The sequence below is a fragment of the Schistocerca piceifrons genome, chromosome X (assembly GCF_021461385.2).
Source record: "Schistocerca piceifrons isolate TAMUIC-IGC-003096 chromosome X, iqSchPice1.1, whole genome shotgun sequence".
Classification (NCBI taxonomy): domain Eukaryota; kingdom Metazoa; phylum Arthropoda; class Insecta; order Orthoptera; family Acrididae; genus Schistocerca; species Schistocerca piceifrons.
In genome coordinates this window covers 378,460,179-378,532,267 of record NC_060149.1, presented here as the reverse complement: position 1 = coordinate 378,532,267, position 72,089 = coordinate 378,460,179, and positions in this window count along the sequence as shown.

Below are 72,089 nucleotides of genomic sequence, written 5' to 3'. Positions count from 1 at the left end.
TAAGAAATGTAATTATCCGACACTTAAAAAACTAAATCAATATATATCACTGTGACTATTTGAAAAGATATGATTACACCTTCAGTGTTTAGATTCAAATTTGGAAAGTTCTCATTTTAGAAAACCTTTCATAATTTTGCTGTAGTAATAAATTTAAGAATTTCAAGTAGATATTTATGTTTTGTGTTAGGGTGACTGTGAAAGAGAGTGCTTGTGTGAGTGTATGTGGGACATTTTCCAATATTTAATTTTCAGTTTGTAAAAAAATGGCTCTGAGCACTATGGGACTCAACTGCTGAGGTCATTAGTCCCCTAGAACTTAGAACTAGTTAAACCTAACTAACCTAAGGACATCACACACATCCATGCCCGAGGCAGGATTCGAACCTGCGACCGTAGCGTTTCAGTTTGTAGTTCTCTATAGGAACTTGCAAGTGTTCCAGCTTTGTATCGTGGGAATGAATCCACCAGTGGTTCCCCTATTAGTGGATGACAGATGTCCAGGCATGTTTGAATATGTAAGAGACAGCCAGAACATTCACGACTGTATAGTTAAATTCCAGACGTAAAGTACAGCTTAAAGTTTATTTCATTTTATTTGTTTAACAAGAGAGTTTTGAGTTGCTTATTTTAATGATGTCAATGAGCTGAGAGCTGTGGTTGGTTCTTGCTAGATTTTGGCGTGAGCCATGCCCTGAAAGTCAGTTCTGATTGGCCGTAATTCTGTACAGCCAATAAGAAGTGAGATGGTTTGCCACCTAACGCATGAGATAGAGGTGTTTGTAGAGGCAGAGAGAGAAGAAGGAAGTGGTGGACTAGCTTTCGAAGGAGCTGGACATGCTGAAAGTGTCCAAATGCACTATGTGTAAAATGAAGTGATATCGTGAGTTCCATGTTTTGGTACAGTGCTAAAGGTAGCTGGTGTTTACCATTAACTATTTGTAAAATTTTAAGAGCTGAGAGATATTTTGTTCTGGAGATAATCGCGTGTGTAAACTTTGAACCCAAAGTGTGGTGGTAATAAGTAATATTTTTTTTTACTGAGTGTTTATGGTGAGCAAAATCTTTATTTAATAACAACCACTGAATGCCAAGTTCTGGCTGTATGAGTGTGACAAGGACTGTGAGCAGGAACTTTAGTGATTTGAACACATGTGGGCTGATGAGCTTGCTTAATAGCAATAAAAAAAATCCTAATGCAAGTTTAAAAGGACCTTCGAACTTAAAAATTTGAACAGCAACCCATTTCCAATTTATTCTTTAGATTTCACAAGACTATTTTCAGCTTTTTGTACTTGTAGCGGCCTCTGACATGTAGTTATGAAATCTTAGTTTCTTAAACACTGCTTTTCTGAGATCTCTTAAGTAGCTGTAGTCAGGAGTTACGTGTGCAGATCTGCAGCAGTATCGAGGTAGGTGGATAATTTATGTTGCAGAACCGCCGTTGATGTGCAAAAGAGTGTGTTATGTTGCAGTTGGTGCTGGATTGGTTGGGAAACAACATTAGTAAAGTTAGTGGAGGTAGGCGACTTTCTAGAAAAGCAGTAGTGTTGGGATAATTGGACTGTGAAAAAGTGCTTGTGAATAAATAGGAACTGTGAAAGAACAAATATTATGAGTGAACTATCGCCATATGGATAGCCCATGAACTGTGATTGCAACTGCTGTGCTTTGCAGACGGATTTTCGGTTATGTCTCGCCGACTGGAGTAGCGGATAGCGGCGACTTCATGCAGACCACAAGCTATGAGAGATGACATGACACCAGCAACGAAAGAAGTTGGCATCGCTGACCGGAGTGGTGGCCCATAAACTGGTACTACGGCTCAGCGCATGGTGGTCGGACCCGCAGTTCCAGCTAGCTGTGTTGGAGACATCAGAACCGCAGAGTTAAGTAGTGTGCTCTTTAAAACTTTGGATGTGAGTGCACAGACATTGAATAAAATGGGTGAAAGTAAGCAGACAAGTGTAAAGGATGAGCTGAAGGTAGAGTTGGGGAAATGATAAGGGGAGGAAGTTAATGATTCCATCAGCTTTAGTTTGGATGTATCACAACCAAATTTTAGTAGTAGTTTGTCAGATTCATTGTATGGCAATTATGGATCTCATGGGGAACAGAATGTATCGGACCCCAGTGTTTCAGACCTACCTGTTGTGGTAGCTAATATTGATCAGGAAATTGTGTCAGTCAATGATGGGCTGAAAGATAGTGAAGAAGGAATGTTAATGAATCTATTGACAAAAAAAGAGTGGGTTAGATTCTAATATGACAAAAATGGGTACGTTATTAAGTGATGAGGTGGAACCTGAAATAAGTAAAATGCGGTCTGATATTGATACAAAAATGAGTGGGTTGGATTCAAAAATGAGTAATATGGGTGTTGAAATAGAATCTAAACTGGATAAAAAAAATTTCAGATGTAAGAGAATTTTGGAAGAATGACATGGCAGTGCTTAACAATAATGTAAAAATTGAAATCAATCAGGTTAAACAGGAATATACACACTCTATTGTTAAAGTAAAAAGTGAATTAACAACACAGATCGAACAAGTTACTGATGACCGCCAACAGTTTAAAGTGCACGTTAAATCAGTGATAGTCAAGGCTCGTGAACATATCCAAGGGGTGGAAAACTATGGTGAAATACACAGAATTAGAATATAAACTGAAAGAAAGTAAAAATAAGTGAGAAAAACTTGGGGCACAGGTAATAAATAAAGTCACTGGCTTGGAAACCCATCTTAATCAATTCAGTAACAGTGTGAATGAGCAACTGTGTGAGCATGACTGTGGAATAACAAAAGTAGAACAGTGTGTTACTAACTATAGTGTTAGCATTATTTCTAGTGGAATAATAGAATCCACTGAGATTGCTTGTGCCACACATCATCAGTTTCTCAAGTTTGATCCAAATAAAAGTGTACATCCACATGAATTTTGGAATGAAGTTGAGGATATCTTGCCTAAAGTGTGGAGTGATAAGCAGAAGATTGGGTTTATTACTTCTAACTTAATGGGGGAGGCACGAATCTGGGGAAACTGGGCCTCAGATAAATATAATAAGTTACAGGAATTTAAGCAAGCTTTCTTTGAAGAGTACTAGGGAAAGTGTAAACAAATGGATGTGCTAAATCAGTTTTGGTCTGGGGAAAATATGACCCCAAGAATGAAGGGATAAAAAGATTTGTACAGAGGTGGGTAACTACTCTATCCTACCTTAGTACTAAGGTAGAAACTGAACAAATAGTTATGGGGGCAGAAAATAAGCTACCTTGTTATTGGAAGAATAAGATTATATCTGCACCTAGAGATAATGTAGGTAAATTCATGCAATATCTTGAATGTGTAGAATCTGTACTAAAAGAGGAGGACAGCGCAAGGATAGATTATCAACATCCTGTTAGGCAGAATGAAAATTGAGCTGAGGTAAACATAAACAGAATGAGTGTACAGAGAGGAAGTGGATACCGAGGTCAATCACGAGGGAGAGGCTGAACATATGGTAATCGGGTCAGTGACGGAGGTCAGTATGGCGACTGTAGACAGCTGCCAGGATATGATACAACCAGTTGGCAGAGGACGTCAGTTAGCGGTGACGTACCTCGACAGGAAAACTCCTAAGAGTCTATGAGAAGGCTGGCGCTCATGGACAACAGCATTACCAGTTGAACCCGCTGGCAAAACCATTTGTAAGAATGGCACCAGTACAACCACCTAGTATTAATGTGGTCACTAAGAAAGAAGGGGAGAATAACTGGGAGCAGCAAGAGGCAAGAGAACTAACCAATGTAGAGTTAAGGGAGCACAGTAGTAGTAACACCTGTAATAAGAACACATTTGTAGAGGAGATAGGTACTAATAATAAGGTTTTGAATCAGGAGATGGAAGTAAATCTGCATGGGGAAACAGAGGAGGAACTGTCTGACAGTTGTGTTATCAACAATGGAGCAAGGCTCGAAGGTGTGCTTGATAGGTTATTTGAAGTAATTGAGAGTAGTGAAGAGGTGGAGGAAAAGGAAGAAGGGGAGGAAATATATAATGCTGATGACACCTGGTATAGGGTCACAGAAACAGAGGTAAATACAGAAAGGGAAACACTAGAAAGATGTTTCAATTTAGCAATAGTGGACAGACTGGTAGTAGCTGCCACTAGTAGTAATAATATTCAGCATGAGGAAGACCCAGTAAACATAAATATGATATCCACACAGAACATAGGTTTTGACAGAAGGGAAACGGTGCAGGATTTACTAGACAAGGTAGAACCTGCAAATAAAAGAGAGTACGTAGGACAGCCTATAATAAAGATAAGTGTTTTTGATGAAATTTAAAGTGTTTGATTGATGCAGGATCAGATGTGTGTGCTGTGTCCCAAAATTTTGTTAGTGAATTCCCAGCAAATAAGCAAGTAGTAAGGATGCCAGTAAGTGGCCTAAATATAATTGTAGCAACGGGAAAAACCATAAAGGTGGTGAAGCAAGAAATATTTCTACCCATAGTGGTAAAGGGGGTAGCAGTTAAGTAGAATTTCTTAGTAATTAGGGGAATAAATGTTGATATGCTGGAGGGTGCCGATTTTCTTAGTAAACATGAAGGATGGGTAAATTTTGGGACCAATGATGTAATGATAAGAATTAATGGTAACTTTATCACTATACCATTCATAGGTATGAGACCAAGTGAGGATGAAGAACTAAATGACTTGCCAATCCATATTTGTAGGACAACAAAACTAATGGAAGGCTATAATGAGTATGGTGGAAGTGAAGAAGTGGATCCGTCTGAGCTGGATAGTGTCAGAGCTAGGATCAATGATAAATTGCTAGCAATAAGTGACCTAGATGAGGGACAAAGAAATGACCTAAGACAAACTTTGACTAAGCATATAGGAGTATTTTCTGATCAGCCAGGTCTAGTTAAAGATTACGAGTGTTTTTTGACAGTGAAATAGGATGCCCATTTTTCCAAAAAACCATTAGCAGTTCCTGAGGTGCACAAGGAAGCAGTACGTGACCTGATTCAGAATATGCTAGAGTGGGGGATCATTGAAAGAGCAATAAGTGTTTATAGTACCAAAGAAGGATGGCTCGATCAGATTAGTATTAGATGCTAGAGCCTTGAATAAGATGTCACAGGTCTTAGGGGACCAATTGTTAAGAAGAGTAACTGTGTGTGTAGATGACGTTTTAATATGGACTCCTACTTGGGAAGAACATTGTTTGTTACTAGATGAGGTATTGAAAGCAATTTAAATGGGGAGAATTAAGTTAAAGTTAGATAAGACAGAATTTGTCAAGAAGGAGATCAAATTCTTGGGGCATGTAGTAAGTGGAGAAGGTGTTATGCCTGATCCAAAGAAAATGAAAGCTATCCAACACTATGCTGCACCAGCACCACACAAAGCACTGAAGGCAATGTTTGGTCTGTTTGGTTTTTACAGAAAATTTGTGTCTAGTCAAGTGTTTAATGCACCTTGCTTAAGAGAACTGTTAAAGAAAAATGTAGTATATAAGTGGACTATTGAATGTCAGAAGGCCTTCAAAGATCTAAAAGAAGCCTTAGATAATAGTCAAGTTTTAAGCCACCCAGATTTTTCATAACCATTCCGTCTTGGATCTGATGTCTGTGGATATGGATTAGGAGTTGAACTGTTTCAGATTGAGAAAGAAGGAGAAGAAGAAGCACACAAAATGATTGCTTTTGCAAGCAGGTCTCTTCAACAAGCAGAAAAGAACTACAGTATAGCCAAATCAGAAGCTTTAGCTGAAATTTTGGGCTTACAAAAATTCGAGAAGTACCTTTTAGGGCATGAGATTTTAATTTTCACTCACCATAGTGCACTCACCTGTCAACTTAAGCATGGTAGGTTAAGGAGATGGTCCCTGTATCTACAACAGTTTAAGTATAAGATGATCCACATGAAGGGTTCGGAGAACATTGTGGTGGACGCCTTATCAAGAAGTGTAAAAGACAAGGGACAGGGAGTGAATTCCATCTGTAATAGAGAATGTATTGAAGTGTTGTTGGCAGTTATGCAGTTGCAGGATGAAGGCTTGATCAAATGTATTTGTAAGAATCTGTGAAGGGAGCAAAACCAAGATGACCATATCAAACTAGTAAAAAGCAAAATAGGTCATCCTGATTTTCCAAAACTATCTGTATACTATAAGGTGCATAAAGATGTCTTATTTAGGCGTAGGAAAAATACGTAGGAGAACTGGAAAATTTGTTTCCCAGAACAGCATGTAGATGCATTAATTGAATATATACTCTGCAAGTATGGACAATAATGGGCTCATGAGTGCATAGCTAAGTTGAGTGACGTGGTGATATTTAACAACATGTGGAGAAGGGTTCAACAGCGGTTAGAGTCATGTGATTGGTGTCAGAAAGTCAGAGCCAACAATAAAATTATTCAAGGTCAGATGTATTCTGTAGAACCACAGAATCGATAGTATTTGGTAGCAGTGGATTTATTCGACCTGCTACCAGTGTCACGAGGTGGCTGTGAGTATGTTTTTGTAATGGTAGATGATTTTTCCAAGTACGTTAGATATTACCCTATCAAGAAAGCTAATTCTAAGCTAATAATAAGCAAATTGGAAAAGAATTACTTTGTAAATATAGGAGTGCCTAAAGCTATCTTAACTGACAATGGGCCACAATTTATTTCTAAGAGGTTTGAGGAGTACTTAAAACAATGTGGGGTAGAGCATATTAAGATCTCAGCATATTTTCCTCAAGGTAATATGTGTGAGAGGATCATGAAGGAACTAAACTGATTATGTAGGACTTACTGCCACAAGAAACATTCTGCGTGGGCCAACTGCATAGAGTATTTTGAGGAGGTCATTAACCATCTTAAACATGAAGCCACCGGATTTGCACCTGTAGAACTAATGTGTGGAATTAGGCCAAATAACATCTTGTTTGATCTCGTAGAATTCCCTAGTCATACTGATTTAGCTATGGAAGAAAAGAAGAAACTAGCATGTGCTACTATAAGGAAGAAGGCACTGGAAAGAAAGAGGAGACATGAAGCTAGAGATAATCCTACTAGCTTCCAAATAGGTGATCTACTTTTAATAAAGACCAAGGAAAAATCAAAAAAGCTTACCTTGGGAACCAAAAAGTTTACTGACGAGTATGTGGGTCCATTTAGCATAATAGAGAAACCTCACCATAATGCTTACCGATTTGAATTTGTTAAGTCTCATGAGCTGCTAGGCTTAAGAAATATTATTGATCTAAAGAGATATGTACAAAAAAGAGACGTAGCCAGGAGTAACTAACAACCTCAGAGGGCTTTACACTCTCTGCAAGGCTAAGTGTTTGACGAACACTAGGACTCGAGTTAATGACAATGCTACTTAATTTTCATTTCGTGTTGTCATCCTTCCTCTTCATCATTCAGAACTTTTGACTGTCGTCTTTTCTTCTTCACTATAGTAATATTAAGTGAGAGAGCTAAGTGCTGTTGAAACATCAGAAGGTTGTTATTGTAAGAAGAAAGGAAAAATATTTACAGAACAGCAAGGCTTGCTGTAAGACAATGGTAATATTGTCCAGGAAGAGATGAATTGTGTAAGTAAATTTAGACATGGAGGTACTGGGTACCCTCAGAAGGGGTTATATTTCATGTAAGGAAGTATTTACAAAGCAGCAAGGCTGACTGTAAGACAGTGGTAATGAATAAACAAATGAGTGAGCGGCAAGGTGTTGCCTGCTAATTGCAATAAACAAAGAGATGTAATGTGGTTAAAAAAAAAGGGATCAAACTTTAGAAACAGGTGGAAGTGCAAACAAGAGGCATAAGAAAGGACCTGAAGTAACCAAGAATAGATATGTACGTAATTAACCATCACTAATCTTGGTGAATGTGGTATGGATATGACTATGTAATAAATACTGAATGTGACTGGAGGAACCTGATGTTGTAGTTGTTGTAGTTGTGAGACATTGAAGCTGAGCAGTAAAAGAGCTAGTTTGTGAAACCTGATGTGAATGTTATTGTAACAGAGCAGCAAAAGGCTGGCTTGAGAAATCCTAAGTAGGCTTTAGTAAATAGTAAAATGTATGTGACTATGTGAATCAGACATGTTGAAGTGCCACAGAAGTTGGCAGAACTATTTTCAAGATTAGTGGTTTTAAGAAATGTTTTGTATATAAGTCTTGTCAGTTTTTGTTTTTCTTATGCATATAGAGTATAAATAAGTGTGTTTGAAAACCACACAGTTGAATGGAAGATGGTTTCAATATTTGGTTATGATGATGACTCTTATGAGGGTCACGGTAGTTGGCAAGAACTAAAGTTATGGAGAAGGTGTTGAAGCCACAGAGATTGCAATGATTCACAGTGGATTCATTAGTAATTTGTATTTCTGTGTGTATTATATCTAAGTAGGTATACATGTCAGGTTTACAGGACTACAGGAGAGGGCCTTGAGGAAATTTGTTTAACGATTTTAAAAATGTAACGTGTTATGCAGGATTGGAGAGCCACAAGCAGTGGCTGGAATTTGATGTTTATTTGTGTAATGATTTTCAGAAGTAATATGTATATAAAATTGTAACAGTAACTTGCTTGATTGATTGATTGCAGTGAGATTTTGAAGAAAACATTAATAGTCAATGTGCCACTTTGGTACTGCTTGATGGAAAGTTAGTTCACTTTTTGATAAAAAGATTATCAGTAACTGTAATTATGGAAAAAAGTTACGCTGTGACATTAGAAAGTAGATTTATTCAGAAAAAGTCATTGAAAGAAGGATTAGGTTAAGAAGTAGCAATTAAGGATGGGATTCAAAGCCAGCTGAATTTTTCAGGTGCACTGATATGATAGAGAGACAGCATGAGACTCATAGAGACCTCCAAAGCAGGACTGAGTTGGACAACAAGTGCCAGCAAAGTGAGGGGTATAAGTGTTCATAGGTAGATGCTCCCCAAAGCGATGTTGTTGTTAGTGTGCACGGAACGCACGAAGAGTAAAATGTTGTTACCCAGATGCTCACCAAAGCGATGTGTAAAGAAGAAAAAGCAATGTTATAAAATATGAAGATTGTAGGTGTTGTTTCTTTTTCAGAAATTTGTAAAATTTTGTGAAAATTGCATTTGTTTTTCTTTACATCGAACAATGATGTAATAAGTATGTTTAGACCTAATTGATCGTAGGTCACCAGCCCTAGATAATAATGAATGATGTATAACCATAAATAACAATGTCATATATTAATACTTACGAAAGTTAAATTGAATTCAAGTTTGAAAGAATCAGATTAGGTAGGGTAAAAGCTTATTAGAAAAATTTGTAAAAAACAAGAACATTTTAAGAGGTTAAAATTTTTTAGTTCCTCAGGAGGTATGAGGCATTACAGCTAAGGTGTGATCGCCAATTTGCCTATTAAAGCTTTCTTGTATGAATGTATGTGGGCTCCAGTACAATCTGCAATGGACGAGCTGTGTCCTACAGACGTGTGTCATGACCATATGGCGTGACTACAGCGTATGAAAGTAGCGGAGAGGCACTTACAGATCAGTTTCATTCTATGGAACTATAAAAATTAATAACTGATCTAGAAATAACCTGAGGAACTTCATATTACATTAATAACCTTCTGTTGTGTAAAGGAACAATCGTCAAAATCTGAAGTCAATAACTGTCATAATTTGGAAGTAATAAAAAAAGGAAAATCTAGTAAGAAATGTAATCATCCGACACTTAAAAAACTAATATATATATACACCAAACGGGAAAGCACTGGTAGATAGACACAATAAAAAACACAAACACAAAATTTCAAGCTTTCGCAACCAACGGTTGCTTCGTCAGGAAAGAGGGAAGGAGAGGGAAAGACGAAAGGATGTGGGTTTTAAGGGAGAGGATAAGGAGGCATTCCAATCCCGGGAGCAGAAAGACTTACCTTAGGGTTTTTTTCCCATTTGGTAAGTCATGGAATCTTCGTTTTTAATATATTTTTCCCATGTGGAATGTTTCTTTCTATTTTTATATATAGTTCACCAACTGTGACTATTTGAAAAGATATGATTACACCTTCAGTGTTTAGATTCAAATTTGGAAAGTTCTCATTTTAGAAAACCTTTCATAATTTTGCTGTAGTAATAACTTTAAGAATTTCAAGTAGATATTTATGTTTTGTGTTAGGGTGAGTGTGAAAGAGAGTACTTCTGTGAGTGTATGTGGGACATTCACCAATATTAAACATTCGCGACTATATAGTTAAATTCCAGACGTAAAGTACAGCTTAAAGTTTATTTCATTTTATTTGTTTAACAAAAGAGTTTTGAGTTGCTTATTTTAATGACGTTCTTGCTAGATTTTGGCACGTGCCACACTCTGAAAGTCAGTTCTGATTGGCCATAATTCTGTACAGCCAATAAGAAGTGAGATGGTGTGCCACCTAATGAATGAGATAGAGGTGCTTGTAGAGGCAGAGAGAGAAGAAGGAAGTGGTGGACTAGCTTTTGAAGGAGCTGATCATGCTGAAAGTGTCCGAACACATTATGTGTAAAATGAAGTGATATTGTGACTTCTGTGTTTTGGTACAGTGATAAAGGTAGATGGTGTTTACCATTAACTATTTGTGAAATTTTAAGAGTCGAGAGATATCTTGTTCTGGAGAAAATCACGTGTGTAAACTTTGTAGTAAAAATGTGGCAGTACTAAGTAATTTTTTTTTTTTTTTAATGAGTATTTATGGCTAGCAAAAACTTTATTTAAAGACAACCACTGAATGCTGAGTGCAAAAATAAATAGCAGTTTATTGACTGTGATACTCTCATAAATGGTTTTGGAATTGGATAGGAAATGTTCTGGCTGTTTTAGTATGACGAGGACTGATAAGGAACTTTAATGATTTGAACACAAGTGGGCTGATGATCTTGCTTAATAGCAATAAAAAAATTCCTAATGCAAGTTTAAAAGGACCTTTGAACTTAGAAATTTGAACAGCAACCCATTTCCAATTTATTCTTTAGAGTTCACAAGACTATTTTCAGCTTTTTATACTTACAGCAGCCTCCGACGTGTACTTATGAAATCTCAGCTTCTGCAACACTGCTTTTCTGAGATCTCTTAAGTAGCTGCAGTCAGGAGTTATGGGTGCAGATCTGCAGCAGTATCAAGGTAGGTGGACAATTTATGTTGCAGAACCTCCGTCGAGGTGAGAAAGAGTGCGTTACGTCGCATGTTGGAAGGGCTCCCAAGAGTCATGTACCTGTGGTACCAGTACCAAAGGTACCTCAATTACTGTTCTCTCCTGTGGATACTGTCTCCTCTATAGAAAGTATGGGATCCGTCAATACTTGTCCACTTGACTGCGAGTGGCATTTCAGTGGTAGATCTAGGCATCCATTACAGTGTGATTGGAGACCAGGGAGGACTCAGAGTATTATACCAATCCCCCTAACAAACAAGTTCATGGTGCTGTTTTTCACTACATCTACATCTACATGATTACTCTGCAATTCACATTTAAGTGCTTGGCAGAGGGTTCATTGAACCACAATCATACTATCTCCCTGCCATTCCACTCACACTTAAACCTTTCTGTTCGAGCTCTGATTTTTCTTATTTTATTTTGATGATCATTCCTACCTATGTAGGTTCAGCTCAACAAAATATTTTCCCATTCGGAAGAGAAAGTTGGTGACTGAAATTTCGTAAATAGATCTTGCCACGACCAAAACCATCTTTGCTTTAATGACTTCCATCCCAACTCGCATATAATATCTGCCACACTCTCTCCCTTATTACGTGATAATACAAAATGAGATGCCCTTTTTTGCACCCTTTCAATGTCCTCTGTCAGTCTCACCTGGTAAGGATCTCACACCGCGCAGCAATATTCTAACAGAGGACGAATGAGTGTAGTGTAAGCTGTCTCTTTAGTGGACTTGTTGCATCTTCTAAGTGTCCTGCCAATGAAATGCAACCTTCGGCTCGCATTCCCCACAATATTATCTATGTGGTCTTTCCAACTGAAGTTGTTCGTAATTTTTACAGCCAGGTACTTAGTTGAATTGACAGCCTTGAGAAATGTACTATTTATCGAGTAATCGAATTCCAACGGATTTCTTTTGGAACTTATGTGGATCACCTCATACTTTTTGTTATTTAGCGTCAACTGCCACCTGCCACACCATACAGCAATCTTTTCTAAATCGCTTTGCAACTGATACTGGTCTTCGGATGATGTTACTAGACGGTAAATTACAGCATCATCTGCGAACAACCTAAGAGAACTGCTCAGATTGTCACCCAGGTCATTTATATAGATCAGGAACAGCAGAGGTCCCAGATGCTTCCCTGGGGAACACCTGATATCACTTCAGTTTTACTCGATGATTTGCCGTCTATTACTACGAACTACGACCTTCCTGACAGGAAATCACGAATCCAGTTGCACAACTGAGATGGTACCCCATAGGCCCACAGCTTGATTAGAAGTCGCTTGTGAGGAATGGTGTCAAAAGCTTTCCGGAAATCAAGAAATACGGAATCAACTTGAGATCCCCTGTCGATAGCGGCCATTATTTCGTGCGAATAAAGAGCTAGCTGTGTTGCACAAGAACGATGTTTTCTGAAACCATGCTGATTATGTATCAATAGATCATTCCCTTAGAGGTGATTCATAATGTTTGAATACAGTATATGCTCCAAAACCCTACTGCAAACCGACGTCAATGATATAGGTCTGTAGTTCGATGGATTACTCCTACTACCCTTCTTAAACACTGGTGCGACCTGCGCAATTTTCCAATCTGTAGGTACAGATCTATTGGTGAGCGAGCGGTTGTATATGATTGCTAAGCAGGGAGCTATTGTATCAGTGTAATCTGAAAGGAACCTAATCAGTATACAATCTGGACCTGAAGACTTGCCCGTATCAAGCGATTTGAGTTGCTTCGCAACCCCTAAGGTATCTACTTCTAAGAAACTCATGCTAGCAGCTGTTCATGTTTCAAATTCTGGAATATTCCATTCATCTTCCCTGGTGAAGGAATTTCGGAAAACTGCATTCAATAACTCTGCTTTAGCGGAACAGTCGTCGGTAACAGTACTATCGGCACTGCACAGCGAAGGTATTGACTGCGTCTTGCCACTTGTGTACTTTACATACGACCGGAATTTCTTCGAATTTTCTACCAAATTTTGAGACAATGTTTCATTGTGGAACCTATTTAAGGCATCTCACATTGAAGTCCATGCCAAATTTCACGTGTCTGTAAATTTTAGCCAGTCTTCAGGCTTTCACGTTCTTCTGAACTTCGCATGCTTTTTCCGTTGCCTCCGCAACAGCGTTCGGACCTGTTTTGTGTACCATGGGGGATCAGTTCCATCTCTTACCAATTTATGAGGTATGAATCTCTCAATTGCTGTTGCTACTATATCTTCGAATTTGAGCCACATCTCATCTACATTTGCATAGTCAGTTCAGAAGGAATGGAGATTGTCTCTTAGGAAGGCTTATAGTGATACTTTATCCGCTTTTTTAAATAAAATTATTTTGCGTTTGTTTCTGGTGGATTTGGAAGAAACGGTATTGAGCCTAGCTACAACGACCTTGTGATCACTAATCAGTCATGATGCTCTCTATTAGCTCTGGATTGTTTGTGGCTGAGAGGTCAAGTGTGTTTTTGCAACAATTTACAATTCACGTGGGTTCGTGGACTAACTGCTCGAAATAATTTTCGGAGAAAGCATTTATGATAGTCTCGGAAGATGTTTTCTGCGTACCACCAGTTTTGAACAAGTATTTTTGCCAACATATCGAGGAAAGGTTGAAGTCCCCACCAACTATAACTGTATGAGTGGGGTATTTATTTGTTACGAGACTCAAATTTTCATTGAACTGTTCAGCAACTACATCATCAGAGTCTGGGGGTTGGTAGAAGGAACCAATTATTAACTTAGTTCAGCTGTTAAGTATAACCTCCACCCATACCAGTTCGCATGGAGTATCTACTTCGACTTCACTACAAGATAAACCACTACTGACAGACACAAACACTCCACCACCAATTCTGCCTAATCTGTTTTTCCTGAACACTGTCTGAGACTTCGTAAAAATTTCTGCAGAACTTATTTCAGGCTTTAGCCAGCTTTCTGTACTTATAACGATTTCAGCTTCTGTGGTTTCTATTAGCGCTTGAAACTGAGCCAGTGAGATTCATTTCACCTGTTGGGGGAAATGTGTTTTGTGCAGTGCCAAGAGGAGGCAAATGTAAAAGGGTAGGAGTCTATTAATCATCAGCAGTTCAGACATATGGTGAATTTAATGTACCCCTTAGGGAAATGGCAGCAAGGGATACACTCAGCATGTATGCCTGGGGGCCTCATTTAACATGTTGAAGAGGCTATTCTGGTAGCCACTGAGGGAACAGAATGCAAGCAACTGCAGACTGTGGCGCACATTGGAACAAATGATGCCTGTCATCAGGGCTCCATAGTCATACTTGGATCATTCCAACAACTGCCAGAGAAGGTTGAGAAGTCCAGCCTCGCACATGGTGTTTCAACAATTTGCAGCATTGTCCCCAGTACTGATCATGGCCCCTTGGTTCTGAATTTAGAGAAAGGACTGAACCAGAGACTTCAAAAGTTCTATGACAAGAAAGGCTGTGACTTCTTGCAAACTGTAGCATGCCCCATACTGGGTCAGGTGCACACTACACATCAGATGCTGCAACCCATATAGCTGACTGTGTGCGGGGTGCACACAAGGTTTTTTAGATTGTGCATCTCTCCCTCTAATCAAGATAATGATAACTGTAGCAAACCCAGAAGTATCAGTGTAATATCAAAAGAAACACCTCCCAGATGTGAAAGTATTAAAATCCTAATGGTTAACTGCCAAAGCATTCACAACAAAGTCCCAAAGTTTGAAGTGTTCCCGAAGAGCAGTGAAGCTCTGATAATACTAGGCACAGAAAGCTGGTTGAAACCTGAAATTGATAGCAGTGAAATTTTTGGGGAAAATTTAAGTGTATTTTGAAAGGATGGGCTAATGGGAAATGGAGGCAGTGTACTTGTCACAGTAGACAAGAAACTCAAATCCATAGAGATAGAAGTGGAAGCTGCATGTGAAACTGTTTGGGTACGACTCGGTATCAGGGGTGGTCATAAAACTGTAACTGGATCCTTCTGTTGCCCACCAGACTCATCTCCTTATGTAATCAAAAACGTTAGAGAAAACCTCAGTTTGTTGTATGTAAGTTCCCTAATCATACTGTAATCATCGGTGAAGACATTAACCATCCAATAATCAACTGGGAAAATTATAGTTTTGTTAGTGGTGGGTGTGATAAGCCATCCTGTGAAACATTACTAAATGTTTTCTCTGAAAACTACCTAGAGTAGATAGTTCAGAACCACATTTATGATGGAAATATATTTGACCTAATGGCAAGAAACAGACCTGACCTCTTTGAGGATGTCCACATTGAAACTGGTATCAGTGATCATGACACTATTGTGGCAACAATGATTACCGAAGTACAACAGGCAACTGAAGCTAAAAGAAAGCTATACATATGTTCAAGAAACTAAATAAAAGGTAGGTATTGTCTTATCTCAGTGAGGAATTTGGAAGTTTCAGTACAGGGGAAGAGCATGTAGAGGAACTATGGTTGAAGTTTAAAAGAATAGTTGAGCATGCACCAGATAGATATGTACCCTGAAGAACAGTTCACAATGGGAGGGTACCATCATTGTATACAGTCACTGCAAAGAAACTTCTAAAGAAATAGACACTGCTGGATAACAGGTGTAAAACAAAGCATAGGACTCTATAGAGTGAGAGATGCTGTATGAAAAACATTTGGCTGTCCAGAGTGAAATGTGTGAAGCCTTCAATAACTACCATAGCAGAATATTCTCAAATTATCTTTCACAAAATCCAAAGAAATTTGGATTGTATGTAAAGGCTGTTGGTGGCACCAAAGTTAGTGTTCAGTCCCGAGTGAAAGGAACAGGACCTGAAATTGAGGGTAGAAAAGCAAAAGCTGAAATGCTTAACTCTGTTTCCAAATTTTCCTTTACAAAGGACAACCCAGGAGTACTGACCCAGTTTAATTCTCATGCCACTCAAAAGATAAGTGAAATCAGTCTCAGTGTCAGTGGTGTTGAGAAACAGTTGAAATCATTAAAACTGAACAAAGATCCAGGGCCCGATGGAATCCCTATCAGACTCTACTTTGAATTTGCAGCTAAGTTAGCCCACCTTCTAGCTATAATCTATCATACATACCCCAGACAAAAAACTGTACCATGTAGTTGGAAGAAAGCATAGGTAACACCCATCTACAAGAAGGGCAGTAGAAGTGATCCATAAAACTACCATTCAGTATCTTTGACATTGATTTGTTGTAGAATCTTAGAACATTTTCTAAACTCAGGCATAGTGAAGTATCTTGAACAGAATGACCTCCTCCATGCCAACCAGCATGGATTCTGAAAATACTGATTGTGTGAAACCCAACTAGCACTTTTGTCACATGACATACTGAAAGCTTTGGATGAAGTCAGTCAGATAGATGAAGTATTTCTTGATTTCCGAAATGCATTTGACTCAGTACCACACCAACGCTTATTTCAAAAAATTCAATCATATGGAGTATCAAGTTGAAATTTATGACTGGTTTGAGATCTTTTTGGTATGGAGGACACAGCATATTATCTTGGATGGGGAGTCATCATCAGATGTAGAAGTAACTTTGGGTGTGCCCCGGAGAAGTGTGTTGGGACCCTTGCGGTTCATGTTGCATATTAATGACCTTGCAGACAATATTAATAGTAACCTCAGGTTTTTTTCAGATGATGCAGTTATCTGTAATGAAGTACAGTCTGAAAGAAACTGCATAAATACTCAGTGCAATCTTGATAAGATTTCAAAGTGGGCCAAAGATTGGCAACTTGCTTTAAATGTTCAGAAATCTAAAATCATGCACATCACATAATGAAAAAGCATAGTATCCCATGACTATAATATAAATGAGTCACATTTGGAATCAACCAATTCCTACAAATATCTGGGTGAATACTTTGTAAAGATATGGAATGGAATAACCACATAGTCTCAGTTGTGGGTAAAGCAGGTGGCAGACTTCAGTTTATTGGCAGAATACTGGGGAAGTGCAATCAGTCTACAATGGATATTGCTTAGAAACTACTCATGCAACCCATTCTAGACTACTGCTCAAGTGAAAAAAAAATAATGTGTAAAGAAAACTTACATTAAAGTGACACATTCCACATCATTATGAAATGCTGTATTCGTGATCTATGGAACAAGTATCAATGTATGTATCTATGTGGGACCCATACCAAATAGGAATAATAGGGGATATGGAACATATACAGAGAACGGCAGCATGAATGGCTACAGGTTTGTTTGACCTGTGGGAGAGTGTTACAGTAATGCTGAAGAAATAGAACTGGCATACTCTCGAAGATAGACATAAACCATCATGAGAAAGACTACTAACAAAGTTTCAATAACCACCTTTAAATGATGACTCTAGGAATATGCTACAGTCCCCTACACATTGCTCATATAGGGATCATGAGGACAAGATTAGAATAATTACAGCATGCACAGACGCATTCAAGGAATCATTCTTCCAGCACTCCATACATGAATGAACAGGGAAAATCCCTAATAACTGGTACAATGGAACATACCATCTGCTGTAGACATTGCAGTGGATTGCAGATATGATGTAGATGTAGATGCAGATGTAGGTATTCTTTTTTAATGGGCATCTTATACTGAGAGAGGAAGGAAAGATATTTATAAAATATGTCATTTTATGATGCAGTTAAGTGCTTTTTTCCAGCATATCTCATCCTTCTTTCTTAAGTTGAAGCCTAAGGGCTATTAGATTTTGTTCAGTTAGGCTTTATTTTTCCCATTTTTGTACCTTTTCTTTTGTAGTGATATGATTTAAACACTTTGTATTGAATCAAGGTTGAACAGACCTGTTTCTATATCTACATCTACACTCTCTGTGAACCACCATGAAGTGCACGGCAGAGGGTATGTCCTATTATACCAGTTATGAGGGCTTTTTCACATTCCACTCACACATGGAGTGGGGAGAATGATGGTTTTAATGCATCTGTGCATGCTGTGATAAATCTAATCTTGTCCTCATAATCCCTATGGGAGTCATGTATATGGGTGCATAGTATATTCCTAGAATTATCATTTGAAGCTGGGCTTTGAAACTTTGTTGGTAGACTTTCTTGGGATAGTTTCAGACTCTGCAATTTCAGTTCTTTCAACATCTCTGTGACACTCTCCCTTGGTTCGAGCAAACCTTTGACCATTTGTGCTGCTGTATACATTATGTGATCAAAAGTATTCAGACACCTGGCTGCAAATGACTTACAAGTTCGTGGCGTCCTCCACCAGGAATACTGAAATTCAATATGGTGTTGGCCCACCCTTAGCCTTGGTGACAGCTTCCACTCTCACAAGCACACATTCAATCAGGTGCTCGAAAGTTTCTTTGGGAATGGCAGTCCATTCTTCACAGAGTGCTGCACTGAAGAGAGGTATCAATGTTGGTCAGTGAGGCCTGGCACGTAGCCATCGATCCAAAACATCCCAAAGGTGTATTATAGGATTCAGGTAAGGACTCTGTGCAGATCAGTTCATTACAGGGATGTTATTGTCATGTAACCATTCTGCCACAGGCTGTGCAATATGAACAGGTGCTCAATCATGTTGAAAGATGCAGTTGCCATCCCCGAATTGTTCTTCAACAGTGGGAAGCAAGAAGGTGCTTAAAACATCAATGTACACTTGTGCTGTGATAGTGCCATGCAAAACAACAAAGGGTGCAAGCCCCCTCCATGAAAAACAACGATCACACCATAACACCACTGCCTCCGAATTTTACTGTTGGCACTACACACACTGGCAGATGACCTTCACCAGGCATTTGCCATAGCCACCCCTGCCATCGGATTGCCACTTTGTGTACCATGATTCATCACTCCACACAATATTTTTCCACTGTTCAGTCATCCAAGTTTACACCCCTTACACCAAGCGAGGCTTTGTTTGGCATTTGCCAGCATGATGTGTGGCTTATGAGCAGCCACTTGACCATGAAATCCAAGTTTTCTCACCTTCCAACTAACTGTCATAGTACTTGCAGTTTGGAATTCCTGTGTGGGGTCTGGATAGATGTCTGCCAATTACATTACGACCATCTTCAACTGTCAGCAGTCCCTGTCAGTCAACAAATGAGGTTGGCCTGTATGCTTTTGCACTGTATTTGTCCCTTCATGTTTCCACCTCACTATAACATCTGAAACAGGGGACCTAAGGATGTTTAGGAGTGTGGGTATCTTGTGTACAGATATATGACACAAGTGGCACCCATCACCAGACCAAGTTTGAAGCCTGTGAGTTCCGCGGAGCACCCTATTCTGCTCTCTCACAATTTCTAATGACTACTGGTGTTGCTATTATGGACTACTTAGCAGTAGGTGGCAGCACAATGCCCCTAATATGAAGAACATATGTTTTGGGGGCTGTCCAGAAACTTTTGATCACATAGTGTATGTTCAATATTCCCTGTCAGCCTTCTGGCATGGATCACACACACTTGAGCAGTATTTTAGGATGGGTCACATGAGTGATTTGTAAGCAATCTCCTTTGTAGACTTATCACACTTTCCCAGTATTCTACCAGTAAACCAAAGTCTACTACGTGAGACTATGTGATCATTCTGTTTCATGTACCTACTAAGAATTACACCCAGGTATTTGTATGGATTTACTGATTCTGGCTATCTATAACTCCACTAATGTACTGAAAGTCAGACAAATTTGTAAAAATGTGATCTATTTGTGTACAGGAATTTGGAGTTGTATGTGTTGGACTAGATATTGCATTGTTTAAGCCACATGTTTTGAGCATGTTAAGAAGTTCCCTACTGCCAATGGACTCTTGTAATGTATTTATGTTTAGGTCACCTAGTAGCATAAGTGAACAGCTTGTTCTTAGAATGCTATGTAAGAATTCTCTGAGACTTTCAATGAAATTGTCCATGCAACTATTTGGTGGTCTGTAGATGTTTAGGATGTACAATGAGGAACTACTTTAATTTATAATAATGTATATGGGCCAAAGCAATAAATTTCTTCACACTGTATTAATTATTACAGATGAAGTTGAGACTTAATATGTCTCTGGAACTTATAATTTCACATGCTTGAATTTATTTTCATGTGGTAAATGCAAAGCTTCAGTCCTTGACTACTGATAATGGATAATTTTTAGAAGAAGTGATAAATGAGAATTGTTTAATTTTATTATATTTGGTTATTACCAATTTCTTACTTTTTATTTAATTAGAACTTACTGAAGACCTGTGCACAAGAATACAAAACCTGACTCTGGGCTCCAACAGTGGATCTAAGTATAAATAAAATTATTTTTGTGTCCTATATTGTGATCGTCTAAGACACAATTTAACTGAAACAGATTTTTATTTAATTATTTACATGCACTGCTTGACAAAAAATGTGAAGTATCTAGAAGACATGGTTAGATGTCAATATAACTTCGTACATATATGCATCATTGGCAGGTATGTAAATGATTAGAGTTGCAATTCTCTGTGACAGGTAGAATAGCCACCAGAGTCCGTTACTCTTGTTTGTGTTCAGTGTTGCTATTAGGACTGACAAGGTATATATGGGAGGTGGGCGGGGTTGTGGTGGGGGGGTGGGGGGGTGGGGGGGTGGGGGTGAACAGTGTAAGATGTTTCAGTGATCACTGTGAAGGTCCCAGAAGTACTGCATACTTGTATGAGACAGCATTATCAGCATCTGACAGCATTTGTAAGTAGCTCAAATGTGGGTCTTTACTTGGCCGCCTCTTCAAAATATGCAATAGCCAGCTTTGGGAGGCATTCTGATATTCTGATGTGACAGCAGCGGACAGACTAGGGAATTACTGTTCCATGCATACGCTGTTCTTAAGAGCACAACACAAATGGCTTCATTTGGTGTGGCGTCATGAAGAGGAAGCATGGACTGCTGATGAACGATGCTGCTTGTTTTCAGTAATGAATCATAATGATGCACTACACCAGATGACCATTGTCACTGGGTATGACAGCAATATGGGCAGAGGTCCCATTCCTCCAAAGTTTTGGAAAAGCACACTGGTGGTACACCTGGCATGGTGGCAGGTGCCATCAGGAATGTCTTCATATCACAGCTGGTAGTAATGAAAAGAACTCTGACAGCACAGCAATATGTCACAGACATCTTGCATCCTCAAGAGTCAACTGGTATGAGACAATATTGTGGTGCCATTTTTCGATAGTACAATGCACATGTACTCATGGCACAAGCCTCTATGAACTATTTGCATGATGCTGAGGTGCTCCTGTGGCCAGCAAGACTCCCAGATCTAGTGCAATGCCAATATTGACTTCTACATCAGTATCCTCAAGCCACCTGATGGTGTATGGTGGAGGGTACTTCTGGGAACACTAACGGATCCCCCCTTTCCTGGTAGATTGATAAATGGCATGGAGAAAGAATAATTGGCAGTATGCCTCTGTATTAGCTTCAATTTCTCGAATTTTCTCATTGTGATCATTTTGCAAGATGGGGAGGAGGTAACCTGTTGTCTGACTCTTACTGGAATGTACTCTCTCAAAATTTTGATAGTAAACATCTCTGTGATGCACAATGCCTCTCCTGTACTGTCTGCCACTGGAGTTTGTTGAGCATCTCTGTAATGGTCTCAAGCCAACTAAACAATCCTGTGACGAAATGTACCACTCTTTGTCTCATCTTCTCTATCTCTACTATCAGTCCTACTTGCTAATGGCACCATATTGGTGAAAAATACTCGCTAATTCATTGAACAAGAACCTTGTGAGCTACTTCTTCCATGGATGAGTTACATTTGCTTTAGATTCTTCCTATGAATCTTAGTCTGGCATCTGCTTTTCCAACTATTTTTTTATGTGGTCATTCCACTTAAGAGCACTCTGGACAGTGAATCCTAGATATTTTATAGTAGATATTGTTTCTAGGAATTTTGCATCAATAGTGTGGTTGTACAGTAGTAGGTTTCTTTTCATCTGTATGCACAATATGTTACATTTATTGATGTTCAGGGGCAACTGCCAAAGCCTACACCATTCATAAGTCCTCTGTAGGTCATTCAGTAAATCAATACTGTCATGTGCCATTGCAACTTTCTTATAGATCACTGCATAATCTGCAGACAGTCTTAAAGAGTTTCCAATATTTTCTACTAAATCATTGAAATACATTGTAAACAGTAACAGTCCTGTCATACTTCCTTGAGGTACTCTGTAATTGCCTTTACATCTGTCCATTTTGTTCAATTAAGAGTGACATGTTGAGTTTTTATCTGCACAAAAGTCTTGAATCCAGTCACAAACTCTGTCAGCTCTTTCTTTCTTTTTTTCTCTCGATGCCACACTGGGCGACTCATGAAGATGACATGATGATGAGGACAACACAACACTCAGTCCATGAGCAGAGAAAATCTCCAACCCTGCTGGGAATCAAACCCAGGCCTGCTGCATGGGAGGCAAACACATTACCATCCAGTTAAGCAGGTGGACAGTCTTCAAGAACTGCAGCAGAACATTTTGCATGAGATGGCAGTAATTCCATCAGTGCAGCTTCGACCCACCTTCAGTAACTTGCTGACCAGGGGCCAAAAGTGACAAGAGATGAATGGTGGTCAGTGTCAACATCTGCTACAGTCAGGTTACTTAGTACCGTATATCGTTTCCTCTGTTTCTTTGTGCACTAGAACACTGTTCTCCAGGCCACTTTTATTTGCCCAACCCTGTTTAATCATGAACGTCTCATTAATATATATATATATATATATATATATATATATATATATATATATATATATCAAAAAACAAAGATGATGTGACTTACCAAACGAAAGCGCTGGCAGGTCGAAAGACACACAAACATACACACAAAATTCAAGCTTTCGCAACAAACTGTTGCCTCATCAGGAAAGAGGGAAGGAGAGGGAAAGACGAAAGGATGTGGGTTTAAATATGTCTGCTTGTGTCTGTATATGTGTGGATGGATATGTGTGTGTGTGTGTGCGAGTGTATACCCGTCCTTTTTTCCCCCTAAGGTAAGTCTTTCCGCTCCCGGGATTGGAATGACTCCTTACCCTCTCTCTTAAAACCCACATCCTTTCGTCTTTCCCTCTCCTTCCCTCTTTCCTGATGAGGCAACAGTTTGTTGCGAAAGCTTGAATTTTGTGTGTATGTTTGTGTTTGTTTGTGTGTCTTTCGACCTGCCAGTGCTTTCGTTTGGTAAGTCACATCATCTTTGTTTTTTGATAAATTTTTCCCATGTGGAATGTTTCCCTATATATATATATATTTCAAGAGGAGTATAATAACAGTAGGTAGATTAACTCCACGTTGCTATGTTTCATTATCTCCCAATGAATTATACAGAAAGCTATTCAAAAATAGCTGACCGGATAATTCTATGTAAAACAGTCATTAACATTTTACCTACACATTTTGAACAAAATCACAAATCAGACACTGAAATTTACACACAACATAAAGTTACAACAATGAATATTGGCATTAAAAAAGCTGGAAATACTACAACTTTTCTTATTTACATTAATTAAAAAATTGTGTATAAAGGCCTCACATTTCTAAATAAGTCATTTTCAAAAATATTTTAAATAATTTTTAAAGTTTTTTCTTTTACTTAAACGATTCAGACTGTTTCCATAAATCTTGATGAATCCTCTACAGAAAGACTTAATGCAGCTTTTTCATGGTCTCAAACATATCACTCTTTTACACGGTTTTTACTCACTCGACTCGGAGAATTTTTGAAAAATGAGATTCTCTTCCTTTTCTTAACCCACAGTCTCTCTAGTCCTTGGTGAAGATCTCTGTCAGTGGCACTGCTACTTTTTACCAGTGTCCATGACAAAAGAACAAAGGAAATTTCTAGTGAAATGTATATACCTTGGGATTAAAGGAGACTACTCACTGAAAAGCAGAAGCACTGAGTCATCAAACTGTTGATGACCCAATGCTTGGGCTTTTTTATGCATGGTACCCTTTAATTCAAAATTATAAGAAAAAGTTACTAGTAGTAAAATAGAATATTTTTCAAAAAACCTGAAGGCAACAGGATTGATTCCTATATCGATGGTATTCATAACAGATATACAAAATTTTCACATCATTATTAGTTAAATTAAAGGGATGGAACTGTGTTCAAGCACTAGCTAATGTTGAAATCAAAATCAGTTGCTTAAATTTCCAAGATTATAGCTGAAATATCATAGCAATATCCTCACATTTTTTAAAACTGATTAATTACCAATATATTTTTCTTGAAACCCTTGACATGAATATACTTAAAGGAGGAGTTAAAAACTACAATGTTCTGAAGATAAAATATAGGACAGTATATATTTAATAATCTGTTAGAAACTTTAAGATTTCATTCAGATTTTTATCGAAAGCGTCATGATTTCCATAGAGATTACCGAAATGTCATTTTGCCTTCTATGGATGTTTTACTACATTCAGTGTTATATTTTGTGTAGAGTCATATTTCATTACTTAGTCCTAGTCTCATAAATTATTTCCTCATCAACATTTTGGCTGAAAAATTGCCTTCACAAAAATAATAAGCATTTCCTTTTATAACACTAACTTGCCATGAAACAAGCTAATGTTACCCTTTGAGATCATTTCAAAAATTGACCTCATGTGTGTCTAACAGACAAAAGGTATCAGACTATAATTTGGAATGTGGTGAAATTAACAGAAAAACTAAATGAAATTTAGCCTTGAAAGTTAATGAAAGTGGTAAAATTGGAAGTGAATGGAAAAAAATGAATGGTCACCAGCCCAATTAGGCGTATTAATTTGGAGATATATGTTTTAGAAAATTGGATATTGGTTATTGAAGTCACTTTCATTGATATTTCCCTTTGAATAGCACGCAGGATACAAACTGACAGTGCGCTCTGAACAGTTACCAATAACACACACACCAGTAAATTATAAGAAGTGATTTTGCACCAAGCTCATACCAATGACAGCTACACTCAAGAGCATTACTTAATCAACTACTGAAATGTTACTGCATGAAGTGCAGAACTAAATTTGCACACGAGGGGCTTTTATCTTAATTGACACAAAAAATCAATAAAGATGAATAATCTCATAAATACACTGTTTAAGATCTTTAACATACATCAGTTTTTCTTAGCAACAGTAACAGTTCAATTTCTTCCTGATAAGGGGAAAATATGATGCGAACACATAAACTAGTATCATTCCTCTAGTCAACTCTCACTGATTATTGCAATAAAAAAGACTAATTCAAGAAGCTAATCATTCACTTCACTTGAAGTAGTTCATAATTTACTTTGTAAGACAATAAAACACAACACTGGGCTTAATTGACTTCAGAAATGGAACCATTCATGATAGAAATCCAAAACCACACTTTTTTTTAAATGAGCAGAACTTATTTGCCTTTTTATCACCTGTGAAGCAGGTATTTTAGACAATAATATTTACACAATCTTGCACTGTATTCCTACAAAACTACACTTTGTAATAAATTAAGGATACTTTAGCAAATATCTATCTAACTTCACTTTAGTGATTTTAACTTTAACTTTTATTACTCCTTTTACATTAAACAAAAAATCATTTTTAAACACTTGAATGCAAGAATTGTTCATTTAAATCAGGATACTTGATTTTAGTAGCACTTAGGTGAGGACCCTGCATAGGTTCATGATCAGGATAGAAAATATGGTTCTGGACATAAATTTATTTTCGTGCTTATTATTAAAACCACACACAAATTTACTGGTCCATGCCCATATACATTACTGAATGTATGAAGTTTGCGAAGCAGTGGTGAAGATTGGTGGCAGGCGACATGGCAGCTAACTGTACTCGTGGCTCTTGATGTTCGAATGCTCTTTAGATCTCTTCTTGACGTCAGATTTTCACCATATTAGAGCCATTCCTTTTTGCCAAGAATGCCAAATAATAGCCAGATCCACATCTGAGGCAAATCCTTTACAAAGCAGCTTCCAATTGCCTCTCTTGGCACTGTTGAAGTGTACCGTGCTACGGCTGGCCACATACTGCGTACTGTTCACACCAAGGAGCCGCTCAGTTCGACCGCCAAAACTACCTTTTATGTTGTGCCATTCCACTTCCATTGTGGAGGGACTTCGCTACATCTTTTATATATTACAAATACAAGTGCCCTAAGCATGAACCAGCTTTCAATAAACATTTTATTTTTATGAACATACACATATTATAATAATTTATCATTTTGCTTTTTTCATATATACATTACACAACTCTAATTTTCCTGTCACAAATCAAGGACTTTAAATAACAAAGAACACACACTCAATAATTGCAGAAACACAGTTACATAATATAAACCTACTTCTAATCGATATAAGTGTTACACCTTCTTATATATGTGGTTCCTGTTCTTTCATACATGTCCAAAAGAACAGACACCTTTTGATCCAGCAGCCATTATAAATTAAGACACTAAAGAATTACAGACATTGGCTGTGAATGGAAACTGATTGAAATCAATGGGGAAAGCTGAAAATTTGTGCCAGGCCAGGATTTGAAGCTGCATGGACGACCCTAGCACTCCTCCAATTAGACCCAAATTCTCAATTTATCTACACACTAGTAATGTAGTGCCCCTTGCCCATTATCCTCATTTACTCATGACATTTTTCCAATTCTTGTAAGAGTTCGGGCCTTGTGTGCATTGTGTGCATCTGCACTGTATAGCAAATAGAGCAACCAATGAAATCTTTAAACAATCCACATCTAACAAATAGTACTCAAATGAACATTATATTTACACTGAAAATTGTCTTTTGCAAATTATTTACTTTTTTTTCAACTCTGAAAATTCTAATAACTTTGACCACTGGTGTGGTTCATGGTGTGGGTTCCTGTAGTCATGTCCTAGTTCATGAACCACGGGCAACGAATGAGTGGCCAAGTAAGTGGTCCTGACAGTCGGGATACCAGTTACTTTGGAATAAGGTTGGGCATCTCAGACATATTCTGAGTTGTGGTCACCTTTGTGGTCATATGGCAAAGACTACCAAATCCATCGGTTAGTCCCTCAACCGTTAGGGGTTAAACTCAATGGGACTCAGGTACCAAATCCATCGGTTAGTCCCTCAACCGTTAGGGGTTAAACTCAATGGGACTCAGGGCAAGTAAGGCTAGCAACCTGCTTCCCTGGTACTTTAAATATGATGCTGGCAACAATCAGAGCAAAATGCCTCGGACCTTTGGAGGTGACGGAGTCCCACCTCTAACTGACAAACCAGGGACTCCTAAGATACGACTTGGCAAACAAATGGTAATGAGATGGGGAGCTATTAATATCAATGGGGGCTACCCTGGGAAGAAGGTAGAGCTGGCAGAGGCTGCAAGTAAGATGGGGCTGGACGTTTTAGCTGTTAGTGACATTCGGGTAAGGGGTGAGAAAGAAGAGGAAGTGGGAGAATACAAGGTTTACCTGTCAGGAGTCAAAGCAGGAATAGCACAATGGGGTGTAGGGCTTTACATCAGGAAAGAAATGGAACCCAGCGTAGTTGCAATAAGGTATGTAAACGAACGACTGATGTGGACAGATTTGACAATGTCTAGCAAGAAAATTAGGATTGTGTCAGTATATTCGAATTGTGAAGGGACAGTTCAAGATAAGATGGATAGTTTTTATGAGGCACTTAGTGATGTAGTTGTTAGAGTAAAGGACAAGGACAGTGTTCTGCTCATGGGTGATTTTAATGCCAGGATTGGAAATTGAACAGAGGGGTATGAAAAAGTTATGGGTACATTTGGAGAGGATATGGAGTCCAGCAGGAACGGGAAACAACTCTTGGATTTCTGTGCCAGTATGGGCTTAGTAATCACAAACTCCTTTTTTAAACATAAGAACATTCACCAGTATACATGGGAAGGCAGGGGAACTAGATCTGTCATTGACTATATAATAACAGATCAGGAAGGCTGTGAGGGACACACGTGTATTCAGGGGATTCTTTGATGACACTGATCATTATTTAATCTGCAGTGAAATTGGGATTGTGAGGCCGAAAGTGCAGGAGGTCAGGTCCATATGTAGGAGGATAAGAGTGGAGAAACTTCAGGATAAGGAAATCAGTACAAGTACATAACAATGATCTCAGAAAGGTACCAGGTAGTTGAATGTAGTCAATTACAGTCATTGGAAAAGGAATGGACAAGGTACAGGGACACAGTACTAGAAGTGGCTAAAGAATGTCTTGGAACAGTAGTGTGTAGAGGTAGGATGAAGCAAACAGCTTGGTGGAATGACACAGTCAAGGCAGCCTGTAAAAGGAAAAAGAAGGCGTATAAAAAATGGCTACATCCTAGAACTCAGGTAGACAGAGAAAGTTATGTTGAAAAAAGAAACAAAGCCAAACAGGTAATTGCAGCATCCAAGAAGAAATCTTGGGAAGACTTTGGAAACAGGTTGGAGACTTTGGGTCAAGCTGCTGGAAAACCATTCTGGAGTGTAATTAGCAATCTTCGAAAGGGAGGTAAGAAGGAAATGACAAGTATTTTGGATAGGTCAGGAAAACTGCTGGTGAATCCTGTGGATTCCTTGGGCAGTTGGAGGGAATATTTTGAAGAGTTGCTCAATGTAGGTGAAAATACGACCAGTAATGTTTCAGATTTCGAGGTACAATGGGATAGGAAAGATGATGGAAATAGGATCACATTTGAGGAAGTGGAGAAAATGGTCAATAGATTGCAGTGCAATAAAGCAGCTTGGGTGGATGAAATTAAGTCGGAACTCATTAAATACAGTGGAATGTCAGGTCTTAAATGGCTACACAGGATAATTGAAATGGCCTGGGAGTCAGGACAGGTTCCATCAGACTGGACGAAAGCAGTAATCATACCAATCTTTAAACGTGGAAACAGAAAAGATTGTAACAACTACAGAGATATCTCTTTAATCAGCGTTGTGGGTAAAATCTTCTCAGGTATTGTTGAAAGGAAAGTGTGCGTATTAGTTGAGGACCAATTGGATGAAAATCAGTGTGGGTTTAGGCCTCTTAGAGGTTGTCAGGACCAGATATTTAGCTTACAGCAAATAATGGAGAAGTGATATGAGTGGAACAGGGAATTGTATCTATGCTTTATAGATCTAGAAAAGGCATCAGGCAGCAGTTAGAGTTGATGGTAAATTGAGTTCATGGTTCAGAGTAGTTTCAGGGGTAAGACAAGGCTGCAACCTGTCTCCACTGTTGTTCATATTATTTATGGATCATATGTTGAAAACAATAGACTGGCTGGGTGAGATTAAGATATGTGAACACAAAATAAGCAGTCTTGCATATGCGGATGACTTAGTTGTGATGGCAGATTCGATTGAAAGTTTGCAAAGTAATATTTCAGAGCTAGATCAGAAATGTAAGGACTATGGTATGAAGATTAGCATCTCCAAAACGAAAGTAATGTCAGTGGGAAAGAGATATAAACGAATTGAGTGCCAAATAGGAGGAACAAAGTTAGAACAGGTGGACGGTTTCAAGTACTTAGGATGCATATTCTCACAGGATGGCAACATAGTGAAAGAACTGGAAGCGAGGTGTAGCAAAGCTAATGCAGTGAGCGCTCAGCTACGATCTACTCTTTTCTGCAAGAAGGAAGTCAGTACCAAGACTAAGTTATCTGTGCACCGTTCAATCTTTCAACCAACTTTGTTGTATGGGAGCGAAAGCTGGGTGGATTCAGGTTACCTTATCAACAAGGTTGAGGTTACGGATATGAAAGTAGCTAGGATGATTGCAGGTACTAGTAGATGGGAACAATGGCAGGAGGGTGTCCACAATGAGGAAATCAAAGAAAAACTGGGAATGAACTCTATAGATGTAGCAGTCAGGGCGAACAGGCTTAGATGGTGGGGTCATGTTACACGCATGGGAGAAGCAAGGTTACCAAAGAGACTTATGGGTTCAGCAGTAGAGGGTAGGAGGAATCGGGGCAGACCAAGGAGAAGGTATCTGGATTCGGTTAAGAATCAGAAGAGGCACCAATGTTAGCCCTGAATAGGGGATCATGGAGGAAATTTATAAGGGGGACAGTGCTCCAGACTGAACGCTGAAAGGCATAATCAGTCTTAAATGATGATGATGATGATTGACCACTGGTGATTTAAGAACAGTCTTAATTACTTTAGTACGCTTTATATTTCCACCCTTTTCTTTACTTACCTACAAACACTCTATTTCAATCTTAGTTTCAGTTAATTAAAAATTCTTCACATTACTGTTGATTACACAAGTATTACATATTTCTTCATCCTGGCAACTTGTCACAATATTGTCAACTTTATCAACACTTTCACTTATTACCAGCATACCCTCTGTTTCAATAGCATAGGAAACATCAATATTTGTGAGCTACCCTTAGATTCTTAACATTAACATTGCTCCATATCAGAAATCATTTCATTGCTGTCATTAGAAGAAAAAGTTTGCACTACTTATTTTAATTCAACCTGATAAGGACGAACAACAGCTGCCATCTGTCTATTGCAATGGTTTTCAATTCTAGTTTCACTAAACAATCTGTCAGTACCAAAACATTCCATTTGGATTCCAAATTTTATTTTACATTTTCTAATTTATTTTATGAACAAACTTTCACTGATTCAATGTATCATATGATGCCTTAATATCTTTACTCACATCTGATTTTGAGTTACTAATGACCTGTTAGTTGGTACATTTTGAAATTTAGTTCTGAATCTAGGCTACCAAGATCACTTTCAAGCTTCCTTTTTGTTGTCACTAGTATCCTTGTCCAGTTTTGCTACTATTGTTAGTACCAATTTCATGTTTTCTGCTATAGCTTTTTCCTGTGTCCCTTGACTTTCTTCATATAATTTGTGTTTCACTTTAATGCTTTCCATTACTTCTGAACCATACTCTTATCTCTTTTCATTAGAGTAATTGGTAGACATTTCATCCATATCTGAATCTCATTGGTTATCTTCAAATTTGGCATAGTCCTTAGAGTATCATATAATTTTGCTGCTGTGCGTTGAACTATACCTTCACAAACTTTTTCATATTATTTTGCCTATGGTCAACTTCTTTTTTAAAGAAGATAGTCTCTGCGCATTAACCCTTTTAGTTAAATCTCCAATGTAGTGTTTAATTTCCACTGCCAATAGTTTCCTGCTCTGTCACATTTAAATAATTTTAAGGGTCTGAGTTCTTTTAGCAGTGCCAAGACAGGAAAACATCACCACCTGGGGCACCATATGTAATCTTACTAACCTGGGTACAGACTGAAATCTGTTGGTAACCCATTAATCCATAATCTCTTACTGACAAAATTTGGGATATTTAACAAAGTCAAATAATACCGGATGCAACATCAGCACTTTAAGTTTCACTAATTTTCACAGTGCCGTGTGGCTAGGGCCTCCAAAGGACATGTCTGGCTCCCACTACCATTCTGCATTCCAAGTCCATTAATATCTATCGTGCAGCCATAATCATGTCAGAAACCCTTTCACATGAATCATCTGACTACGAATGATGGCTCCACCAATACACTGCCCTTTTATACCTTGTGTACATGAAACTACTGCCACCTGTATATGTGCATATCACTATCCTATGTTTTTTGTCACCTCAGTATATGTTGACAGTCTGTCTATGAATGCATTGACAAATTCAGTATCTACACTTGAATACTTGATGTTTTCCTCTTCCATCACCTGAGGGGGTTTTACAGCCTCCTTTTATTGTGGATGCCAAGTATCCCAAATGACCCCTAATTTTTGTAGTCCATGAATGGTGAAAATGGCAGTCTTAGAAATTTCAGCCCACTTCCCACTAGATTATATCATACAATACCTTAGAGTTGTAATCTGACTCAAGGGACTGTCATTTTTCTTTGTTTCTTCAACCATGAAGGTAAGCATTCTGCAACTCATAATTTGCCATATTCCAAAACTTCTGAAGAATATCCAATCTTTCTTCTACATCTACATCAACATTTATACTCCACAAGCCACCCAATGGTGTGTGGCGGAGGGCACTTTACGTGCCACTGTATAAGTAGGGGGAAGCAATATATTCGATACCTCATCCAGAAACGCACCATCTCGAAACCTGGACAGCAAGCTACACAGCGATTCAGAGCATCTGTCTTGCAGAGTCTGCCACTTGAGTTTGCTAAACATCTCCGTAACACTTACCAAATAACCCTGTGATGAAACGCACCGCTCTTCTTTGGATCTTCTCTATCTCCTCCGTCAACTCGATCTGGTACAGATCCCACACTGATGAGCAATACTCAAGTATAGGTCGAACGAGTGCTTTGTAAGCCACCTCCTTTGTTGATGGACTACATTTTCAAAAGACTCTCCCAATGAATCTCAACCTGGTACCCACCTTACCAACAATTAATTTTATATGATTATTCCACTTCAAATCATTCCACACACATACTCCCAGATATTTTACAAAAGTAATTGCTACCGGTGTTTGTTCCGCTATCATATGATCATACAATAAAGGATCCTACTTTCTGTGTCCTACCAAGTGCCTATCCGCTGCAGATCTTCCTGCATTTCACTACAATTTTCTAATGCTGCAACTTCTCTGTATTCCTTATTGAATAACTGAAAGCATCTTTTCCTGCAGTTAAAGTCAGGCCTTTTCATGGCCCTTACTCTCATTCCCTTTCCTTTGTTTCTGAATATGAGCTAAACCTCTGTTCTTCCTTTTTCTGGCATACCCCTGTACTCCTTCCTCAGGATTTATACTGTTCTATAAAAAAAAATTTAAAATTTTAAAAAAAAAATTAAAAACTAAAAAAATTGGTAGGCCTAATGCAATGCATTAAAGCTTATTTAAAGTTAAAATTCTCATAACAATTCTTCTTAATAAACCTTAATCAAAATTATATTTGAAAGTTCCTCCTTATATACATTATAGTAACCAACAATGTGAGTTATACACTTTAAAGCTTAGTGTGAACACAAACACATGCACAGGAGAATATTATGATACATATCGTTCAGTTCTAGTTTTCTGCATTAATCCAAAGCATGTAACTACAGGATATACCTAGCACTCATCTGCATTTATCCATTTCATGTATAACATATTAACTACAGTTGATACCATTGTGTACACGCAAAAGCAAATTTGACATTGATGACACTATTCATCTCATTTTCTTCATTACTACTGCTGTCATCACTTTCATTTTTATCTCTTCAACATCTGGATCTTTATCAGAGTCATCAAACTCTGAGTCACTGTTTAGTAGCTGTTCTAGCATTGCAGTATTATTCACATTCATCTTCCCTCCAAACTCCTACTTCCTCATAGTATCCATTTTGTCACATACTCCATCTTATACATGCAGCAGTTTCTAGTTACCAGGAAAGAACACAATCTATTCTCTTGACATATGTACAGATTTTTGAAAACTATTCCATGCATTTAACTTTGAAAGAAAGTACTACGTAATACGTAGCATAAGTCAGTCTTGTCCAAAATGTCAGTTACCATGCTTTATACCCAATTCCCTCATTTGGCTGCCCAAATCTCACAATTCACCTACTACTTTCATTTCTTAATCTAATTTCCTAAACATCACCTGACTTGATTCGACTATGCACTATTATCCCATATTGATTTTAAATATGATCATTTATAACCTCTTTCCAAGATGCTGTCCATTCCATTCAACTGATATTCTGAGGCCTGTTCCATTTCTGGCAGAATTGGCAAACATTAAAAGTGTTGTCCGCATGAATTTTTTCATTCTGTAGCAGAGTGTGCACTGATATGAAACTTCCTGACAGATTAAAAGGCAAAGGTCCTGGGTTTGAGTCCCGATCTGACACACAGTTTTACTCTGCCAGACAATTTCATTAAAGGTGTTGTTTCTTCTCCATGGGTTATAATTCCCTTTCTAAATTTCGCCCAATTTTCCTTTACTGCTTACTCAGTGTACAGATTGAATAATGACTACCTTACGTATCCTTCCACTCTTCAAATAGTGATCTCGTTTCTGTACAAGCTAACTGAATGTTATCCGTGAAAACTGCAAAATTTCAAAGACTGCATTCAAGTAAATATTGTCAAAAAGCTTTCTCTAAAGCTGCAAATCTGAGTTTATTTTCCATCTACCTATAGTTACTTTTTTGGTTATTTACTTAAATTCTTTTGTATAGAGCCATCAATATGATGGGTTTTGCAAACACCAGATGCATATGTGTCTTAGTATTATAGGTAGCACTTACAAAAATCAATAATGCTTATCAAAATACATTATAATCTGTATACATAGTATCACAATAAGACTCAATAGTTTACCAGTTACCATAAATTCCATATTTTATAAAATTATCTTGTTTATATACAGAAACATTTGAGACAGCTTATGTTTAGCTTGCATTTACACCACATTATGCCAGTGGGCTCTTAATGTTCACTGCTTTAAAATTTGTTTTTTGTTCTAAGATGAGTTGCAGTATCATTATTGTTTTGCGTGTTCATAAATTTCTCTGGAACGGAAACTGATCTTCTTCCAGACTGGGGTCTGCCAGCCATTCCAGCCATCTGGATGTGATATGTGTTAGTTTCATAGAATAATAATTTATTAAACAGATTGTTTGGATATATTCACACCTTTCAGCACCAGTGTACTTTGGTACTGACGTTATTACACTCTCCTGGAAGTCTAATGGTATTTGGCTTGTTTTATATACCTTTCAAACTGGGTGGAAAAGTTTGGTCTCCCAAGGATATTAATACATTACATTAGTTGCAGTGTGTAAATACTACTGAAAGAGAGTCATCTACTCATGGTGCCTCATTTTAACTTAGGTTTTCCAATGATTGGTCAAAATATTGTCGCAGTATTGATTCTCTCATCTTGTCTTCTCTCACTTCCTCATTTTTTTCCCCTAATATTATCATGAAGTTTCTGAAGTTTCTATTCCACTCCCCCCCCCCCCCCCCTCTCTCTCTCTCTCTCTCTCTCTCTCCTTCCATTGACCAAGGGTAAGTTAGCCGCTTACATTTGTAGAGAAAATATGGAGAAAGAAGGAGTTTCCACATTTGTCAGAAACTTGATATTAGTAAATTTTGCTCAGAGCAGGACACAGAACTTTGTGCAACAGGAGTAGTATTTCATAATAAGTCCTTTATAATATTAAGTATATACAGAGCACCTTCAGCAAACTTTAACCTCTTCATAAGAAAATCTTGAAACTCTAGTGTCCCATCTCACAATAAAGAAAAGGAAACAGTGGTTGCTGGTGATTTTAATGTGGAGTTATTGAAAAGCTCCATCAGTGAACAATTATTGCAATCAATAACACTGTCATTCAATTTAATTCCTACTGTGGCGTTTGCAAGTATGGTGTGTAAATGCTCTGTGGCTGCTATTGATAATATCTTTATAGACAAATCTAGGGAACAAAGTCATATTACAAAACCAGTAGTATAAGGGCTAAATGATCATGACATGTATCATCTTATATTAAATGTTGAAACTTGTCAGGATGTAAAATCTATTAAAGCTGAGTACAGGAGGGTAATAAATCTGCCAAAAATTAATAATTTTAGGAAACTGCACAAAGACATGAACTGGATAGATGTTTACAATACTTTTGACTCAAATCGAAAGTACAAAGCATTAATTAATAAAGTTGTTTCCTCATTTCAAAGTTGTTTTTTTATAAAGCTAACTCAAATCAAACAGAAGTCTAAAAATAAACTACCGATTACAAAGGAATAAAGTTTTCATGTGGGACAGGAAGAAACTGTATGTACGATCTACGAACAGCTATGATGTTAATGCATTATAAAGAATATGACAAAAATATTGAAGCAGGTAATCCAGAAATCTAAGCAGCTTTATTATGAGAAAAAGATAATTACATCAGGCAACAAAATAAAAACTATGTGGGACACAGTGAAGACAGAAACAGATGGGGTGAGAAGGGAAGAGGAACAGACAACTCTAAAAATAGAAGAGACATTGCTAACAAGTGTATGTAGTGTTGCAAACCTCTTAAACAAGTTATTGACAGTTTGGGGTTATCAGGGTCATTAAACAGTGCAATGGAATATCTGAGACCAGTCTCTACAAACAACTTCAGTAAAATGGAAATAACACTCACTTCTCCCAAAGAAGTAGCATTTTTAATAAAATTCTTCAAATCAAAGTATTCTAGAGGTTATGATAACATATCAATGATGTTATTCAAAGAGTGTTCATGCAAGTTGAGTTCTTTCTTAAGTTATTTGTGTAAGCAATCTCTTATCAGTGGAATATTTCCAGACTGCCTAAAATATGCTGAAGTTAAGACTCTTTAGAACAAGGGGTATGAAGGAATACCATCAAACTATTGACCAATTTCACTTTTGTCAACTGATCAAAAATTTGAGAAGACTGTGTTCAAGTGTCTTTTTAAGCATCCGACTGCAAATAATATGTTGTCCAAGTCACAGTTTGGGTTCCTTAAGCGTTCCAATACAGAGAAGAATATTTAAACATACAGTGAGAATGTACTTAATTCATTAGATAACAAATTAGAAACTACTGGCATTTTCTGTGATCTGTCAAAAGTCTTTGACTGTATGAATTACAGCATTCTCTTAAGTAAATTAGAATATTATGGTGTCACTGGCAGTGCTGCAAAATGGTTTGAGTCTTACCTAAATAACAGAAAACAAAGGGTGTCATCACAGAATACCTACGGTCTAAACAGTCAGTCTTCATCTGATTGGGAATTAATTACATGATGCTCTTTCTCAGGTTCCAACTTGGGTCCATGGCTTTTTTTTGTGTATGTTAATGACCTCATCATCTGTTACATTGCTGGATGCTAAGTTTTTCTTTTTTTTATTTTCAAATGATACAAACATTAAAGTAAATAGCAAGTCAAGTACAGATTAAGAAATGGCTGTTAATCAGATTTTCACTGATGTTAGTAAATGGTTTAAAGCTAATTCACTGTCTTTGAAAGGATCTGCTATATGCAGTTCAAAACTTGTAAGAGATTTCCTTCCTGTATGTGTATAACATATGAGGACATGTAGGCAGAAGAGGTTGAAATTGTTAAATTGCTGGGATTACAGCTTGATAGTAAATTTAAATTTGTAATGGCTTATCACAGAACTGCTGTAGTGCAAATGGTATAAAGACACCTAAAAAAATAAGACTGACAGACTGTGAAATGTGGCTAAGCAAAAATGGCTAGAGGACAAATGCAAGGCTGTAGAAGCATGTACAGGGGCTGGAAAAATGTGGAAACATGATGAGAAAAAGCATGCTTGAACATAAACGCAGATTGCATTTTGCAGTATTGTATCTGACCACAAATGGCACCTGTGCAATGTCCTTGATACTTTGCAAGTGTCAGTCATGGTCAGAACAGTGTTCTGGTCTAGTTGTGAGTGCATTATGTCAGAGACATGTGAATTTGGACTTGGGCAAATTATTGGTGCTCCTATGGTGGGTGCTTCCATAACCAAGTTAGCTCAAGTGTTTTGTGTTTTAAGAGACAACATTTATGTTCCACACAGAGAAAGCAGAGAATCATCATGTGCTAAATCACAACATGGATGAAAGTGTGTGATGAGTGATCATGACATAGATCACCAAAGAGGATGATGACAAAAAGTAAGAGAACATCGGCAGCAAAAATCACTGCAGAACTGAATGTTGCACTTATGAACCCTGTCAGCACCAAAACAAAATGAATCGAGCTACATAAGCACAGAATTACAGGATGAGTTGGAATTCCAAAACCACTCATCAGTGATTAAAATGCCTGCAGGTGGAAAACAATGTGCCAAAGCCATAAAACCTGGACTATGGAGCAAATCAAGAAAGTTATTCAGTTAGATGAGGCTTCATATACACTATTTCCAACTTCGGGCCAAGTTTACATCAAACAAAGAAACAAGATGAGGGTTTGATGGTGATTTGGGCAGTCATATCTTGATATTCCATAGGCCCCTTGGGTACTCTGCAAGGGTGCATTCCTGTTAAGGATTTTATGAGCACTTTGGCTGGTCAGGTCCATCCCATGGTACAATGTTTATTCCCCAATCGTGACTCTGTGTTCCAAGATGACAGGGCCCCTGTTCACACATCCCACATCACCCAGAGCATGTTCTATGAGCATGAGGATTAATTGTTGCATCTCTCCTGGGCCACCACAGTCACCAGATCTCAATATTATTGAGCTTTTGTCATATACTTTGGAGAGAAGGGTGAGTGATTGCTATCCAGCTCCATCATTGTTACCTGAACTTGCCACTATTTCACATGAACAATGGGATGAGATTCCATTGAAAACCTTATAGAACCTTTATTTATCCATTCTGAGATGGCTGGAAGATGTTTTGAATGCCAACAGTTTCCCTACACAATATTAGACATGGTAATGTGTTGTGTTTTTGGTGTTTCCATAATTTTGTCCATCCTGTGTATAAGTACGGAAAATATAAATACCACTTATAGGGATACAAAACAGTAGCAAAGACAGGCAGCTGTATGAACATCAAGAGCTCCTGTGGAAAACCAGTACTAAGCAAGGAATGGAGAGCTGAAGGATGAAATGAATATATTAGAGCAGCTGTACAAGTGAAATGAACTTGACAGCAATATTATAAAAAGGGAGGAGGAAGTAGATGAAGTTGAGATTATAAATATACCGTGAGAAAAATTTGACATGGAACTGAAAGATCTAAGTCAAAATAAGGCCCTTGGCATAGAAGACATTCAGTCAGGATTACTGATATCCTTTGGATCCATCACAAAACTATTCCACCTGGTGTGCAAGATGTATGAAACAGGCAAAATACCCTCAGACTTCAAGAAGAATGTAATAACTCAAATTCGAAAGACAGCAGATGCCGACAGGTGTGAATATTACTGAACTATCAATCTGATAATCCCTGGCTGCAAAATACTGAAAATAAACATTATAGAAGAATGGATAAACTGTAGGAAGCTGACCTCAGAGAAGATCACTTTGGGTTTTGGAGAAATGTAGAAACACGTAAGGCAATACTGACCCTATGACTCATGTTGGAGGACAGGTTGAAGGAAGGTTAACCCACATTTATAGCACTTGTAGACCTAGGGAAGGCTTTTGACAATGTTGAGTGGCATGCACTCATTGAAATTCTGAACGTAGCAGGGGCAAAATACAGGGAGCAAAAGATTATTTACCACCCGTGTAAAAACCAGATACTGGTAATAAGAGCTGAAGGGCAGGAAAGGGAAGCGAGTGTTGAGAATTGAATATGATAGAATTGTAGCCTATCCATGATGTTATTCAGTCTGTACAGTGAGCAAGGTTTAAAGGAAACCAGAGAAAAATTTGAAAAAGGAATTAAAGATCAGAGAGAATAAAATAAAAACTTTGAACTTTGCCAGTGACATTACAATTTTGTCAGAGACAGCAAAGGACTTTAAAGAACAGGTGAATGGAATCAACTGCATCTTGAAAGTAGGATATAAAATGAACACCAAAATGAAATGCAGTCAAACTAAATCAGGCTATGTTGAAGGAATTAGATTATGAAATGAAACATTAAAAATAGTAGGTGACTTTCACTAGTTGAGCAGTAATCTTACTGATGATGGCTGCAATAAAGAGAGAATATAAAACATGTACTAACAATGACAGGAAAAGCATTTCTGAAGAAGAAGAATTTGTTAACAACAAGTATAGACTTAAGTGTTTGCAAACCTGGAGTGTAGATCTTTATGAAAGCCAAATGGGGATGCTAAACAGTTTGAGATATGGTGCTAAAGAAGGATGCTGAAGATTAGATGAGTGGATCATGTAACAATGAAGAGGTAACTGAATAGAACTGGAGAGAAAAGAGATTGGTGGCATAACTTGGCTAAAAGAAGGGATTGGTTTACATGATGCACTCTGAGATATGAAGGAATCATCAATTTTATATTTGATGGAAGTGTGAGGGGCTAAAAATTGCAAATGGAGACAAAGGGATGAGTACACTAAATACATTCAAATTTATATCTGTTGCAGTAGTTATTCAATGATGAAGAGGCTTGCATTGGATAGGACTAATGTGAAGAGCTGCATCAAATCAGTCTTTGCACAGAATACCATGAGAATAACAGCAACAACAACAACTACTACTACTACTGCCATTGCTACTACCATCTAATTTTAAGATAGAGAAAGGATGGGTGAAAGTAGAATTAACTTTCTTCACCACACTGATTTTTATTAATTGTTCATATTGCAAGCAATGGTGAACAATTAAAAAGTACATAATTTTTGTAGTAATTCATATTATTCAGTAAGATGATAATTTTTCCAAATATTATTGCATAATTATATACACTGAGGAGCCAAAAAAAACTGGTGCACCTGCCTAATATCGCGTAGGGCCCCCACGAGAATGCAGAAGTGCCGCAACATGATGTGGCATCGACTTGAGTAATGTCTGAAGTAGTGCTGGAGGGAATTGACACCATGAATCCTGCAGGGCTGTCCGTGAATCTGTAAGAGTATGAGAGGGTGGAGATCTCTTCTGTACAGCACGTTGCAAGGCATCCCAGATATGCTGATTAATGTTCATGTCTGGGAGTTCGGTGGCCAGTGGAAGTATTTAAACTCAGAAGAGTGTTCCTGGAGGCACTATGTAACAATTCTGGACGTATGGGCTGTCACATTGTCCTGTTGGAATTGCCCAAGTCCATTGAAATGCACAATGGACATTAATGGATGCAAGTATGAGACAGTATGTTTACATATGTGTCACCTGTCAGAGTCATATCTAAGACATATCAGGTATCCAATATCACTCCAACTACACACATCCCACACCATTACAGAGCCTCCACCAGCTTCAACAGTCCCCTGCTGACATGCAGAGTCCATGGATTCATGGGATTGTCTCCATACCTGTACACATCCATCGGCTTGATACAATTTGAAATGAGTCTCGTCTGACCAGGCAGCATGTTTCGAGTCATCACCAACTTGTTGATGGGCACAGGCAAAGCGTAAAGCTTTGTGTTGTGCAGTCATCAAGGATCAAGGGTACATGAATGGGCCTTCAGCTCCAAAATCCTGTATCAATGATGTTTCATTGAATGGTTCACATGATGACACTTGCTAATGGCCCAACATTTAAATCTGCAACAATTTTCTGAAAGGCTGCACTTCTCTCCCTGTTCCACTCCCAAACAAAACGAGGGAAAAATGACTGCCTATATGCCTCCATACGAGCCCTAATCTCTCTTATCTTATCTTTGTGGTCTTTCCACGAAATATAAGTTGGCGGCAGTAAAATTGTACTGCAGTCAGCCTCAAATGTTGGTTCTCTAAACTTCCTCAGTAGTGATTCACAAAAAAAACACCTCCTTTCCTCCATAGACTCCCACCCGAGTTCCTGAAGCATTTCTGTAACACTCACGTGATGATCAAACCTACAAGTAACAAATCTAGCAACCCGCCTCTGAATTGCTTCTATGTCCTCCCTCAATCCGACCTGATAAGGATCTCAAACGCTCGAGTAGTACTCAAGTATAGGTAGTATTAGTGTTTTATAAGTGGACTCCTTTACAGATGAACCACATCTTCCCAAAATTCTACCAGTGAACCGATGACGACTATTCGCTTTCCCCGCAACTGCCATTACATGCTTGTCCCACTTCATATTGCTCTGCTATGTTACGCCCAAATATTAAATCAACATGGCTGTGTCAAGCGCTACACTACTAAAGGAGTATTCAAACATTACTCGATTCCTTTTCCTGTTCATCTGCATTAATTTACATTTATCTATATTTAGAGTTAGCTGCCAGTCTTTATACCAATCACAAATCCTGTCCAAGTCACTCAACAATGACGCCTTCCTGTACACCACAGCATTATCAGCAAACAGCCACACATTGCTATCCACCCTATCCAAAAGATCATTTATGTAGATAGAAAACAACAGCGGACCTACCACACTTCCCTGGGGTACTCCAAATGATACCCTCACCTCCGATGAACACTCACCATCGAGGACAACGTACTGGGTTCTATTACTTAAGAAGTCTTCAAGCCACTCACATATTTGGGAACCAATTCCATATGCTCGTACCTTAGTTAGGAGTCTGCAGTGGGGCACCGAGTCAAACACTTTCCGGAAGTCAAGGAATATGGCATCCGTCTGATACCGTTCATCCATGCTTTGCAAGATATCATGTGAAAAAGGGGCGAGTTGCATTTCGTAGGAGCGATGCTTTCTAATGCCATGCTGATGCATGGACAGCAACTTGTCTGTCTCAAGGAAATTCATTATATTCGAACTGAGAATATGTTCGAGAATCCTGCAACAAATCGATGTTAAGGATATTGGTCTGTAATGATGAGGATCCGTACTTCTACCCTTCTTATATACAGGTGTCACCTGTGCTTTTTTCCAGTCGCTCGGGACCTTACGTTGGGCAAGAGATTCGCGATAAATGCAAGCTAAGTAAGGAGCCAATGCAGTAGAGTACTCTCTGTAAAACTGAATTGGAACACCATCAGGACCTGGAGATTTATTTATTTTCAACCCATTCAGCTGCTTCACAACCCCAGGTATGTCTATCACTATGTCCTCCATATGGTAATCTGTACAAGACTCAAACAGCGGTATGTTTGTACGATCCTCCTGTGTGAAAGATTTCTCAAATGCTAAATTTAAAATTTCAGCTTTTGTTTTGCTGTCTTCCGTTGCCAGGCCAGACTGATCACTGAGTGACTGAATGGACGCATTCAACCCACTTACCGATTTTACGTAAGACCAGAATTTCCTTCGGCTTTCAGCAAGATCTTTTGCTAAGGTATGACGGTGTTAGTGGTTGTATGCCTCACGCATCGCTCTTTTTACAGCAGCACGAATCTCTACTAACTTTTGCCTGTCCTCATTCTCCCGATCTTTCTTGTACCGCGAGTGCAACTGTCTTTGCTTCCTGAGCATTCTCCGAATTGTGCTGTTAAACCACAGTGGGTCTTTTCTGTCCGTAACCCACTTTTTTGGCACATACTTCTCCAATGCATGATTTACAATGTGTTTAAAATTTGCCCACCATTCTTCCACGTCCATCGTACCAGAAGTAAATGAAGTCAATTCATTTACTAAGTGGGATGCTAACAACTGCTTATCTGCTCTTTCTAGTAAGAATACTCTCCCAGTCTTCTTGGCCGACTGTTTAACTTTTGTAACCATAGTCGTAATGACAACATCATGATATCTGAACCCTGTCTCAACACTGACACCGTCGATGAGGTCTGGTCTGTTCATGGCTACCAGATCTAAAATATTTCCATTACACGTTGGCTGTTGATTTAGCTGCTCAAGACAGTTTTCGGATAATGTGTTCAAAAGTAATTCACATGACGGCTTGTCTGTACCACCTGTAATGTAATCATCCGCAGCGACGTTGGAGATTTGAAGTTTTATTGGATTCCTGATGTTCATGGTACACTTGTGGAATGGTCATATGGGAAAATCCACACTTCATCACTACCTCAGAGATAGTGTGTCCCATCGCTTGTGTGCCAACTGTAACACCACATTCAAATTCACTTAAGACTTGATAACCTGCCATTGTAGCAGCCATAACTGATCTAACAACTATGCCAGACACTTATTGTCTTATATAGATTGCCAACCACAGCACTGCATTCTGCCTGTTTACATCTCTCTATATTTGAGTACGCATGCTTGTACCAGTTTCTTTGGTGTTTCAGTGTATAACTTCTCATACGTACGTTAATTCAAGTAGATACTTGCTGATTAGTGATGACATTAATTGTCACTGAAACTGCTTTTTAAAATAACTGATCTCAGCTTCTGTTGTTTGTGCACACCAGTTTTCTGGTTTTACTAAGTGTCTTAAGAGATAAGAGAGACACCAGTTTTCATATCATATGATTTTAATGAAAGTTACTCATTTACACTCCAAGATTAAGTTGCATTTACTACTGGACCCCTATCCAAGCCACATTACATCTGCTCATTGTGTACCACAATGAGGGCAGTATTCAAAACAAAATTCTGAATTATGTCTTCATTTCTGGCTGCCTATAATGGAATACAATGGCCTTTAATGTTTTACAGTTGAACATGATCTCAGCATAAAAGGAAAAATTGTATATCATATAAATTTGTTCATCTTATCTGATAACTGTTCTGCACAATATAGAAACAAAATTTTTCTCAACAAATGCTTCAGTGGCTACAATAATGATGCAGCATGGCACTATTTTCGCATAGCACATGGTACAAGTGCTTCTGATGTTTTTGGGGATGTTTTTTTGAAGATTTATTGTTAAAGGAAGTTTACAAAGAGCATTTAAAAATCATATCATGATACCCAACAGCTCCACAATACTTCCCAAGAAACCATTCCTGGCACCTATTTTGAATTATGTACAATTGAGTAATACTAGCAGAATTAAATAATGTTATCATTTCAATTCAGTAATTCGAAAATTATCCCAGCTGCTCATATAATGCACTATCCAGTGTCTCATTTTATTGTCTGCAATTTAGCAATATTCCTTGCATGTTTAACCAAGAACTGAACAATTTCTAAAATATATTTTTTCCATAAGATTTGGTTGTCACTTTAAGGATTAGTTACAATTGCCTTGACATATAACACCAGTTATCAAATTTGGTCATATTCTTGGATTGAACTATCAGTATAAGAAATTCTAAGTTACTATTATTCATTTAAAGGAAACTTCTGATTCCTTTCTTATTGTCATCTAAATCCTGAAATATTTGGTGTGTTAGATGACTGTATCCTACAAATGGTGGAGCCCAGGATGCTAGACATTGGATGAGATATCATCAGCACTTTAAAAAAATTCTAAATGAAAGCTAATACACAAGTGAGACTTCAAGTAACATAGCCAAGGGACTGGTTTGTGCAGTTTTTTTTAATAAGAAAAAGACTACTTCAATCTGTTCCTAAAAAAACATGAATTAACTTCATGACAGTCATTCTTATTCCATCATTTCTATTTAATTTAACTTTGATTACTTAAATGTCTAATAAAGTGTATATTATTATAGGATCAATAAAGAATTTGTAAGAAAAGTACAGACACTGATATCATAGTTTACTACCAAAATTTCCTATTTCCCATTTGTTCCTAATCTTATTTGAGGACCCCAGAGTTCAAGGGGTCTAAGTGACAAAATCATAGTTTCAAGAAAACACAAGTCAAAGTTTAACGGTTTTCATAGGAGGGGACATGAGATTTTCACCATTTCGAACATTACAGATGAATACTCAGGTCCTTAGCCTTTTGTTATCAATGATAATAAATTAGTAGAACATCTGGTTTATGGTTGATAGGTATAAAGGATGGACAATATGCACTTAGACCCCTTTACCTCTCATTTACAATAAAATAAAATGATAATGCTCAGAGTACATACTCAACATAACAGGCATTTATTGTTATAACAGGATACAATATTGCGTTAATAGCGTACTGATTGATTTACAAAATACAAATATTTGGGTTTAACACTCATCAACATGTATCACAATCAACATCTGTGTCATAGATGTTGTTACGCAAGTCCATAGTAACGTCATCATCATCATCATCATCATCATCATCATCATCCACATCCACATGAGTACTAGGTGCAAATTGTTCACCGTTCTTTGTTTCATGGGCTAAACGTTTATTAAATTGGTGGTTTATCAGTGACACAAACTGCAGAAGTTCCATCAAGTCTTCATATTTTGTGTATTTTAGCTTTGGCTTCACAGCAATGGATTGAAGTCTGGGAAGTTGTTTAGGCATTTTTCCTGTTCATTGCTTGTTCATTGGCAGTTTCTGCTAAGCAGAATATCCTCTACCGATGTTTTATAAAAAAGGGTATTTGAGTTTGCTTTTTCAAAATGAAGTACCTGCATTCCTCGTATCCATGGCACAGTGTTCCTAACATACTGGTTTAGTGGCTGAAGATCAATTAAGTCTTCATTCAGCATTTTAGCAACAACAAATTTTCGACTTGCTGTGGCAGACTGGTTCATCCAGTCATCTGGTATATAAATGTCATGTTGGTTCCCCTTTCTTTTAAGTTCAATGATCCTGACGTCCTGGTCACATTCATTGTATGAATGTCCAGAAACGATGAAATACTGATCAACAGTTTAAATTTGGGTGTTTGTAACAATATAACACCAAAATTTTACTATAGGATGGCTCTTGTTCTGGCCTCCACAGTTGTCACTGAAGGCTGAGATGTGCTTCACAGTGTGAGGAAGACTCTGGATATACTTCACCAGGCAAAATGCTATCTCCTGACAACCCCTACTTGCCTGTCCTTCATGCCATATAAACATGTGGGCAGTACCACTGCTTAAGTTGTTAATATTGAGGTTGTATGTCCACAACTGTCACATAAAGTAAGCTTTCGAGTTCATCACATGTGATGTCAGAAACATCTTTTGAAGATCAAAGCATATTGCAACATGGTTGTCGTCCTTTAATTCCTTGCATTTCCTTTTGGCTTCTTTTCCTGCTTCTGCCTTTCTGAGACAAAATTCTGTTTCAACTTCAGCTGCCTTTTTTCATCAGGCATACCATGTACAGTTTTCATTTGCAACCTGTCACAAGTTACACAGGTATTAGTATGAGGTTTGTGAAAGCTTAGGTTAAATTCTGTCCTGAATATATGTCTGTTCAAACTTTCACTTTCCCTTTTTTGGCTCCATGGCAAAATGTTTCATATATTTAATACATCATTGTCACACTTAAGTTTGAATGTAAGTACTTTTGGTTTGAAGCTTTTGCTCTACTATAATGGCTTGAGTACATAGGGAATCTTCTTATATGCTCCTTGACTATTGCAATCCTGTTAGCTGCAATTTTTTTAGGGGCTCCTACCTTCTCTGTTTATCACGTGGTGAAATGCCAGATGGGTTTGATTTTTTGTTAATGATAACGTTTCTTATTCTTTCAATAGATATGTCAAAAGGTTTTTTCAAGAAGAGGTTTCGCACGCTCTAAAACCATCCAGTTTATAAATAAATGATATGTCTTTGTGCGTAACAGCTGTGGTTTTGTTTCTCAGCACAGGCTGTACGTCTACAGCACCATTCAAAAATGATGTCTGAAGTTCCCAGCTACCTAGTTTCCAATAATCTCTAAATATTACTTCCCTCTACTCATGGGGAATATTTTCATTACATTTGTACCTACACAGGTGATTGTATTCACGTACCTTTTTAGCCCCATGCAGCATCATATTACAATCAACACAAGCCCATCCTGTGTTCCTCAATATGTTCCTCTTCTGAGATTTCCAGGTGTGCTCCCTTCATACTCTTTTTCTCTTGGGCTGTGGTTTAGGGGGAATAGCCTCGGCTAGCAAGTCCTCAATTTGACCAGGTCTTCGTTCTGCTTCTTCTTCTGTGTTATCTAAAAATAATGTATATTAAATCAGAGTTTTTTGTAATGGTGGCTAACAACATTGTGGTATCTTAAATTGTGCTAAAATGTAAACACAATAATAAACACATTAGATATCTAGCTTCAGATTATACAACATACGGATGTAACATACCTGAAGAAGCTTCACTGGTTTCATCATCGTCATCACAAGGATTCCAGTCACTGGCTTTATCAGAATCATAACCATCTCCAAACAGTGGTGTGTCACTGTTACTACTAATATAACTGTCATTGTTATTATTGGTGTAGCCATTACTGTTTCTATTATTAGCCTTGGGCATAGGATCTGGAAACAACTACTTTTTTAAAACAAATTCATACACAATTTCATTGGTTGTTGCTGCACTAATGAGAGGCCTAAGGTTTCCATACTTCTACCACTAAATAAATAAATTGTTACCCAGATATAAATATGTAAGGAACTAGAAAAAAAATTGTATTGTAACAGAATGTACCAATCATTTGTAGCTTAGGTTGAATGTCTATCTCAGTCCCAGTCATTGTATACAAATGATGTATTTACAATTACTTTGTATGAAACGCCCAAATGTGGCTAAACACAGCACCAAAGGGTCACGTGTCAGCTGGTCTTGTACGAAAGATAACGTGGCGACACGCTTTGTCACTAGCACTGATGTCTGCTTTCACAAACGGAATCTATTGCACTGTTTAGTGGTAAAGGGGTCCTAGTGATATTGGACCTCTAGTGTACCACTGTTTAACTACAACACACCAAGTAGTCAAGGGGCTTCATGCTAGATGGCACATACTGTCGATAAAATCACTAGGATCACTTTACCACGAAGCAGATTAATATTATCATGTCCCATTCCTGTAATTAATCCATTTTTGTCAAAAATGTTACTTAGACTCGTTGGACTTTCTCCATCTTGAAATTTAGATGACTTTTTGTAGAGACACAGACAAAAAAGATTTTTTAGAAGCAAAGATGAGTTTTCTTAAGATTGTCCAATACATATTTTTTTGGATTTTAGTAAAAATGAAGCAAATGTTGCAGCTCGATTGTGTTAATCAAATTAAAGCTGAAACCACAACCTTTACTTTGGCACCAGTTTCAGCTTCCTAGCACCAATAGTTCTGAAATTACATACAATTTTGTTTCAAGGCACTTTTAAAACAAAAGTAGTTTTTATTTCCTGAAATTTGAAAAATAAATAATCTATGCATCAAAAGAAGCTGAAATTTTGTTCTTTCTATTCATTCTATTGGTACACACTCTAAACAAAAAGTAAGAGTTATCTGACACTATGAGGTACAAACCTTTGTTTGATTTGATATGGACTGGCCCATATGACATCAGTCTGAAAGTTACTCATTTATTTACAACACATTTCCCTTTGATTTGTATGAAACATGGCTGTGAGAAGTTCTGCCTACGAGAGGGAAGAAAAGGAGATTGGAGGCCACACTCAGGTTATGCACTTCAGATAATGTATAGGAAATATATCAGCCTGTTCCGTGTCTGTTACAAGATGTGAGGTCACTCTTCAAGCTGATAACACTGTGCCCTTCAAGAAACAACCTGTGGGAAAACTGTACTTCTACCAAATGGTAAACTCTAATATTCATTCCTTCTTCTTCTTGTCAGTACAATACATGATCCTATCACCTGTTAGCATGAATTACAAGTTGCATTACATTTATTTACAGGGTGAAAAGTATTTAAACCGACAAACTCTGGGAGGTTGTAGAGGACATCCAAACAAATATTTTTTTCCTATGAAGAGTATTTAAACTGGTAGAAGAAGATTTCTCTGGTGGCAAATTAATTAAACCAACAAACACTTTTCCATTTTTTTATGACCAAGAGACAACACATTAACACAACCCAATTTCAATTACAGGAGATTTTCAAAAATGCCTCCACTGACATGAAAACAAAGGTTACACTGTCGGATCATGTTCTGTCTGACACAGGCAAAAACCCCAGGAGTATCCTGAATTGTTCCTGCTACTATCCGGGCAACCAGATCCTCTTCTGATGCAACAGGAGTTGCATAAACAAGGTTGCGCATATCTCCCCACACAGTCCAGATGGGACATATCTGGGGATCGAGCAGGCCATGGTACAGGACCACCTCTGCCAATCCACGTTTCTGGGAACCGTCGGTTCAGGAAGTGATGCACACGATGACTGAAAAGTTGCCAGCGCCCCATCATGTTGGAACCACATGCGTTGTCTTGTAAGAAGTGGGATGTCTTCCAGCAATTCTGGCAATGCCCTGGCGAGAAAATTATAATAGTGCTGCCATTTAATGGCCTGGTAGCAGATACGGTCCAATTAAACAGTCCCCAACAACACTGACCCACACAATAACGAAGAACCGCACTTGATGAGTGCTACTAACTGTGGCATGTGGGTTATCCTCACTCCAAACATGCAAACTGTGCATGTTGAAGATTCCATCATGCCCGAATGTTGCTTCATCGGTAAACAACACAGGGAATGAAAATGTGTGATGCTTTTCACACTGTTCCAGGTACCACTGCAAAAACTGTGTTCTGGGTGGATAATCAATTGGTTCCAGGTTGTGGACACGCTGTAAGTGAAATAACAACTGCTCCTGAAGGACTGTTCTTACATTCGTCTGATTCGTCCCCATGTTACGTGCAATTGCACGAGTGTTGATTGAAGGATCCTCCACATGCTGCAAGAAAGCTTCCTCAAATTTCGGCGTTCTTACTGTGCGACGGCGTCCCTGTCCAGGTAATCTGTTAAATGACCCAGTCTCACACAGATGTTGGTACACAGCAGCAAAGGTCATATGATGCGGGATACTGTGATTAGGATATTGTTGTTGATAAACCCGCTGTGCAGCTCGTCTGTCGTGGTGCGCTATGTAGTACACATCAACCATATCAGTGTACTCACTCCAGGTGTATCACTCCATTAGTAAACAGAGACAATGCATTACTATACTGGTGGACAGCAGTTGCCTACAACTGAAGAGCGTAATACGCCCTCTAACAACTGAAGATTGTAATACGGTCTCTAAAAAATGAAGAGCGTAATATGGCCTCCACCGGTTTAAGTAATCCTCATAGGAAAAAATGACAGTAGGGAAAAATATTTGTTTTGATGTCCCCTACAACCTCCCAGAGTCTGTCGTTTTAAATATTTTTCACCCTGTATATGACATCAGTCTCGCTATCATTCATAGACATCTCCTGAAAACATAGTCAGCTTCTATACAGTGTCAATTGTTTCTCACTCAGGTTTTAAAAGAGTATAATATTTTTATGTAATAAAGAAAAAGTTTGAATTTTGCATACTTAATAACAATGTTTATCATTTACAAATAAGTCTAATAATTTTCAACCAAAAATTCAAAAGATAGTCCAGTTTTAATTTTTTTATCTTTTAGTGAAATGATTACAAGTTATTGGACAATTTAAAAAAAAAACTGTTTTTGCACAACTAACCATTAAAACATGATTTAATGACTATCTCAAAAAGAGACTCTGTAAGATTCTACACCATCCTTATTCGCAAATAATATCAATTTCTTCTGTAATATGAGACATGTCACACACGAAGTGATTCTACACCACCCTTATAAGCAAGTAATATAAATTCCTTCTGTAATATGACACATGTCATACACGAAGCAGCAATCTCTCGAAGTCATCTCTGGCAGGTTTGGTACTGTAGGACCACCATTATTTTTCAGCACCACATAATAAAATAGTGATGCTGCCATGGCTATGGCCATGGGAGTGAGCAAGCTCAGATGCTTTGTGCCTGTGTTCTCAAGGGCAGACACCAATAATGAAGGCTGTCTGCCTCTACAAGAATCCTGGTGGGTTTCCACACCTTCTGGTGCACCACCCCATGAGTTGCAGATCTCTGCCCAGATGGGATACATGCTACTGCTGCTACAGGCTACATGTGTCAGCATTCCTACCCAACTGCTGGTGTCACAACAGGCTTCTGGATGCCTGGTTGCATCAGTGCCTCTATATTCGCAGTATTCAGCAAGTGCCCAGGGGCATTGCACCACAGAGCACTGCTGTGTGTGTTGTAGTTTGTTCTCCAATAAAATATATGGCTAATAATGATGTTTCCTTGATCAGCCATTGATCATCGTCCACCATCTCAACTCAACGCTGCCACTGTAGGGGCTATCTACCCCGGGGCTACACAGTACCATATTCTTAGTAACTATGCTAATGATTCTTCTTGCATTTCATGTTCCAGATTCCAAGAACGAGTTTTAGTACCTTGTAGTCATCATCATAATCAATGCTGAAGATCACGGGAGTCTAATCATTGCCATTGCCACAACAGATGTCACTGCCTTGCGCATGGTGAAGACATTTTGTTCGTAGGGGAACCTGTGGCTGAATAGAGTTCTTAATTTTCAACAATGATTTGAGGTAGAAATAACAAGTCATTAAATTGGTTAAAACCTCTTTATAATCACGTTAACTTAGTAAAAATCACACCATATCAATATCTCATTATCCAACTTTGCACTTTTATAGAAAAATTGAAAAATGGTAATCTGACATGTTTTGCCCCATGGGTTGGGCAAAATGAGGAATAATATTTCACATATAAAAATTAGTTGTAAATTAAAATCTATCAGCTTATTCGTATTTCATGTTCTAAAATTAGTTATAAATGGCTTATAAAATACAAAATTTTATGCTTCACATAATGTGCATACACAGATAATCTCATCATCATTGTCGATTCATGCACACACATTGTGAGCCTGTTGAAGCACATGCTACATCATATCCAATTTTCTTCAGAACAGTCAAGACAAAGGCATCATCGGCCTTTCTCATTTTCTGCTATGATTGGACAAAGTTGGCTTCTTTAATTTTGAGGATATTTTGGAGCTTGGATTATTCTTCTCAGTTATTTTCAAGCTAGCTTTACGCATTTTGCTTACTTCAGACTTTTTCTGAATTTCCTGGACTAATTCAAGTAGCCTATTCACAGACTTTTGCCCGTACAACTTGATTTTCTTTTTTGTTGAATAGTTTGTTGCACTGAATAGCTTGGTCTTATAAGGAGAGAAGGTCAAAATAAGTTTTGTCTCTACTTTCTAACAAATTTTTCTTATTATGTGCTACTTTTGGAGTCAGTAATGTGCCCTCTGGACTGGAAAACTGGAAGCCGCGTAGGCTACTTGAAATATCGCTACTCCACAAAGAGGTATATTCAAAGAGCGTGGTGTAGGATTTGGCATCTGTGATGGAGTTTCCAGTCCTGATACGCTAGATGAGTGCGGCGACCCTGCTAAAGTTTTCCGTGGAGTTTGCAGTTCAGTATTAGTGGCTGCTGAAGGTAGGAAATCTTCAAATCAACAGGAGTTCAGACTGCACAATTGCTGTATTGGTCACTAAATAAGAAGACACCAGTTGATAAACCAATGACTGTATCTGATGCATTTTGAGTAGAGTCCATTCTCAGACTGTCATGAACATCTTGGTGATGATATATGTAAAGACAGAATGTAACAAACAAAACTGTCATGGCAGCTTTGTTTGTTGCATACTGCCTTTATACGAGGTGTGATTGGAATGTTTTAAGAATGGATCCACTACTGCTTACTGGCTTTGGCGGGCAGGTACACAGAGGGTGGAGAGTGAGTCATTGCCTTGTCCTTGAACGCCCTCTGACAGGAAACTCCATTTCCTTTATTCAGTTCGTTGTGGCAGCTGGCTGAGTGCGGGTTTATTATGGCTTGTTACTGGATTCTGTCTGCGTGAAAATGGACGTAAACATGGAGCAACGAGTATGTGTGAAATTTTATTTTAAAACCGAGAAATCACCTTCTGAGACTTACGAACTACAGGGTGTTTCGAAAGTCTGTGGTTGCGTAAACAGAGTGTCGACTTCTTCTGTGATGGCTTCAGAAAAGTTGTTCATCTTTGGCAGAAATGTATCCAGTTGGCTGGTGATTATTCGAAAAAGTTAATATTGGTAATTAAAGATCACATTCTAAGGATTGTTTCTGCATTTGGTTTAATAAAATATTCCCATCCAAACCCAGTTAACGAAGGTGGAGGCATTACTTTTCATTCAACCCTCGTATATAAGGGCAGTGCATTGGCGGAGCAGTCAGTTGTAGTCAAGTGATTCATATGAATAGGTTTCCGATGGGAATTAACAGACTCTGAACGCAGAATGGTAGTTGGAGCTAAACGTGTGGGATATCCCATTTCTGCAACCATTAGGAAATTCAGTATTCCGAGATCCACAGTGTTAAGAGTGTATCGAGAATACCAAATTTCAGGCATTACCTCTCACCACAGACAACACAGTGGCCGGCGGCCTTAACTTAATGACCGAGAGCAGCGGCGTTTGTGTAGAGTTGTCATTGCTAACAGACACGCAACATTGTGTGGAAAAACCGCAGACATCAATGCGGGACGTACGGCAAATGTTTCCCTTAGGACAGTGTGGCTGAATTTGCCATTAATGGGTAATGGCAGCAGACGACTGACGCGAGTGCATTTGCTAAGAGCACGCCATTCCGTGCATCACCTCTCCTTAGCTCTTGATCATATCGATTGGAACCCAGACGACCGGGGAACCTTGGCCTGGTCAGATGAGTCCTGATTTAAGTTGGTAGGGGCTGATGGTAGGGTTCACATGTGATGCAGACATAACAAACCCATGGACTCAAATTGTCGACAAGGCACTGTGAATGATGGTGGTATCTCCATAATGGTGTGGGCTGTGTTTACATGGGATGAACAGCATCCTTTGATCCAACTGAACCAATCAATTGCCATTTGCAGCTATTCATAGACTTCATGTTCCCAAACAACAATCGGATTTTTATGGATGACAATATGCCATGTCACCAGGCCACAGCTATTTATGATTAGTTTGAACAAGATGCTGGACAGTTCGATCGAATGATGTGGCCAGCCAGATCGCCCAAAATGAATCCCATCGGACATTTATGGGAGATAATCGAGATTTCAATTCACGCACAACATCCTGCACTGGCAACACTTTCGCAATTATGGACGGCTGCAGAAGCAGCATGGTTAAATATTTATGGAAGGGACTTCCAACGACTTGTTAAGTCCATGTCACATCAAGTTGCTGCATTATGCCAAGCAAAAAGAAGTCCAACATGGTATTAGGAGGTATCTCATGTCTTCTTCACCACAATGTACAACAACTTTGACTGTTAATTTTTCTTTTCTGATCTCAACCCATTCTGTAAAGAAAACAAAAAAAAAAATCCTTTGTGTACAAAATCTAAAATAGCAGAAGTAATTAACATGCGGAAGAACAGAGCATTCTTGCCACAAGACTACACTCTTAGATTACGTCACATTCAATGATCACCATGAAATATGTTGTACCATAACTAATATTTAGACTAAGTAAAAATGAAGCTGAGGATTCAATCAAGAGAATGGTAACGATTTAGTTTAACTGTAACTAACATATATTTACTTACTTGTGAGATATTAACACCTCAATACTGCAGAAACTTGTAGGAAAAACGCATCTGCACAGCACAAGCAAGAACACAGCACTTAATAAGGTCGATGTGTTGTTAAATACATTGTCTCGACCTCTTGAAATTGTTCTAAGAATATCCGAGAGATAGCAGCACATACAACACAGAAAAGTTCGTTACCCCGTTACGCTTTATAACCACATTCCACCACAAATTTTTCTACTGTCCCCTCCTTTGCAACACGTTATGGCAGCAAGCTGTAAGAATTTTGACGTTTATGCATCTGGAATATTACTAAGCAACATAATGAGGAAGCAGAAACTTGGGATCCCTCTTACATAGACTGCTATGTCAGCTCCTGGAGCTATAATCGTGCCGGCAGGAGTGGCCGTTCGGTTCTAGGCGCTACAGTCTGGAGCCGCGAGACCGCTACGGTCGCAGGTTCGAATCCTGCCTCGGGCATGGATGTGTGTGATGTCCCTAGGTTAGTTAGGTTTAAGTAGTTCTATGTTTTAGGGGACGGATGACCTCAGAAGTTGAGTCCCATAGTGCTCAGAGCCATTTGAGCCATTTTTGATATATAATCGTATCTATATCCTTCCCTAACAAACTACGCCCCCAACCCATTTTTCCCAGTACACCATAAACCACCACTTAACAATTTAAAGATCCATCGGTAGCACAGTCAGCAGCATTAGTACCACTATTTCTAGAACGAATCATCATTACTGCCAACAGCAAACAGCAAAGTCAACCAATATCTTCCCCAGTATCGGCACATCATCCCCAAACTTCAACCACATTCACCCTTTCAAAAGAACATAGCCGCCATCGCAAGCAGCATCGAGTGTATGTATATCACACCAAGCATGACCCTCTTTTATCTACCACCCTCCACCAATAAACATGTCTACAATGTAAAATTTCCTATTTTCAGAACTGAAATTAAATCTTTAATTGCTGAAACACTAGCCCAAAAAATCTGCAAGTGCGAGACTCACAACTGAGTCACTCACGCAGTCTCACACTCGGCCATAGAGTAGTAGATACAGTCTGAAAACAACCGCCCAGGCTATGGCTTTGGCATTTCTCCACAGTAATCTCTCTTTCATGAGTGTTAGTGCAACAAGGTATGGAGAACTTCTGCGAAGACTGAAAAGAGTGGTACTGGCAGAAGTGAAAATGTGAGGCAGCTCGTGATTTGTATCTGGATAGCTCAATCGGTAAGATCATTGCTCAAGGTTCTGGTTCGAATCTCAGGCCAACACAAGGTTTTAAATTGCCACAAAATTTGTCCCCTAGATAGTATCAACGTTCATTAAATACATTTTTCAGCTTTCAAAACAAGCTCCCTGTCTTCAGTCAGTCTCTACGCCATCCCCACACTTTTGCACTATTCCCGTACTATAAGAAACAGTCAATACCTCATTTACCTTCAAAAACGCAAAGTAGATCCATCTAACACGCCCACTAAGTTCAATGCAATAACCGCCAAAGAAGTGAATGCATAAAACCATCTATCTATTATTGTTGCACGTCCCATCACTTCGATAAAGTCTGTTCAAAAGCTGAAAGTCTCTCATGTCAAACACCTGTCACAATTCTCACACGACTAACTTCAATAAATGTAAAACCGTGCACCCTTCCGAGAAACCTGAACTCACCATCTTCATCCCACCAGTTGGTTTCTTCATTCCATCCTAATAACGACTGGCTCATTCAAATAGCTAAGGCATGATTTGATTTGTGACAATGGATTTATGTAATATTGACTTATTCAGACACCCCCACATTCTAAAACAAAACCGAGCGAGGTGGCGCAGTGGTTAGCACACTGAACTCGTATTCGGGAGGACGACGGTTCAATCCTGTGTCCGGCCATCCTGATTTAGGTTTTCCGTGATTTCTCGAAATCTCTTCAGGCAAATGCCGGGATGGTTCCCTTGAAAGGGCACGGCCGAGGTCTTTTACCGTCCTTCTCTAATCCAGTGAGACCGAGGACCTTGGTGTTTGGTCTCTTCCACCAAATCAACCCAACCCAACACAATGTAAATAAATTTCTTTAGTTGCTCCATTCGTTTTCCATCTAAATGCGATAGCCAGCTGTTATCACAAAGAGACCATCTTCTTACTTAACCAATCGTCAACAAAAGAGTAAGTTATCAACTTTACAGGAGCCCCAATGTCACATCAACCAAACGCAGCTCTCGGAAGCGTGCAAACCTTGACAAACGCAGCATTTAACTGCTTCTGGACTGAGGCCAGTTCCCCTTCCACCTGTAAACAAAAAGTGCAGTCGCTACATACTGTTCCCTGCATTCTAATACGCGACAACACCCACACACACACCCACACACACCCACCCACCCACACACACACACACACACACACACACACACACACACACACACTATCTGGTCAAAAGTATGCTGACACCTGTTAAGGGGCATTAAAATGTGGTGTATCCACCAGTCGCCTTTATGAAGGCTAGAGATATGCGGTGGATAATTTCAACGAGATGTTCGAATGTCTGAGGAGGAATGGCAGGCCTTTCTTCCTGACTAGCCGGAACCTCAGAAGGTTGTGATGTTGTATATTGGGGTCTGAAACGAATTCGACGTTCTAAATCATCCCAAAGGGGTTCCGTCGGGTTCAGGTCGGAACTCTGGGTAGACTAGCCCATTTCATGAATGGTATTGTCCTCAAACCACTGCCTCATACATTCTGCTTTATGACAGAGTGCACTGTCATACTGATACAAACAATCATCCTCTACTGTACGCGCTACACAATACTGTAAAATGTGTTCATATTCCTTCATGTTTAGCGTTTTCTTAAGGTCAATAAGGTAACCATACCCGAACGACGAAATACATCTCCCATGCAGCAACACCATTTCCTCTGAACTCCACCGTTGCCGCTACACCAGATGGCAATTAATCTCTGGATATTTATGAAACCCAAACCCTCCGATCGGACCGCCACAGCGTATAGCCTGATTCATCACTCCAAATCACCCGCTTCCAGTTATCCATTGTCTCTTGCTGTCTCTCTTTACACCACCTCAAGTGCCGCTTAGCAATGAGTACAAAAATCTGTGGCTTATGAGAAGCTGTCCGGTCATTGTACACACAGTGATTGTGCCAGCTGAACTGCAGGCAGCACTTTGGAACTCAGAAGTGATTCCTTTCGCTGGTTTTATGTCCGCCAGTGCATGAGGTGTGACTGATCTTGCTTCATCTGTATCTCTTCCTACACGTTCCCACTTCACAACCACGCCACCAGCATTCCACGTGGGAAGTTTTAGAACAGTTGAATTGTCTCTGATGGATTTGTTACTCAGGTGATATCTAATGACGATTTCACATTGGAAGTCGCAGAGTTCTGCTGAAACACCAGTTCTGCTGTTACTGCTTCTCTATTGACATTAAAATTCTCCCTGCCTGCTTTTATACTGGCAGCTCTGCCTCTCGTGACATCTAGTGCTTAATTCTACGTCATATAGGGATGTCTGTATACTTTTAATTAGTTTTTTTCACTTGATGCATTCGTCTAAGTCATCTGCTGTCTGATCGATTATAACGGACCCTCAGCGACCTTTCCTTCCTTATTGTCTCGCAAGTTTGCCTGCAGGTGCAGGAGAAGCGACTCAACCGTCTAGCCATTACTATGTCAGCCGCACTGCGGTGGGCCAGTTCTGCGCGGGATGCAGGCCGAGTATTGGCATTTATTTTAGCCATGTAGTTGACAAAAATAATCTAAGTGCTGGTTTTACGTTGCTCCTGACCACCTGTTCACTCTACAAAGTCAGCTAACATGACTCACAAACGTAAAATACCCACTAAGGGAAGAAAAGTGTGAAAGTTCCCTGCTATCTGATGATGACTCAGTAACAGTGGATAATTAGACTTTTACCTGATATTTTAGTATTCGTATGTATGTTATACACAAGTCGCATGTATATTTGGAATGTGCGAGCGAGCAGAGGGAGAGAAAGAGAGAGCTTTCCAGTCATTCATTTTTCGCGCATGCCCTGGCTCTTGTGTTGTTCAAAGCTGTCACGTTAGCTGTGACTCAGTAAGGCAAATGACTACCGAACTATGCACAATCAAATGGTTCAAATGGCTCTGAGCACCATGGGACTTAACTTCTGAGGTCATCAGTCCCCTAGAACTTAGAACTAGTTAAACCTAACTAACCTAAGGACATCACACACATCCATGCCCGTGGCAGGATTCGAACCTGCGACCGTAGCGGTCTTGCGGTTCCAGACTGCAGCGCCTAGAACCGCTCGGTCACTCCGGCCGGCTATGCACAATCGGTGGTCACCAATCAACTGGTCTCTCTTAGAGCGCTCGTAATACTAAATTCATTTTCATTATGGGTAACGTTCATGCCACTCGACTCTTGCTGCGCAGTGACGTGGCTTCCATAAAACGAGATTCGAGCACGAAACTCGATAGCAATCGAGAACTGAAGATCTTTGAAGACGCCATATCGGATTTATGTATTTTGTTGTTTTAGTACTATAGCCTGGCTGTTATTACAGTACGCCGTTTCAAGACAGTGGTACATTGAAGATTTTCACAAACGCGTCACTCCTGGTATGATTCGTTATAATCAAATGTCAGTTAACACACGTCGGCGGTATTAGACTACAGGACAACGTGAATGGAAAGATATTGTTCAAAGTTGTATGAGTTCACTGTAGTGTAGAAAGTAGAGGCATGGAGTTACTAAGTAGAAGGTAGGAGGTTTGTACCCTGCTAAACTGTTTTCTTTTTTCTTTAATCTTCGCATTTGCAAAAAATTCTGGGACTTTCTAATTAATTCAAGAAAAGAGCATTCTGCAGTATTCGATGTTATTTACATATAACAATGCTCTCTATCGCGAGTGAGTTTCTTGGATTTTATGACTTCAATCTGGTTAAAAAACGAAAGATTAAATTGGTACCAGTGAAACGAGGTTTGCTTGTCATGTATAATATCAGGGAGAGAAGCTTGTTTCAGATTATTCTCGATGCGATATGTGACCATGGAACTCGATAGCATTCTACAAGTGAAGGGCTTGTTTCAATAGTGGTACAAGTCAATTTTTGTTCATTCTGAGATACTGAGTCCTAAAGTTAAATGAGCGCTGAAAAATCTGTAGTTGAGATACCAGAAATATTCAAGTATAAGTACTTGTACCACTATTGAAATAAGGCCTTCAAATGTTCTATGTCATATCGAAGTCACTCCAAAGCAAGAGTCAAATGAAACGAACGCGACCCCTTTCTTTATCAGCTGGAAGTAATGCTTGAACACATAAATTCTCGGTAAGGTTTCAGGTGCAATGAGTTCAGTATATAATGAGGAACAGTCAAATGGAAAGGACGCAGATCGAAAAAAGCAACTAAACGGTTTATTATGTCGAAAGTAATTGTCATAACTGTTAACACATTTATCCCACTGTGAGGCAAGTCGGTCAACGCCTTCATGGAATAATGTTTGCGGTTGCTTGCGAAACCCCGAATGAACTCAGGCATTTGATCTTGATGGCGCGCATCAATTTTTGCGAAGTGTTCACGAAACGCTGTGCGTTATTGCGGCGTCGTGTTCCAGAAAGTCAATGAGCAGCGGTCCATTGCAGTCAAAGAAAAAGGTCATCATGACTTTCCCAGAGTTGGCGTGCCTGTTGTTTCGACTACGCAGTAGAAGTTTTGCTGGGAGACCCTTACACATCCTCCATACAGCCCCGATCTCTCCCCATTCGATTTCCATACTCTTGGAGTCCAGAAGAAAGATATTCGTGGCCGTCGATTTGCTTCGGAAGAAGAGATGCACGCCTGAGTACAGTCCGTAGGCAACCGTAAACATTTTTCCGTGAAGGCATTGACCATCTTGTGCCACAGTGGGATAAATGTATTAACAGTTATGACGATTTATTTTCAAACAATAAGTAGTTAACTTACTTTTTTCCATCTATGTCGTTTCCATTTGACTGGACCATATACATTTAAGAACCTGTCTGTTGCGGAAACCGCCTAGTCGATTTTTACGGACAGTAATATTCTGCAAAATTTTTGAAACCGCTTTCTGAGTTCGAACTGAAGACGGTTTCACGATCCTTCTTAAATGATCCAGTACATGTGAAAGCTTCAGCTGTACACAACTTGTGAGCATGGAGCAACTCCGCTTTTCTCTGGTCATTCTGTATATTTCGTCAGAGCATACGCTCTGGCAAACAAGTCCAGTTAACCGACACTAACACTGTAGAACGTTTGTATAACAAAGCTTCCATAGTAAATGAACTAATGTTACTGGGGAACGAACTGTCCCTGGAATCGTTCGAAAGTAGCGAGAAAATTATGCAGGCAGTTGGCAGCGTCTGTCGGTTTAAATGTTCCGCTCTCACGTGGTGCCAAAACGAACCGCTGTGGCTTCTCTCAGTTCCCGGGCGTTTTCTGATCTACTGTCAGATCGCAGTTAACTTTCGTTCCCTTTCTGTCTAGCGGTGAGCCAAGCACGTTGAAAAAGAAACTTGGCAAGACTCGTCACGTTGCTGTCGAATGCGCTCCAACATACCAACTCCGTTCCACCGAGAGTCGTTCATCAGTGACGGATACCACTCCGGTTTACTGCTACTTTTCGCGCAAACCAGAATGTATTTCTATTTAACTATTCAAAAAATTGCTAACTATCAAATTCCTGACATGATCCGCAAAATTATAGACCAATATCCCTAACTTCGGTGTGCTGCAGAATCCTTGAACATACTCTCAGTTTGAATATATGAAACTTTCTTGAGACTGAGACGCTTATGTCCACGAATCAGCATGGTTTTAGAAAGAATCGCTCATGTGAAACTCAGCTTGCACTTTTCTAACGTGATGTATTTAAAACTATGGTTGAAGGGCAACAAAATCAAATGGCTCTGAGCACTACGGGACTTAACATCTATGGTCATCAGTCCCCTAGGACTTAGAACTACTTAAACCTAACTAACCTAAGGACATCACACAACACCCAGTCATCACGAGGCAGAGAAATCCCTGACCCCGCCGGGAATCGAACCCGGGAACCCGAGCGCGGGAAGCGAGAACGCTACCGCACGACCACGAGCTGCGGACGAAGGGCAACAGGCAGATTCCTTATTTCTAGTTTCCGGAAAGCATTTGACACAGTGCCCCACTGGAGGCTGTTAACGAAGTTATGAGAATATGGAATAAGTTCATAGATATGTGAGCGACTCGAAGACTTCTTAAGTAATAGAACCCAGTTTGGCTGTTTGCTGATGATGCCGTGGTGTACGGCAAGGTGTCGAAGTTGAGTGACTGTAGGAAGATACAAGATGACTTCGATAAAATTTCTAGTTGGTGGTATGAATGTAGCTAGCTCCAAATGTGCAAAAATGTAAGTTACTGCGGATCAGTTGGAAGATCAAACCAGTAATGATCGGATACAGTATTACTAGCGTCCTGCTTGACGTAGTCAAGTCGTTTAAGTACCTGGGCGTTACGTTGCAAAGCGATATGATATGGAACGGGCATGTGAGAACTGTGGCAGGGAAGGCGAATGGCCGACTTCGGTTTATTGAGAGAAGTTTAGGAAAGACTGATTCACCTGTAAAGGAGACCACATATAGGACGCTGGTGCGACCTATTCTTGAGAACTGCTCGAGTGTTTGGGATCCGTACCAGGTCGGTTTAAAGGAAGACGTTGGAACAATTCAGAGGCTGGCTACTAGAGTCGTTACCGGTAGGTTCGAACAACACGTAAGGATTACGGAGATGCTTTAGGAACTCAAATGGGAATTCCTGGAGGGAAGGCGACGAGCTTTTCGAGGTACACTATTGAGGAAATTTAGATAATTTGCATTTGCAGCTGAGTACCAAATGAATCTACTGCCGCTAACCACGAAGATAAGATACGCGAAATTAGGGCTCATACGGAGACATATAGATAGTCGTTTTTTCCTCGCTCTATTTGTCAGTGGAACAGTATAGGAAATGACTAGTAGAGGTACAGAGTACCCTCCGCCATGCATCGCATAGTGGCTTGCGGAGTACCTGTGTAGATGTAGAAATCAAAGCACCAAGTACTCACTGTCACTGTGACGGCGGAAAAGATGATAGGTAGCTTTTTCCCCTCAAAAGATAGCTTTAGAATGCGTCTCCATTAGCACCTGCAGTAACAATAGCGTTCTGCACTTCCAGGTCAGAGAAACGCACTACTTTTTCTTCTGTGTATACGATAATTGAAATAGCTGTATCGGATTGCCGTTTTATGCCGAAACCTTCTGAGAAAAATCATTCACGTTGTACACTGCTGGCCATTAAAATTGCAGTGAACGCACATTGGAAGTGTGTATTCGTCACCGCCATACTGGCGTATCACCCGGCGTGATGGTATGGGGTGCCATTGGTTACACGTCTCGGTCACCTCTTGTTCGCATTGATGGCATTTTGAACAGTGGACGTTACATTTCAGATGTGTTACGACCGGTGGCTCTTCCTTCATTCGATCCCTGCGAAACCCTACATTTCGGCAGGATAATACACGACCGCATGTTGCAGGTCCTCTGGTCCTCTACGGGCCTTTCTGGATACAGGAAATGTTCGACTGCTGCCCTGGCCAGCACATTCTCCAGATCTCTCACCAATTGAAAACGTCTGGTCAATGGTGGCCTAGCAATTGGCTCGTCACAATACGCCAGTCACTACTCTTGATGAACTGTGGTATCGTGTTGAAGCTGCATGGGCAGCTGTACCTGTACACGCCATCTGTTTGACTCAATGCCCAGGCGTATCAAGGCCGTTATTAGGGCCAGAGGTAGTTGTTCAGGGTACTGATTTCTCAGGATCTATGCACCCAAATTGCGTAAAAATGTAATCACATGTCAGTTCTAGTATAATATATTTGTCCAATGAATACCCGTTTATCATCTGCATTTCTTCTTGGTGCAGCAATTTTAATGGCCAGTAGTGTTAGTAAATACTGATGTAATGTTGTTCAGCACACGGTCCTTAGTTGTCACTAGAAATACCTGCATTTATACTCGTAACAATCTGTATTAATTAATATTACTGTTGTCAAAGAAACGTTAATGATTGTTGATAAGAGAGAGTAAATGTAGTGTGAAGATAGTCGGTATGCCCAACTGAAGTAATTGTCTACAAGAGGTCCTAGAGGGGTTACAATATATTATCCTAATTACACCCTTCTTTGCAACAAAAATTTTCTTCTTCGTAATGAGTTACGACAGAATACCGTTCCATAAGGCTTTAGTGAATGAATATAGGAAAAGAAAGTCAACTTTTGAACAGAAAAGTTGTAATATTTGATTTCCAGTTCAGATTTTTACCATCATAAACAACTGAGAATTTAGAATATTCTCTTTTATTTATTTATTTATCGTCACGCATTATTTGTAATGGTAGGATCGGAATCTGTGCGCACAGAATTGCATGCAATGTAATTTATCCAAGTTCAATGACAGTTCATTTGCAGAGGAACAGTTATTAATTTTACAATAAAATTTATTTACATTTCCAATTGTTGAAGTTTCCTACTTAGATTTGATTACAGTACTAAAGAACAGATAAACCGCCAAAGATCACACACAATGTACTTTATTACTAATTTCCCGTTTCAGTCATCTACATCTACATCTACATCTACATAATTACTTTGCAACTCACATTTAAGTGCTTGGCAGAGGGTTTATCGAACCACAATCATACTATCTCTGAACCATTCCACTCCCGAACAGCGCGCGGGAAAAACGAACACCTAAACCATCTGTTCGAGCTCTGATTTCTCTTATTTTATTTTGATGATCACTCCTACCTATGTAGGTTGGGCTCAATAAAATATTTTCGCATTCGGAAGAGAAAGTTGGTGACTGAAATTTCGTAAATAGATCTCGCCGCGACGAAAAACGTCTTTGCTTTAATGACTTCCATCCCAACTCGCGTATCATATCTGCCACACTCACTTCCCTATTACGTGATAATACAAAACAAGCTGCCCTTTTTTGCACCCTTTCGATGTCCTCCGTAAATCCCACCTGGTAAGGATCCCACACCGCGCAGCAATATTCTAACAGAGGACGAACGAGTGTAGTGTAAGCTGTCTCTTTAGTGAACCTGTTGCATCTTCTAAGTGTACTGCCAATCAAACGCAACCTGTGGCTCGCCTTCCCCACAATATTATCTATGTGGTCTTTCCAACTGAAGTTGTTCGTAATTTTTACAACCAGGTACTTAGCTGAATTGACAGCCTTGAGAATTGTACTATTTATCGAGTAATCGAATTCCAACGGGTTTCTTTTGGAACTCATGTGGATCATCTCACACTTTTCGTTATTTAGCGTCAACTGCCACCTGCCACACCATACAGCAATCTTTTCTAAATCGCTTTGCAACTGATACTGGTCTTCGGATGACCTTACGAGACGGTAAATTACAGCATCATCTGCGAACAACCTAAGAGAACTGCTCAGATTGTCACCCAGGTCATTTATATAGATCAGGAACAGCAGAGGTCTCAGCTTTTCCCTGGGGAACACCTGATCTCACTTCAGTTTTACTCGATGATTTGCCGTCTATTACTACGAACTGCGACCTTCCTGACAGGAAATCACGAATCCAGTCGCACAATTGATACGATACCCCATAGGCCCGCAGCTTGATTAGAAGTCGCTTGTGAGGAACGGTGTCAAAAGCTTTCCGGAAATCAAGAAATACGGAATCAACTTGAGATCCCCTGTCTATAGCGGCCATTATTTCGTGCGAATAAAGAGCTAGCTGCGTTGCACAAGAATGTTTTCTGAAACCATGCTGATTACGTATCAATAGATCGTTCCCTTAGAGATGGTTCATAATGTTTGAATACAGTATATGCTCCAAAACTCTACTGCAAACCGACGTCAATGATATAGGTCTGTACTTCGATGCATTACTCCTACTACCCTTCTTAAACACTGGTGCGACCTGTGCGACCTGCGCGATTTTCCAATCTGTAGGTACAGATCTATCGGTGAGAGAGCGGTTGAATATGATTGCTAAGTAGGGCGCTATTGTATCAGCGTAATCTGAAAGGAACCTAATCGAAATACAATCTGGACCTGAAGACTTGTCCGTATCAAGCGATTTGAGTTCCTTCGCAACTCCTAAGGTATCTACTTCTAAGAAACTCATGCTAGCAGCTGTTCGTGTTTCAAGTTCTGGAATATTCCATTCGTCTTCCCTGGTGAAGGAATTTCGGAAAACTGCGTCCAATAACTCCGCTTTAGCGGCACAGTCGTCGGTAACAGTACCATCGGCACTGCGCAGCGAAGGTATTGACTGCGTCTTGCCACTTGTGTACTTTACATACGACCAGAATTTCTTCGGATTTTGTACCAAATTTCGAGACAATGTTTTGTTGTGGAACCTATTAAAGGCATCTCGCATTGAAGTCCGTGCCAAATTTCGCGCGTCTGTAAATTTTAGCCAATCTTCGTGATTTCGCCTACTTCTGAACTTCGCATGCTTATTCCGTTGCCTCTGCAACAGCGTTCGGACCTGTTTTGTGTACCATGGGGGATCAGTTCCATCTCTTACCAATTTATGAGGTATGAATCTCTCAGTTACTTTTGCTACTATATCTTTGAATTTGAGCCACATCTCGTCTACATTTGCATAGTCAGTTCGGAAGGAATGGAGATTGTCTCTTAGGAAGGCTTCTAGTGAGACTGTATCCACTTTTTTTTAAATAAAATTATTTTGGGTTTGTTTCTGGTGGATTTGGAAGAAACGGTATTGAGCCTAGCTACAACGACCTTTTGATCACTAATCCCTGTATCAGTCATGATGCTCTCTATTAGCTCTGGATTGTTTGTGGCTAAGAGCTCAAGTGTGTTTTCGCAACCATTTACAATTCGCGTGGGTTCGTGGACTAACTGTTCGAAATAATTTTCGGAGAAAGCATTTAGGACAATCTCGGAAGATGTTTTCTGCCTACCACCGGTTTTGAACAAGTATTTTTGCCAACATATCGAGGGAAGGTTGAAGTCCCCACCGACTATAACCGTATGAGTGGGGTATTTATTTGTTACGAGACTCAAATTTTCTCTGAACTGTTCAGCAACTATATCATCGGAGTCTGGGGGTCGGTAGGAGGGGCCAATTATTAACTTAGTTCTGGTGTTAAGTATAACCTCCACCCATACCAATTCGCACGGTGTATCTACTTCGACTTCACTACAAGATAAACCACTACTGACAAACACAAACACTCCACCACCAATTCTGCCTAATCTATCTTTCCTGAACACCATCTGAGACTTCGTAAAAATTTCTGCAGAACTTATTTCAGGCTTTAGCCAGTTTTCTGTACTTATAACGATTTCAGCTTCTGTGCTTTCTATTAGCGCTTCAAGCTCAGGGACTTTCCCAGCACAACTACAACAATTTACAACTACAATTCCAACTGTTCTTTGATCCAAGCACGTCCTGTATTTGCCATGAACCCTTTGAGATTGTAGCCCATCCCGTACTTTCCCGAGGCCTTCTAACCAAAAAAACCGCCTAGTCCACGCCACACAGCCTCCGCTACCCGCGTAGCAGCCAGCTGAGTGTAGTGAACTCCTGACCTATTCAGCGGAACCCGAAACCCCACCACGCTATGGCGCAATTCAAAGAATCTGCAGCCAACACGGTCGCAAAACCGTCTGAGCCTCTGATTCAGACCCTCCACCCAGCTCTGCACCAAAGGTCCGCAGTCGGTTCTGTCAACGATGCTGCAGATGGTGAGCTCTGCCTTCATCTCGTAAGCAAGACCGGCAGCCTTCACCAAATCAGGTAGCCGCTGGAATCCAGAGAGAATTTCCTCAGATCCAAAGCGACACACGTCATTAGTGCCGACATGTGCCACCACCTGCAGCTGGCTGCACCCTGTGCTCTTCATGGAATCCGGAAGGACCCTTTCCACGTCAGGAATGACTCCACCCGGAATGCACACGGAGTGCACACTGGATTTCTTCCCCTCCTTAGCCACCATATCCCTAAGGGGCCCTATTACGCGCCTAACATTGGAGCTCCCAACTACCAATAAGCCCACCCTCTGCGATTGCCCAGACCTTGAAGGCTGAGAATCATCCTCTGAAACAGGGCAGGCAGCTGCATCTGGCTCAGCCAGAGACAGTACCTGAAATCTGTTTGTCAGACGCACCGGCGAGGCTTTCTGATCAGTCTGTGGGGACGTCTTTCGCTGCCTGCCACGCCTTGGAACGACCTCCCAATCAACCACAGGTGAGGGCTCAGTCCCACTGCGGGCGGCAACTGGGACAACCACAGCGGCAGACCGATCTGGGGACAGATGGGACGAGGTTGACATCCCCGTGATACCCAAGTCCGGCTCCCCACAGTGGTGCCCATTGGCAACAGCCTCAAGCTGTGCGACCGAAGCCAGCGCCACCTGCAGCTGTGAGCGAAGGGATGCCAATTCAGCCCTCATCCGAACACATTCTAATCGATGTTGAACAACAGTTACTGAAACACAAGTCCGTGCCTAGATAACGCAAGGGAAACACGCAAAGAATGTATGAACTAACCTGTACAAATGCCTAACGACTGCGCTACAAGCTGCCCGAATTTACGATTACAGTAACTAAAACTCGAAATTACACCTCCTATACGAAACTCACACGCAATTTAAGTAATAATCTACGAAGTAAACACAGAGAAGAAGCTATATACGTATCTTTCTGCACTGTCGATGTGCACCAACTGGGAGCTCAGGCCACACTGGTCTCTGAGAGCCTACTAGACAGACAAGTGCCACTGACGTACCAAAACAAAACAAACGCATAACGACTGCGCTACAATGGGGTACTGATGCACTACATGAATCAAACTTGAGGTTGTCTGAGTCAAAAGACTCTTCAGATGTTCATCGCCCTGCTGGCACCATGTCGAAGACCTGTGTTGACGATGATGCCAAGCAGAGTGTAAAAGATTTAATGTGTTACCTTCAGGACACTGAATATTCGAAATTGGTCTCGTTTGCAGAGCGAAATTGATAACGAGCAAATAATACGCTTCCTGTATCGGTATATCTGCACATTAATTCCGAACGATTGCCCTGTGTTCTGCAGGCGATGCCTGTATTTGTTATGCTTATTTATGGTACTTGTATAGTCAGTAAAGGGAACTTTTTCTGATCTTGAATATACGAGATGAGTCAAAAAGGACTTTACAACTTTGGAATGATGCAGAAATTTATTGAGATACGGTAACTTACAGAATCGGTAGATGTGTCATTTTGCTGCAAACAACCTCAGATTTCACATTAAAGTGTCATGTGTCATTTTGGTTCTATGTGACTACCATTTGTGATGCGGCAAACATCCCACCGGTAATCGACTTCTTCCCATACTCGTTGCAGCAGATCGGGCTAAGTTGTGCAACAGCACCGTAGATTTGAATTTCAGGTTGTCAAACAGTCTTTTGTGGAATGTCAGTCTCGCGAGACGCACGTCGCGTTGATTTTTATGGACTGTGGGCAAAGCTCCCCCTAACCTGTTCGATATAATCATCAACACGCGGGCGACTTGGTGATTTATCATGTCGTAGTCAACGATCCGTCTCAGCTAAGTTCTTGTGTCAAGAGGAAATTGTAGGCCTGCTTCGAGGTTCTTTAGCGTAATCGGTGCGGTATTTACGCCGAACGGCTCTAACAGAGTTCGTTTCAGGAAATCAACACACACAGCGAGCACGCTCTGCACCAATGAAAGTAGCCATTTTAAATATGCACTACGCTGGCGCTGCTGGTGGCGGAATGGGGTACTGATGCACTACATGAATCAAACTTGAGGTTGTCTGCTACTAAATGACACATCTACCCATTCTGTAAGTTACCTCAATAAATTTCCGTATCATTGAAAAGTTTTGAATCAAACTTGAGGTTGTCTGCTACTAAATGACACATCTACCCATTCTGTAAGTTACCTCAATAAATTTCCGTATCATTCTAAAGTTTTGAAGTCCTTTTTGACTCAGCCTTTATAACTTCAGATCATTTGTGTATAACAAAAACAAGATCAGACTCAGTATCGATTACTGTGATACATATGTAGTCAGTAGTGACTGAAGCCTTCTGAAGGTTCTGTTTCTTTATGTACACATCTTGGGTTTCTCAGTGCAACACTCTGCATCCTTTCAGCTCTGTGGGAAGACCCTTCTGAAATCCAAATTGAGACGTACCGAAAGTCTTATCTTAAGAGAAGGGTGTATGGTTCTTATGTACACAATCTTCTCCAGTACCTTCGAGAAGAAGGTAAGTTGTGACACTGGTTGCTAGTTATTAATATACCGGTACGTCCTAAGTTCGACGTAGGAGTGGAGCGAGATGAATTACAATTTGTTGAAAGATGCTTGAATGGTGGGTATTTAGATAAAGACAGTAAGATAGAGCATACAGTGCCCTAAATTTTCAGAATACGATAGAATTTTTAGAGAACCTGATCTTGGCCTAGACAATAATTTGTCTTGTTAATACTCTGTAAGTGCAAAATATTCTTGAGGAAAAATCAGTATGTATAAGTTTCAGGCTGGAATGGGACTTCTCTTAGAAGCTTAGTAAATAGAAGTTAGTATTTGTGATCGTGGATCATCCCTAAAACATTTAGTTGCTTAGATAAGTAGAAAGAATTATAGATTTTAAGATGCAAATCCTATTGGTACTAACTGATGTGATGTAACATATAAATATAGCTTGCGTTTTGAACTGATTGCCTTTAGAATCATTCGGTTACACCAGCAACCTCTAGATAAACTGAGTATAAAGGTGGTACAAGGGAATCTTGTGCTTCTAGATGGTTAAATATGACTTCAGAATTATGAACACGGTTTGCTGGTACTGATTTAGGTACATCAGTTGTGAACGAGAGATATGAGACCAGTGACAAGATGGAAACTTCGGGAGCACTACAGTACGACGTAAGATACGCCGATATAAAACTATGAAATCAGAGACACTCACGTTAAGCTTACCATAAAAGTAAATTAGTTTCGCGGTGTCATAGGGACAGCTATCTAATTGTTAAAATTTTCTTGCTTCGCACACAATAGCACATTTCCTTTGCGAAATGTAAGAGTTGTGTTTCAAGTGTATGTGTTGAGTGTAGGTGACATGGATAACTGCACGAAGAATTTTAGTTTTGCGTTTTTGGCGTTGATGTCGAAGAGAGAGAAGGAAGACAGTGAAACCCGATGCAGCAGGCAGGTCACTATACTCCATTCACAGAAACAAGAGACGTACTGTAAACACGGCAAGGCGCGTGACCGCAGTGCTGCCGTCGAGGGCTGTACAAGGCAGGGGCGCCAGAAATTAAAAAATGAAAGTCGTGTTCTTATAATTTGGCACCTGAACATGATAAAGTGATCCGAGAACTACCTTCCGACACCTTTTTTTACATTACATTAAAATTTATTGTCACTGAAAAAGAGAAATATTTAAGCTTTCAGGAAAAGTTGTTTTTCCGAGTTACTCTATATCTATCACGCCATATCTCCTAAACTGTGTGTCGCACAGCAAAATAATTTCCTAATTGCCTTCAGTACTATATGTTGATGACGTCTACAAATTTTCTGCCCAATAGAGTCAGTAATAGTGAAGTAATAAATTAAAATCTCACGTCTGATGCAGAACTTTTACCAAATCATCATCCGAAATATAGTAAGCGACAAACTTTTCCCCTTTAAATTTTTTTGTGGGGGTGTAAGCGAGAAAAGTTTCAAAAGGTCTGAATTTAATTTTGTAGTTTGTTCGAATGCGATGGGTGCAACCGTTTGTCCTTTATGAGCGATGCATTGTGCGGTTCGCAGGCGCGGCGCTCAGTCATTGTGGCAGTCTCAGTTGCAGGTGTGGGCTCGTTAGTGGGTGTTGTACAGTGGTGATTTCAGGATATCTTAAGTTCATCTGTAAAGACGCTTGAATGAC